Source organism: Neomonachus schauinslandi, chromosome 9 (genome assembly GCF_002201575.2).
Source record: "Neomonachus schauinslandi chromosome 9, ASM220157v2, whole genome shotgun sequence".
In the NCBI taxonomy this organism is placed as follows: domain Eukaryota; kingdom Metazoa; phylum Chordata; class Mammalia; order Carnivora; family Phocidae; genus Neomonachus; species Neomonachus schauinslandi.
Genome location: NC_058411.1, coordinates 91,576,364 through 91,647,978, shown reverse-complemented (window position 1 = coordinate 91,647,978; position 71,615 = coordinate 91,576,364). Strand labels below are relative to the sequence as shown.

The 71,615-nt window shown below is 40.8% G+C and overlaps 2 protein-coding genes and 1 long non-coding RNA gene across 4 annotated transcripts in view; 2 read left to right on the top strand and 1 right to left on the bottom strand.

Moving 5' to 3' along the window:
• The first annotated feature begins 11,628 nt into the window (after positions 1 to 11,628).
• Positions 11,629 to 49,937, top strand: LEO1 (LEO1 homolog, Paf1/RNA polymerase II complex component). 2 transcript variants are annotated; one of them, XM_021693861.1, is made up of 12 exons: positions 11,629 to 11,934; positions 21,415 to 22,167; positions 24,635 to 24,739; positions 28,267 to 28,361; positions 29,310 to 29,455; positions 30,211 to 30,295; positions 36,277 to 36,371; positions 36,933 to 37,067; positions 38,209 to 38,344; positions 40,512 to 40,698; positions 42,719 to 42,816; positions 49,699 to 49,937. In XM_021693861.1, the coding sequence occupies exons 1-12, from the start codon at positions 11,877 to 11,879 to the stop codon at positions 49,801 to 49,803; spliced, it is 1,998 nt and encodes a 665-aa protein (XP_021549536.1). In that variant the 5' UTR covers positions 11,629 to 11,876; the 3' UTR covers positions 49,804 to 49,937. The 2 variants fall into 2 exon arrangements, with proteins under 2 accessions (XP_021549536.1, XP_044773845.1); XM_044917910.1 differs by lacking the exons at positions 30,211 to 30,295; positions 36,277 to 36,371 and having other exon boundaries at positions 11,841 to 11,934.
• Positions 49,938 to 54,285: 4,348 nt separating this feature from the next.
• Positions 54,286 to 57,847, top strand: LOC110584038. The gene is made up of 4 exons (XR_002480552.1): positions 54,286 to 54,366; positions 55,360 to 55,505; positions 56,608 to 56,692; positions 57,814 to 57,847. It is a non-coding gene; the product is annotated as an uncharacterized LOC110584038 (long non-coding RNA).
• Positions 57,848 to 70,055: 12,208 nt separating this feature from the next.
• The window catches only part of TMOD3 (tropomodulin 3), a 75,978-nt gene continuing 74,418 nt past the window's right edge, over positions 70,056 to 71,615 (bottom strand). The window contains exon 10 of the mRNA XM_044918151.1: positions 70,056 to 71,615. This exon is cut by the window's right edge and continues 1,307 nt beyond it. The gene's annotated coding sequence lies outside the window, so the exon portion shown is untranslated.

Here is a 71,615-nt window from a genome sequence, read left to right as displayed (position 1 = left end):
TCTCCCTCTGTGTACTCTTGTTCTCAAATAAATAAAGAAAGAAATCTTTTTAAAAAAAGATTTTATTTTTAGGGCACCTGGGTGGCTCAGCTGGTTAAGCATCTGTCTTCAGCTTGGGTCATGATCTTGAGGTCTTGGAATCGAGCCCTGCATTGTGTTCTCAGCTGGGAGTCTGCTTGTCTCTCTGCCCTTCCTCCCACTCATGCTCACTCTCTCTCTCAAATAAATAAAGTCTTTTAAAAAACTATTTTATTTTTAAGTAATCTCTACCCCCAATGTGGGGCTTGAACTCACAACCCCAAGATCAAGAGTTGTATGCTCTATCAACTGAGCCAGGCAGGTGCCCCTACAATTCAATATATTTTTAAAAGATTTTATTTATTTGTCAGAGAGAGAGAGAGCACAAGCAGGGGGAGCCGCAGGCAGAGGGAAAAGAAGGCTCCCTGCTGAGCAAGGAGCCCGACATGGGACTTGATCCCAGGACCTTGGGGGATCATGACCTGAGCTAAAGGCAGACGTTTAACCGATTAAGCCACCCAGGCATCCCACAATTCCATATTTTTAACTATAGTCACCATGCTGTACATTACATCCCCAGGACTTATTCATCTTATAAATGGAAATTTGTACCTTTTGAGCCCCTTCACCTATTCTTCCCCCACTTACCCTCCTTCCTAGACTCTGGCAGCCCTCAATCTGCTCTGTTTCTATGAGTTCTTCTTCTTCTTTTAATAGCTTCCACATATAAGGGAGATCATATAGTGTTTGTCTTTCTATGTCTGATTTATTTCAACTTTGCATAATGTCCTTAAGTTTCATCCATGTTGGCTATGGCAGGATTCCCTTATTTTTTATGGCTGAATAATATCCCATTGTATATTTACCACACTTTCTTTATCCATTCATCTACTGATGGACACAGGTTTTTTCCCCATGTCTTCGCTATTGTAAATACTGCTGCAGTGAATGTGAGGGTGCAAATATGTCTTTGAGATAGCAATTTCATTTCCTTTGGATATATACCCAGAAGTGGAAATCATATACTAATTCTATTTTGAATTTTTTGAGGAATCCCCATACTGTAAAAAAAAATCCCATTTTCTAACTGGTTGTGGCAATCCAACAATATATAATGCTCCTCTCTTCAATACACATTCACCTACCTAATCCTTGCCGCTATTTCACTGCACGACTGCATTATAATTTATTTGAACAATCCTCCACGGATGGGTGTTTTGGTAGGTTAAAATTTGGGGCTATTATAAATAAACTTTCAGTGAACATTTTGTTCATATATACTTGCATATCTGTCATTTTCTCAGGATAAATATCTAAACATGGAAATGTTGACTCAAAGTGCATATCCATTTACAATTTAAATAGATGATACCAAATTGCCCTTTCAAAAGGTTGTCTTACTTTTATACTACCTTCACCAGTGTATGACAATGCCCTGAAAAACATAATTTTTTTTAAAGATTTTATTTATTTATTTGACAGAGAGAGACACAGCAAGAGAGGGAGCACAAGCAGGGGGAGTGGGAGAGGGAGAAGCAGGCCTCCCGCTGAGCAGGGAGCCCAATGCGGGGCTCGATCCCAGGACTCGGGGATCATGACCTGAGCCGAAGGCAGACGCTTCATGACTGAGCCACCCAGGTGCCCCTGAAAAACATAATTTAAATGATTGCATAGGATTTCAGTTTATGGATGTCTGATAATTTATTTGATCCATTCCCTACTATGGTGTTTCCAATATCTCTCATTTCTATAAATAATGCTATAATAAAGACCCTTGTACATTTCCATGCAAATCTCTTATTTTCCCAAGATGAAGTCTTTGATACGGAATTACAGAGTCAAAGGTAAGAATATGTTTATGGCATTTTGATACATATTATCAGATTCAGGTCAGTATTTGGAACTTAAGGTTTTTAAAAATCTACTTGCTGCAAAAAAGAAAAAAAAAATTCTTCTAATGACTACTATTGCTTTTGGAGATAAAGTCTCGAGGCTCTCAAATACCTTTCCACTATTTTCCCTTTAGTTTCTTCTTTAGCATTTTAGACCCAGGATTCTACCCTATCCCCCTTCCAAATTTTGTTTCTGTGTTAAATGGCAATAAAAAGTATGCATATGTGTGTTTGCAAGTTGGAAAATTAAAGGGACCCATACATCAATATGAATCATTATTAACCTAAAATGTAAGCCATTTATGGGATTAACCCTGCCTGTCATTTCCTTAATGAGTAAGAAAATAAATTGCAGTCAAGAAAATAAAATCTTTACTGGATTCTAGGAAAATTTCATCTTACGGAGCCCAAGAAAAAAATTGAAATTTCCCAAAAATGTAATACTTTATTCAAATGTATCACTTTATCAATAGATACATAATAATCAGATACAGAAAGAATTTTCTTGGTGTTTAGAAGGTGTTAAGAGTACTGCTTTTGTTTTTGTTGTTTTCTAATTGGGAAAAAAAGAGAAACCAAATGGATAAGTACTTCTAAGTTTTGTTAAAGTAAGTGTTTTTATTATTATCTAAAGTTAGTGTTTTTCAAATCTCTTTTCTTCATGCCACTGTCCCTCCCCTAGCCAGTTTTTTATTAAGGAAAAGCTGATAAGGTTGTGTGTGTGTGTGTTCTAGCCCCATTTTGCTGATGAATGAGGTCTCTCCAGGGTATACCATCACCATCTTGTGGCCTTTTGCCATATTACCGCTAAGGGTTTTAATACGGGAATGCTTTTTTGCAATTTCAAGTATGAAATACAGTGTATCTCCTTTTGATGATCCCTCTGTGGATTAGATAAAATATGCTGAGGGCCAGATACCGGCTGCATGCTGGGAGTTCCCACTCTACAGTGAGATGCTATCTTTGCATTTGTACTGTGTTCTCACCTGATTCTAAAACAACCAATTGAATAAGGAAATCTAGTGAAGAGCTTGATTAGCTTTATTGTAAAGTGACATTTTCAGTTTTGTTTTAGGTTTGAGCCGAATCTGTTTTGGTGGTTCCTTTTGATTTGTAAAAATACTGGTTGGCAGGGTAGTTGGTAAATCTCCTAACTTTTTTGTCTGTCTCTTTGATTATAATGTTGGGAGTGCTTTCCCACTTTGGTTTCAATATTCTCCCTACCTTAGTACTACTTTATTATGTTATCTAAAAAGAATTTTTTTCCCCATTCTCTACTCTTGTGGATGGTTCCTCCTTTCCCTTTGTCTCTTTAATCTATCTCTCCTTCCCTGTGCTTCTCATTTTGCTTCTTTGGTATCCTTGCCGCAATGGCTTACTCGGCTTCCTCTACTAACACCCACAAGCACAGCGCCCCGCCTCCCCTTTCTGTGTCCTCCTTTCTTTGTTCCTTAATTCCCTCCCCCGGTAGTCAGTGTGTTCCGGCTCGTCTAGTGTTGAGAGCGTCAACCTCGTGTGCTCGCTGCATAGGTCTTTTAAGGACGTACCTCCCTGGTAACCCTGAAACTTCAGGGAGAAACCTAAATCCTACCTATTCAAGGAAGACACTCTCTAAACCAACTTAGACTCAGGAGGAAAGGTTTCAAAAGGACAACCTTTGCTTCAGTCCTAAGAAATGGATAATTACCTGACTCGTTATTTTTCTTCTGTTCTTTTTTTTTCCTCAACGTAAGTGCAAATTTTCATAGGAAGTGTACTGGGACATTTTCCAAGCTCGTATTTGCTGTCCAAACTCTCATTTGCATAGGGAACAATTATCGACTAGTGCTTTGGAGTTGACACTTGATTAATGACGGTGAGAGAAAAGAGATTTGGGGAAAGGGCTGCTATCATTTTGGAAAACAGCTTAAATTTTACTATGAGCTGTATATTTCTGTCTTTTTCTTGGTAGCCTGAAAACTCTTCCATGAGGTAATTAGCTTTACATTCAAATAACTATTTTTTTTTTTAAGAGAGGACCTGGAAGGGGGGGTGGCGGTGGACAGAGAGGGAGGGAGAGAGAGAATCTTAAGCAGGCTCCAGACCCAGCATGGAGCCCAACTTGAGACGTGATCTCACAATGCTGAGATCATGACCTGAGCTGAAATCAAGAGTCAGACGCTCAACCCACTGAGCTACCCAGTCATTCAAATAACTTTTATAACTCCAACTGAGTAAACAGAGCTTCTATAAAAAATTACTTGAGGCCCACTGTGGATTATCACAATAACAACAACTGTCATTTATTATTAGCTGAAGAACCCAAGATGTACTCACTCTTCAGAATCTGAAGACTTCTATGGTCATAGGATCCTGGATACCAAAGTAGTAGGAAAAATATAGTTGAATAAAGAATGTACTTCTTAAAGAAAGATTTTTCCCCACTTACTCTAAAACTAATAAATGTTTATTGTAGAAAATTTAGAACACATAGAAAAGAACAAAATACACTAGTCCCCTCGTTGTCTGCCCCTAGTGAATGCTATATTGACACCATGACTTTTCGTGTACATATGTATCTAGATAAAGTACAACTTATAAATTAGGCAAAGTAAAAGATTAACAAAAACAACCAATAACTAGCATTATTAGTAATGCTGTAGAATTAAAATTTTTGTGTTCTTTCATTATTTATGACAACATTTTTTTTTCCTGCAGGATGACTATTTGTAATCTTTAGTTTGTTTACTCATTTTGCTGTTTGGGGTTTCTGTACTGTTTGTGTTAATTAATAGAGAATTTTGTGTGAGTGTGGAGCTTCTGAAACAAGTTTCACTCTTCTGACAACAATAAAAGATGTTAGTACAAAGAAATAACTAATAATAAAATAACAGTTAGAACAATGTACTAATAAAAGTTATGTGAATATGGTCTCTCAAAATATCTTACTGTGCTGCCCTCCTCCTTCTTCTTCTTGGGATGATGTAAGATGATAAAATGACTACAGGATGAGTTGAAGTGAATGACGTAGGCACTATGATGCAACGTTAGGCTCCCATTGAATTCTGAGGACGCGTCAGGAGGGGGATTGTCTACTTCCCTCCCGATGCAGTTGACTGCGGGTACCTGAAACCTTGGGAAGTGGAAGCAAGAATAAGGGAGGACTACTGTAAAATAAAATCTGAGCATCTGGAGTTAACTAAGCAGTACTGACATCTTGGTATCTATCCTCTTACTATTTTTAAATTAAATTTAATTTAATCTTGAACACAGCCACTGGGTATAAAATTCCAATGTTTCGAAAAGTACATGGTGAAAAGTGAGGTTTCTCTTCTCCTCTGCACCAGTCCCTTAGCTCCTCTCCTCTGTTTCCGCTTCTGTTGCAGTCTTGCAGAGACAGTGTATCCATTTACATGTTATACACACACATTTAAAATTTGATGGTAGCGGGGCGCCTGGGTGGCTCAGTCGTTAAGCGTCTGCCTTCGGCTCAGGTCATGATCCCAGCGTCCTGGGATCGAGCCCCGCATCGGGCTCCCTGCTCGGCGGGGAGCCTGCTTCTCCCTCTGCCACTCCCCCTGCTTGTGTTCCCTCTCTCGCTGTGACTCTCTCTGTCAAATAAATAAATAAAATCTTAAAAAAAAAAATAAAATAAAATAAAATTTGATGGTAGCTTTACATACACACTATTCAGAATGTTTTTTCCTCTGAACTCATGTGTCTTGGATCTTTCCATATTAAAACAAAAAAATAGTCCTCACTGAAATTATGAGTGTGTGTGTGACATTTTAAAAGTCAAATACTACTACTAAACTCAGTGTTTACATAATTACGACCAAGCAAGTCTTATTAGCTGTGTAACCAAGGGCAAAGCTACTTAGGTTCTCTGTGTTTCCTTCAGGTTACTTATGTATAAAATAGGAATATAATAGGATTGCCCAGAAGCCCTTATTCACAATTCTGAAAACCAAAAAGCTCTGAAATAGAAAGTAGGTAACAGTTGGTGGCAAATGCTGCATGAGGAACTGACCTAAAGCTATTTAAAGTTCTGTTTATCCCTCTTAGTTTGGATTTTTGTGCATTTTACCATAGAAATTTAATTTTGATTTAGGATACTCCTCAGACCTAATTGGATGTGTTGAGTAATAAATTATATATGTGCTCTATTCCCTTTCTAAAATCTGGGAAAGTATCTGAATTTTGAAACACATATGGCGCTAAGAGTTTTGGATAAAGGACTGTGGACCTATATAAAAAGCACTCAAAACCATGCCTAGCACAAGGCATAGGTATTATGTGTTATGTTATTATTATTACCAGCTGAGCTACATAGCACTCTGCATGTACATTCATTTTCTTTTTCTTGGAGGTAATAATTGCCTTGGTTTTCTGTTTGCTTAGTTTTAATGTGTCAGGTACAAATATTTTATATACTAATTACAGAAAAATACCCATTCAAAATATTCAAACAAATCAGATATAAATATACAAAACTGAAAGTGTATTTATTCATAAATTTATTAGTATATTCCTTTATTTTGTCTCATCCTCCACCAAAATGCAAGTTTCTGAGAACAAGATGCTTGTCTATTTTGTTCTCTGTTGTATCTCAAGGGCCTACAATAGTTTCTGGCGTAGAGAACACACTTAAATCCCTATTGGATGAGTGAATGTAGCAGGTATTCTATTAGCTTCGTTTCCTTCTCAGACTGTTCTCTCTTGGAGCCTTCTATCCTCTTGCTCCATACAGGACCAGCAGCCTTCTAGAATAATAGGGATTCTTTTTGCCTCTTTCTTTCTTTCCTTTTTTTTTTTTTTTCTGTTAGCCTCCACACCCATCATGGGGCTTGAACTCATGACCCTGAGATCAAGACCTGAGATCAAGAGTTGGTCGCTCCACTGACTGAGCCACCCAAGTGCCCCATCTTTTGCCTCTTTCCAATCTTGGGTTTCCTTTTTCCCTAAAGCTTTTCTTTTCTTTAAGATTTTTTTTTATTTATTTGACAGAGAGAAACACAGCAAGAGAGGGAACACAAGCAGGGGGAGTGGGAGAGGGAGAAGCAGGCTCCACGCAGAGCAGGGAGTCCGATGCGGGGCTTGATCCCAGGACTCTGGGATCATGCCCTGAGCCGAAGGCAGACGCTTTAACGACTGAGCCACCCAAGCGCCCCTCCCCTAAAGCTTTTCTCTTCCTTTGTTTAGTTCTTCATTTTGGTGGGTCGCAGTTCATAGATTGTAAAATGTTTTAGTAATTCTTCCAATTGCCATTGCTATATAACAAACCACTTCAAAACTTAGTGTCACTCTGCCACAACACCCACTCGTTGTATTCTGGATTCTGTGAGATAGGAATTTCAGAAAGGCTCAGCTGGGCCTTTGTGGCCTGGGGTCTCTCACTGAGGTTGTATTCAGATGGAGCTGGAACCACAGGAATTCTACAGCAGCTGAGGGCTGGTTAGGTCTCTCTCTCTTTAAGGTATTTCTCCTTATGTAGTTGAGGGCCTCTCCATTTTGTCTCTCTGTGTGTCTAGTTTGGGCTTCCTCACAGCATGGCAGCGTCAGGGCAATTAAACTGCTTATATAGAGGTTGGCTTACACAGAATATCATTATTCTTTCCTTGTACTTAATGATAGGTTGGTGGGTATAGAATTCTAGAATGGATCATTTCCCCTCAGGATTTTGTTTTCTTTCAGAAGTATTGTTGAGAAGTCCAATGTCATTTTCATCCCACATCCTTTCTATGTCAGCTGATAAATGTTCTCTTTATCCACAGTGTTCTGGAACGTCATGTAAATCAGGGCATAGATTTGATTAAACCAATGGAAGTTTTGCTTGGTTGAATTTTAAGTTCTGCTTGATTTTATATCCTGAAAACTGGGTTCCTTCCCATTACTTCAATAATCTAGCTTGAATCAACCTGAGTCCATTTGGACTGCTTTAACAAAATACCACAGACTGGGGAGCTTATACATAACAGAAATTTGTTCACACTTCTGGAGGTTGGGAGGTCTAAGATCAAGGTGGCAGAGTGACTGTGTTCTGGTGAGAGCCCTCTTTTCTTCCTGCTTCATAGCCAGGACCTTCTTGCTGTGTCCTCACATGTTGGAAAGGGCTAGGGAGTTCTGTGGGGCCTCTTTTATAAGAATACTAATCCTATTGATGAGGGCTCCACCTTCATGACCTAATCACCTCCCAAACTTCCCCAGGGAGCCTCTTAATATCATTACTTTGTCATTTGGATTTCAACATGAATTTTGAGGGAACACAGATATCCAGACCAAGAAACCTTGCCTGACTAACCACCATTCATGTTGATCATTTTTTGGCTTTCCATTCTTCAGCACCTGTATGTAAAGTTTTGTTTTTCTTTTTAAGATTTATTTATTCAAGAGGGAGGGAAGAAGAGAGGGAGGGAGGGAGGGAGGGGGAGAAAGAGAGAGAGAGAGAGAGAGAATGAGTGGGAGGGGCAGAGGAGAGAATCTCAAGCAGACCATGCACAGAGGATGGAGCCTGACATGGGGCTGGGTCTCAGGACTCTGAGACCACAACTTGAGCAGAAACTTTGAGTCTGACACTCAACGGGCTGTGCCACCCAGGCACTCCAACCTGTACGTAGTTTATAATTTACTTCTAAAACTTGAATTCTTCAGATGTTTTAGGCTATATGTTTCATTTCCCTCAAACTTATATATATATGTATATATATATATACATATATATATACATATGTATACATATATATACATATATATATACATATATATACAAATGTATATATATACATTTTTTTTATATCCCTATAGCACTGATTGCAGGGCCCCAATACAGTAAAGAACCTAATAAAGGCAGACTATGAGCGAATGCTTCACATATTCCAAGAAATGAGCTGCCGCATTGTTTTTTTTTTTTTTTTTAAGATTTTATTTATTTATTTGACAGAGAGAGACATAGCGAGAGAGGGAACACAAGCAGGGGGAGTGGGAGAGGGAGAAGCAGGCTTCCCGGCGGTGCAGGGAGCCCGATGTGGGGCTCAATCCCAGGGCCCTGGGATCACGACCTGAGCTGAAGGCAGACGCTTAACGACTGAGCCACCCAGGCGCCCCGAGCTGCCGCATTGTTGACTTACTGCTATAGACAGAAACTGCAGGACCTCTCTCTTCCTCTCTAGTTCATCAACCCGTCCATTTTATTTAATTTTTTAAGAATTTTTATTTATTTATTTGACAGAGAGAGAGCACAAGCAGGAGTAGCAGGTAGAGGGAGAGGGAGAAGCAGGCTCCCCGCTGAGCAAGGAGCCAGATGTGGGGCTCGACCCCAGGGTCCTGGGATCATGATCTGAGCCGAAGGCAGTCGCTTAACCAACTGAGCCACTCAGGTGCCCCAATCTGTCCCTTTTAAAGGCTAGAAATAAGTCACATGATCCTCCTGTGGAACAGCAGTTTACCATAAATGGAGTGAAATTTCAACTAATGCGTTGTTTAATCAAGCTGTTGTTTTCCCTCCAAGTCTTTAAGATGTTATACTGTTTTGCAACTTGATGTTAGCATATATTCTATAAGTCTTAAAGGTATTGTTAACCTTGTAAAAATGTCTGTAATGATACAATAATTGTGTTGTGTTGTGTAATCAACCTGGTTGAGTCTCTGTTCTTTGGGGATATCGTGGTGTCTCAAAAGTCACAAGTCTGAGGATCTATCTTCACCTTATAAAGGCAAAAAACGGGGAAAAAGAGACAACCTCTTAAAAATTTGGAAACACAGTAAAGCTGCTCTGCAGTTGTTTTATTTAATTACACATCTAATAGATGAAATTCTCTATCCCTGGGAGCAAATCAAGAGATAATCTTAACACCCAAATTTAAATTAATCAAACACAAACCCAGTAGGATGAACTTCTCTGTCTTTGGTAGTAAGTGGAAAGATTATTTTAATACTCTAAACATCAATGAAAGTGACCTGAGTGTAGCCTCAGGCAAGCAGTACATCGATTGTGATTGATTTGGCTGAAATCTAACTGAATATATTGTATTCTGTATGAAGAAAGACAATGAATAGAAGAACAATGATCAGGATAAGGTATAACAAAAACAACAAAAAAATTAAAGAACCAGAAGTTATTTGTTTTGCAGTATTCATATGAAATAAACACAAATTCTGTTAATCATAAATATAGGCATGGTGATTTAGTAGGCCTCACTATAATTCAATTTGGTGAGATTTAATAAGTGCACTTTTCAAAGATAGTATTCTGAGTGAAAATGAAATTGAATCACAATCAAATAGAATACTTATTTTTCCAGTATTCCCGAAAGTTTTAAAGTGATCCCATCTACCCAGTCTTACATTTTCCACTTTATACACAACAGCTCTAGGATTGATAACATACGAGGTCCCACCTCTTGCCTAGTTGAACCCTGTCAGGCACTCTTATTTGCAACAAAATTTTATCTCATAATCTCCAAACTAAAAATCCATTGTTGCCTGTCCAACATCAAAACTCTTATATGAGACTAATAAAATAATAATTTAACACAAGATGTACATTTTTAAAAACCAAAATGTAAGCTTTCTAAAAAAGACCTGATCTTTAACATGAGCAAGTCACTTCATTTCTTTAAGCTTCCATGAAGCAAGAGGGTTTACCTAGCACTATCGTGAAAATTCTCTTACGGTCTGATTTTATAACGTACAATTATAGCCACACTTCCTACCAAAATAAAACTTTTGCCAGCAAAATAAATACAATGGAATCCTCTGAACAGTGTTTTTCTAGCTCCAGTTTGCAATCCATTAGTAAAACATGAAAGCAATTTAGTGGGCGTACCGCTTGCGGGCATTAGAACCAAAACAAAAGCTGAAATAGAATAAAAGAGAATAGTAAATCTCAGACTGTATTTTAGCGGTAAAGGAAGTACTGTTTTGTGAAATACTTTTTTTTTTAAAGATTTTATTTATTTATTTGACACAGAGAGAGAGGGAACACAAGCAGGGGGGGTGGGAGAGGGAGAAGCAGGCTTCCCGCAGAGCAGGGAGCCCGATGCGGGGCTCGATCCCAGGACTCTGGGATCATGACCTGAGCCGAAGGCAGATGCTTAACAACTGAGCCACCCAGGCGCCCCATGTTTTGTGAAATACTTATTTCATTTTATACATTAAGTGTGTACGGGGTTAAGATGGAAAATTTGTTTGAGATACACTGCTCTAAAGTTGCAGTTGTCAAAAAGTCCGAGGAAGACCCTTTCAAGGAGTCTGAGAGATCCTCCCTCTCCTTAATTACGTACATATCTGTATGAGGCCAGATTTTCTTCGTCCAAATGCTTCAACCAAAACCTTTCTCAGCAGATTTAATGTAGAAGCAGCTATGAGAATGGAGCGGTCTTCTTTAGCATCAGGCATTAAAGATATAAAACGATTCCACTCTTTTTATTTTTTGGTTTGGGAAACAATATAGTCATTTTAAATTTTTAAATGCTATTCATGTTAATGTTTGTTATTTGAACACTTTGACTTTAAATTTAATATATGAATATAATTACTTTAATTGCTTTAATTACTAACACGGTAAACAGCAATAGATATAACCTACACGATAAGCGCTTTGGAGCTCTCAACCGTTTGAGAACAGCTGGTCAATATGAAACAAAGGACTTCAGGCCTGACTCGTGGCAGGTTTGACTCGGTCTGAGGCCCTTCAGCCGAGAGGCTCAAGCACCACCCACTCCGCGGACACCCAGACGGGGGATGCCCCACCCTCGGCGAGAGTCCTTGCAAACCGAAACAGATATCGACGGAAAGGGCAGAATTTGTCCCCTGTGTAGACGTATAACAGTGCACAAGTATAGGCTTCAATTGCAGGGGAAAACAGGTCACAGAAGGAAAGGAAGATTTTAGCGAATCTTTGCGACATTGTCGCGTTTCGTTGGTTCCGTGCCGTAAAAGCAGTCGCGGAGCCACCCCCAGCCGAGGCAGGGGCAGACGTGCGGGGCAATGGCGGATATGGAGGACCTCTTCGGGAGCGACGCCGACAGCGATGCTGAGCGTAAAGGTGGGATCGGTTGGGCTTCAGGGGAGGGGGTGCGTGTAGGGGCTTCTGCGGCGGGAGCCCGACGGCGGTCCAGTTCCGGGTCTGCGAACCCTCAGGCACTGCGGACCAGTGGTGCCGCTTCCTCCACTCCTTCCTCAGCGCCCCCTGCACTCCCGGCGGTACCAGCCTCCCAGGGCTGGCGGGCATGGAGGGACAAACAGTGTGAGCCTCGGGGTTCTTGGTGTCCGTGGAGCATGCGGTGCCTGGGAACGTGTGGGGAGGAGGGGGGCGCGGGGCAGGGGTGGCGGCGCGGGCGAACCTGCGCAGCCCGCGTAGGAACCTTGGGGTCCAGCTCTGTCCTGTCTTGCAGAGGCTAGCGCAAGTAAGAGCTGTTTGTGAATGAATGGACATTAGGTGCTCGGGAATATGGGGCTGGGATGGATGAATTCACAGAGGGGTTGGGAAAAGCCACTTGATTGAAACCAGAGTGTAGCGTGATGCGGAGTTTGAAATGTCTGGGTGAGGAAGACTGGCAGGATACCGCGATAGGACTGTACATAGGCGTTACGCACCGGAGACAATGTGTCTTCTGAGAGCCTGTGCAGAAACTGGAATTTCCTGAGTCTATGGTATTAGACTGGAGAGCGTATGGGATCAGTGTATGGAGAGGAGAGATAAAGGATTTGTTGATGAAATGAATGATAATTGGTGCATGGAAATAGTTCTGGCACAAGGACTGTAGATAGTTTGAGTTTGAGATATGAATGAGAGTTATTTGAAGTGAGAAAGCGCCCAAGACCAAGTTCAGAATTCTTGCAACCCTCCAGGCTCAAAGTAACCTATCTACTTTTTTCCTTAGCAAAGTACGTTGAGGTTGCTCTTTTTTCCTCTAACTCCAATTTATTGTTTGTTTGTTTTGTTTTGTTTTGTTTTTAAAGAGTGTAGTGAAGGGAGCATTAGGTGGAAATGTAAAGTGAGGGGTCTATCCAGATGCGCGTCCAGGAGGTTCTAGTCAGGATGAGTCTGGAAGTATAGAGTCCTGTATACTCTTGTTCCATTATCTTTGTTAATGTTTTCATTTTCCCCTCATTTTTACGTGTCTCCCTTTTGCCTTTCAAGGCACAGTTCCATGTGAACTCTCCCATGACTCACTATCATGAAATTGTTCACTCAGTAAATACTTATTGATCCCCATATCATGTTTCAGTTACTTTGCTAGGTGTTGGGGATAGAATGATGAAAAGATTGTCTCCTCTTGCCCCACCAGCTTAGACGGATGTTTAATACATATTTGATAAATAGTTGGATGGGTAGAAGCAGTAGTTTAGTAAGTGTACCCTGCATTGCTTTCCTATTGCAAACTCAGTGTATGGGTAGTGACGTATGGAGGTGGTTGCTTCTCTGGGCTTCATGTTTTACTTTCTTGTGAGTCTGTTGCTGCTTTCTTCCATGTTATCATTAGGTAATAGGATATGATAGGATTTACTTCCAAATCTGTCCTCGAAGGTTGCTATTGGTCTTGAAGGTAGTATGGATGTGACGGGGTAATTCCGGTTAGGCCTAGCATATTTCATTATTCAATAATGATAGAGATAATAACTAAGAGAGTTGTGGAAAATAACTACACCTGACAAATTTCTTGCCATAACAATAGGTAGAATCTCTACCTAGGCCCATCGTGTTTCGTCTATGTGTAATTGTGCCAGGTGTCTTTAATTTCTTTCAACAATATTGTAGCTTTAATTGTTTGTCTTGCACCTCCTGAGTTAAATTTATTCCTAAGTATTTTATTCTTTTGGATACTATTGCAGGCAAATTTGTTACCCTAATTTCATATTTGGATTGTTCATTGCTAATGTATAGAAATACAACTGATTTTTTTTCATCAGTCTTGTACCTTGCAACCTTGCTGACTGTATTAGCTGTAATTGTTTTTTGTGTGTGTGCATTCTTTAGGATTTTCTACATATAAGATCATGTCATCTACAAATAGAGATCGTTTTACCTTTTCCTTTCTAATTTGGGTAGTTTTATTTCTTTTTCTTGCCTAATTGCCCCAGCTACAACTTTGTGTACAATGTTGAATAGAAGTGGTGAGAATGGACATCCTAGTCTTGTTCCTGATCTTAGGGAGAAAGCATCCGTGCTATCACAATTACATACGTTAGCTGTGGGTTTTTGTAGATGGCTTTTATCAGGTTGAGGAAATTCCCTTCTGTTCCTAGTCTGTTGAGTAGTTTTATCATGAAAGGGTTTTGGATTTTGTCAGATGCCTTTTCTGCATCAATTAAGATGCTCACTTTCCTTTATTCTGTTAGTATGGACATATTAATGTTGAACCACCATTGTATTCCTAGGATAACTCCCACTTGGTCATGGTGTATATCCTTTTAATGTGCTGCTGGGTTCAGTTTCCTAGTATTTTGTTTAGTATTTTAGCATTTGTATTCATAAGATGTATTGGTCTGTAGTTTTCTTTTTGTGTGACATCCTGCCTGACTGGTATCAGGGTGATGCTGGTCTCAAAGAATAAGTTAAGAAGTGTTCCTTTTGCTTCAAGTTTTTGGGAGACTTTGAGGATAGGCATTAATTCTTTAAACATTTGATAGGATTTGGGCACCTGGGTGGCTCAGTTGGTTAAGCAACTGCCTTCGGCTCGGGTCGTAATCCTGGAGTCCCGGGATCGAGTCCCGCATCGGGCTCCTTGCTCAGCAGGGAGTCTGCTTCTCCCTCTGACCCTCTCCCCCTCATGCTCTCTCTCTCTCTCTCAAATAAATAAATAAAAACTTTAAAAAAAAAAAACATTTGATAGGATTCACTAGTGAAACCATCTGGTCCTGGGCATTTCCTTGTTGGATTTTTTCTTTTTTTAAACATTTTATTTATTTGACAGAGAGAGACACAGCAAGAGAGGGAACACAAGTAGGGGGAGTGGGAGAGGGAGAAGCAGGCTTCCCGTGGAGCAGGGAACCCGATGCGGGGCTCGATCCCAGAACCCCGGGATCATGACCGGAGCTGAAGGCAGACACCCAAGGATTGAGCCACCCAGGCGCCCCTCTTTTCTTTTCTTTTTTTTTTTTTGAGTAGGCTCAACACCCAACATGGGGCCTGAACTCAGGACCCTGAAATCAAGTCACGTCACATGCTCTACCAATTGAGCCAGCCAGGTGCCCCATGTTGTTGGAAATTTTTTGATTACTGATTCAAACCCTACTTGTTACAGGTCTTCGCAGATTTTTTATTTTGTCTTGAATCAGTTTTGGTAGTCTGTTTCTAGGAATTAATCCATTTCATCTAAATCATCTAATATGCTGGCATAGAATTGTTTATAGTATTCTCTTTTAATCCTTATTTCTGTAAGGTTGGTATTAATGTTCCCACTATCAGTAATTTGAGTCATCTTTTTCTTGGTCTGTTTGGCTAAAGGTTTGTCAGTTGTGTTAGTATTTCAAAGCACAAACTTTTTGTTTCATTGATTCTTTTATTTTTCTCTTCTCAATTTCATTTATTTCTGCTCTAATCTTTATTTTTCCTTCTGCTTGCTTTGGGTTTAGTTTTCTTTATCTAGTTCCTTAAAGTGAAAGGTTAGGTTATCAGTCTGAAAGTTTTCTTTTCTTTTCTTTTTAAGCTCTGTGCCCAACATGGGGCTTGAACTTATGACTCCGAGATCAAGAGTTCCATGCTCTACCGACTAAGCTGGCCAGGCTCCCCTTTTCTTTTTTAATGTAGGTGTTTACAGGGGCGCCTGGGTAGTTCAGTCGTTAAGTGTCTGCCTTTGGCTCGGGTCATGATCCCAGGGTCTTGGGATCGAGCCCCGCATCGGGCTCCCTGCTCGGCGGGAAGCCTGCTTCTCCCTCTCCCACTCCCCCTGCTTGTGTTCCCTCTCTCTCGCTGTGCCTCTCTGTCAAATAAATAAAATCTTAAAAAAAAAAAAAAAAAGTAGGTGTTTACAGCTATAGATTTCCCTTTCAGCGCTGCTTTCTCTACATCCCTTACCTTTTGGTGTCCTGTATTTTCATTATCTGAAAATATTTTTAATTTCCCTTGTGATTTCTTCTTTGAGCCCTTGATTGTTTGAGTGCATTGTTTAATTTCCATATATTCATTTTCCCGTTTTCCTTTGGTACTGAATTCAGTTTCATTCCATTGTGGTCAGAAAAGATACTTCATGTGTTTTCAACCTTCTTAAATGTATTAAGATTTGTTTTGGGTCCTAACCTATGGTCTATCCTGGAGAATGTTCAATGTGCACTTCGGGGGAAGAATGTATGCTCTGGTGGTGGTGGAGTATTCTATTGTTATCTCTATGTCTGGTTGCTTAATAGTGTTTAAGTCCTCTGTTTCCTCATTGATCTTCTGTCTAGTTCTGGCTCTTACTGTTGGGGTATTGAAGTTTCCAACTATTATTTTTGGGCTATTTTCCCTTTGTTCTGTCAGTTTTTGTTTTTAGGTGCCTATACATGTGTGGGTTTTTTTTAAATTTTTTAAATTAACATATGTATTTGTTTCGGGGTACGGGTCTGTAATTCATCAGTCTTACACAATTCACAGTGCTCACCATAGTACTTATCCTCCCCAGTGTCCATACCCAGCCACCCCATCCCTTCCACCCACCTCCACTCCAGCAACCCTCAGTTTGTTTCCTGAGATTGAGTCTCTTATGCTTTGTCTCCCTCTCTGGTTTTGTCTTGTTTCATTTTTCCTTCCCTTCCTCTATGATCCTCTGTCTTGTTTCTCAAATTCCTCATATCAGTGAGATCATATGATACGTGTCTTTCTCTGATTGAATTATTTCACTTAGCATAATACCCTCTAATTCCATCCACGTCATTGCAAATGGCAAGATTTCATTTTTTTTTTTATGGCTGCATAATATTCCATTGTATATATATATCACATCTTCTTTATCCATTCATCTGCTGATGGACGTCTAGGCTCTTTCCGTAGTTTGGCTATTGTGGACATTGCTGCTATAAACATTGGGGTGCACGTGCCCCTTCAGATCACTACATTTGTATCTTTGGGGTAAACAGTAGTGCAGTTGCTGGATCGTAGGGTAGCTCTATTTTCAACTTTTCGAGGAACTTCCAGAGTGGCTGCACCAGCTTGCATTCCCACCAACAGTGTAGGAGGGTTCCCCTTTCTCTGCATCCTCGCCAACATCCGTCGTTTCCTGACCTGTTAATTTTAGCCATTCTGACTGGTGTGAGGTGGTATCTCATTGAGGTTTTGATTTGGATTTCCCTGATGCCGAGTGATGTTGAGCACTTTTTCTGTTGGTGCCTATATACCTGTTATATCTTCATGTCAGATGGACACTTTTTTGATTTCATAATGCCCTTTTTTATTTTGTAACAATTTTGTCTGAAGATTTATTTTGTCCAGGGGCGCTTGGGTGCCTCAGATGATTAAGTATCTGCCTTTGGCTCAGGTCATGATCTCCAGGTCCTGGGATTGAGCCCCGCATTGGGCTCCCATATCAGCGGGGAGTCTTCTTCTCCCTTTCCCTCTGTCTCTCTCCCCTGCTCTTTCTCTCTGTCTCACATGAATGCATAAAAAATCTTTAAAAAAAGATTTATTTTGGGGCACCTGGGTGGCTCAGTCGGTTGGGCGTCTGCCTTTGGCTCAGGTCATGATCCCAGGGTCCTGGGATCGAGCCCCGCATCAGGCTCCCTGCTCAGCGGGAGGCCTGCTTCTCCCTCTCCCACTCCCCCTGCTTGTGTTCCCTCTCTCACTGTCTCTCTCTCTGTCAAATAAATAAATAAAATCTTTAAAAAAAAAAAGATTTTGTTTAATATTAGTATGACTACTATAGCTCTCTTTTGGTTATTATTTACATGAAATATCTTTTTTCATCTTTTCACTTTCAACCTATTTGGGTATGTGGTTCTAAAGTGAAACCCTTGTAGAAAGCATAGATGGATCATTTTTAAAATTCTGCCAATTTCTGCCTTTTCATTGACGTTAATCCATTTCCATTTAAAATGATTACTGATAAGGGCTTAGGCCATTTTGCTATGTTTTTCTTAAGATTTTCTTTACTTTTTTGAGAGAGCACAAGCGGGCGGAGGGAGAGGGAGAAACACTTCCTGCAGAGCAGGGAGCCCAATGTGGGGCTGGATCCCAGGACTCTGGGATCATGACCCGAGCCAAAGGCAGACGCTTAACTGACTGAGCCACTCAGGTGCCCCCATTTTGCTATTTTCTATGTGTCATATCTTTTTTTGTTCCTCAGTTCCTATATTATTTCATCTTTTAAGACTGACTTTCTTTTAGGGTCCTGTTGATTTCCTTCCTGTTTATTTTTTTTTGTATAGTTTTTAGTTTTCTTAGTTACTTTGGTGATACATCTTAATTTATAATAATCTATTTTGAATTAATACCTACTTAAGTTTAGTAGTATACAGAAACATTTTTTTCTACATAGCTCATTCTCTCTTGCCCTTATGTTATTGTCACAGATTACATCTTTATACACTGTCTTCCCAGTAATGTGGTTTTATAATTGTTTTGTTACTATGTTTTAAACCTAATTAAAAAAGGAGTTACCAGAAATACATTGAGGTTGACTTTTATAATTACCTTTTTAGTTACCTTTACTGTTGTTCTTTATTTCCTCATGTGGATTCAAATTACTGTCCTTTTATTTCAGCTAGAAGGGTTTCCTTTAGGAGGCAGGCCTACTAGCAACCAACTGTTTTTGTTTATCTGGGAATGTCTTAATTTTGCAAATTTGTTTTTATTGAGGTGAAATTCATATAACATAAAATTACCATTTTAAAGTGAGCAATTCTGTGATATTTACAATGTTTCCATCTTTTGACTGAATAGTGCTGCTGTGAACATTTGTGTACAAATATTTGAGTGCCTGTTTTCAGTTCTCTTGAGTATATACATAGGGGTGGAGTTGCTGAGTCCTGTGGAAATTCTTTGTTTAACTTTTTGAGGAACAAGTAAGTAAACTATTTTCCACAGCAGCTGGACCTTTTACGTTACTACCAGCAATGTTCGAGAGTTTCATTTTTTTCACATCCTCAGCAACACTGAGTTTACCTTTCTTTTTTTTTTTCAAGTAGCCTCCATGCCCAGCATGGAGCCCGACACAGGGTTTGAACTCACCACCCTGAGATCAAGACTTGAGTTGAGATCAAGAGTTGGACCCTAAACCGACTGGGCCACCCAGGCACCTCCACATTTTTTCTTTTTTTAATGTAGCCATCCCTGTTGGTGTCAAGTGGTATCTCATTGTGGTTTCAATTTGCATTTCCTAATGGCTAATGATGTGGAGCAACTTCTCATGTGCTCATTGGCCATTTGTATATATTACTTTGGAGAAATGTCATTTCAAGTCTTCTGTCCATTTTTTAATTGGGTTGCCTTTTTGTTGTTGAGTTGTAAATATTCTTTATATATTCTGGATACTAGACAGTTAGCAGATACATGGTTTGCAAATATTTCCCCCCATTCTTTTGATAGTTTTTTCAGTTTCTCGATGATGTCTTTTGTTGAATAGAAGGTTTTCTTTTTGAAGAAGTCCAATTTATCTATTTCTTCTTATGTCACTCATAGCACTTTCATTCTGAAGTATAGTTTTGCTGGGAATAGAATTCTTGGTTGACAGTCTTTCTTTCAGCACTTTGAATATGTCATGGTTTCTGATGAGAAATCATTGTTATCCAGGACTCCTTGTATGGGACAAGTTGCTTCTTTTGATGCTTTCAGCATTTTGTGTGTGTGTGTAACAGTTTGATAATGAAGTATATGGGTGTGGATCTCTTTAACTTTATCCTATTTGACATTCACTGAGTTTCTTGAATGTCTTTCATCACATTTGGGATGTATCTGGCCATTATTTCTTCAAATAATCTTTCTGCCCCTATTCTTCTGGGACTCCCATTATGTATATGTTGGTACACTTGATGGTATCCCACAAATCTTTTAGATTTTATTCATTTTTCTTAATTTTTTTCTCTTCTGTTCCTCCTTTGATCTTAATTGACCTGTTTTAAAGTTTGCTGATTCTTCTCCCTGCTTACATCTGCTGTTTAGCTCCTTTAGTGAAATTTTCACTTCATTTATTGTATTTTTCAACTCCAGAATTTCTATTTAGCTCTTTTAAAATAATCTTTTTTTTTTTTTTTTAATATCTGTCTTTTTATTGATATTCTTTATCTGGTAAAACATTTTCATTGTCTGGGCTTCTTCAGGGACAATTTCTAGCCTTTTTTTCATACGTATGGGCCATACTTCCTTGTTTCTTTACATTTCTTTATACTTTTTTTTAAAAAAGATTTTATTTATTTATTTGACAGAGAGAGACACAGCGAGAGAGGGAACACAAGCAGAGGGAGAGGGAGAGGAGAAGCAGGCTTCCCGCCCAGCAGGGAGCCCGATGTAGGGCTCGATCCCAGGACCCTGGGATCATGACCCAAGCCGAAGGTAGATGCTTAACGACTGAGCCACCCAGGCACCCCTACTTTTTTGTTAATAACTGGCCATTTTGAGTATTATAATGTGGCAACTCAGGAAATCACATTCTCCCCTCCTCAGGATTTGTTGTTGCTGTTTGTTATAGTAGTTATTGTTTAGTGATTCTTTTAAATTAATTCAGTAAAGTCCACGATCTTTGTTGTGTGTGGCCACTAAAATCTGTCCTATTAACTTAGTGGTCAGCTTGTGATTGGACAGAGATTTCCTTAAATGCTTAGAATCAAAAACAATTAAAAAAAAAAAAAGACAAAACAAAAAAACTTCCCAGTCTTTGCAGAGAGGCAGTTTACAACCTGTTTTTGCCTTCATTCCTTGCTTGTGCAGAGCCTGAAGGTCAGCCAGAAGTGAGAGCTTAGTGCCCTCTCAATTCTTTCCTGAGCATGTGCACAGCCCCGGGCAAGTGTGTGGCCTTCCAGATCTCTAGTAATATGTGAGAGCTTTTAAAAGCCTTTACTCCCCATATTATGTAATTCTCCAGCCTTTCCTCCCAAGCTTTTTAGTTTATTACTTGCCCCAACTACTATCCATTGTCCCAGGCAGAGGCAACTAATACATTCACCTATAAATGTTTTTGACAAACATTCCAAGGTAATTGCCTCAGCCCTGAGAAAGTTCTAAGTGAGCTTAAGTCAGCCCTTTGAGCCAGTCCTTCAGTGATCCACCAAGCAGATCAAAATTAACAACCATGGTTCTTTGTGAATGAGGTGCCTCCTTCTAGTAGTGGTTCATGTACCAGAAATGTGGGCTGTCTTTAAGGCATTATGGAGCTGGGGGTTGAGGTGGAGGAATGGGGTAAGTTAAAACACCTTGAAGTTTTACTGCGATTCAGCTGGTTTTTCTTGTTAAGCATTCCCCCGGTTCCTGCAACTTTTGGTTAGTTTCCTGAGTAGAGAGAAAATTGATTCTGACAGTTTTTACATGTTTTTAAGTTAATTTTATGTTGAGATTGACTTTTGGTGTTCTTTACTCTGCCTTTTTCACTGACATCACCCTGTGTTTGTGATCTCATAGATTCTGATTCTGGATCAGACTCGGATTCTGATCAAGAGAATGTTGCCTCTGGCAGTAATGCCTCTGGAAGTGAAAGCGATCAAGATGAAAGGGGTGATTCAGGAAAGCCAAGTAATAAGGAACTGTTTGGAGATGACAGTGAGGATGAGGGAGCTTCACATCACAGTGGGAGTGATAATCAGTCTGAAAGATCAGACAATAGATCAGAAGCTTCTGAGCATTCTGAGCGTGAAGACAATGACCCCTCAGATGTAGATCAGCATAGTGGATCAGAAGCCCATAATGATGATGAAGATGAAGGTCATAGGTCAGATGGAGGGAGCCATCACTCAGAAGCAGAAGGTTCTGAAAAAGCACATTCAGATGATGAAAAATGGGACAGAGAAGATAAAAGTGACCAGTCAGATGATGAAAAGATGCAAAATTCTGATGATGAGGAGAGGGCACAAGGATCTGATGAAGATAAGCTGCAGAATTCTGATGATGATGAGAAAATGCAGAACACAGATGATGAGGACAGGCCTCAGCTTTCAGATGATGAGAGACAACTGTCTGAGGAGGAGAAGGCTAATTCTGAGGATGAACGGCCCGTAGCTTCTGATAATGATGATGAGAAACAAAATTCTGATGATGAAGAACGGCCACAGATGTCTGATGAGGAGAAAATGCAAAATTCTGATGATGAAAGGCCACAGGCCTCAGATGAAGAACACAGGCATTCAGATGATGAAGAGGAGCAGGATCATAAATCAGGTAATGCATTTAGGAGAGCCAGAATGGTTTAGTAGAAGCACCCAGATGCAGCAGTGGCCCATTTATTCTTTCTGTGTTCCCACCTTTAGTGCCCTGTTTTTCTCTTCTATCCCTCCATTTCAGTCTTTTCTAAGTGTACATTTTGCTTTAAAAAATTTTTTGTAATGCATTTATTATTTCTACCCCCTTCGTTTGTTAATTGATAGGTCAAGAAGAAAAAAAAGAGGACAGCCTAAGAGAAAGATGTATGGTGCTTGAGTAGCTAGATAATGAATAGAGTTGGTTCCATTTTGGTGGATAACTGAGAAGCATGCCTCAGGTGAGAATAGATTTGCCTGGGGAAAAAAACCAATGCCTATGAAACGGCTCCATAGGGTAGCTGTACTGAGGTGTAAATACCATGTTTCAGCTCAGTTTTTTGAGATCCAAAATTTGATCATCCAGAGGTAATTAGGGTCCAAGGAGTTCACTCAGACTAATCAAATGCATAACAAACTAATTTATAAAAATCAAATTGCAGAATTATTTGTTTCAGGAGGATCAGTTATTTCTCTCTTGCCCTTGGGGAAAATTGACATTGGATGCCAAATGATAGTATCAGGAGGTTGCCTGGGAAGTATAACATCCAGAAAATGAAAACATGGCTGGCTGACCTCAGTGTGCTATGTAGCTTGATACATGCATCCTCCTAGAGAGATGTGCTTGGGTCAGAATATTCATTCCTTAGAGACTACAGGAAACACGTAGCCATACTTTGGCTTCTTGTCCCCTTTTTATAATGTCCGTTTACACTATTCTTCTCAAGTTAACACATTCTTCATATAGAATATTAAAGAAATTTAGAGGTCTTATTTCTTTGTATTGTAGAAGTAATCTTGATTAGGTTAGAATTCTTCCTCAAGTAATTCTTGGATTGTTTCATTTCCATAGGTGACTGATTATAATTACATATTGATCCTATCTTAGCTTATATATGGGGGAGGAAGTCTTTAACCCTGTAATACCTCACAGGATAGCTTTCAAGACCACATTTTGGCATTATTTAGGAGAGGAGGCCAGAAAATTTGGAGAGATGGATATAGATCTATCTAGACTACTGGGCTACGATAAGTATTCAGTAACTGGTTCTGGGTAGAGTTATTTTTACTGGTAGCAGAATCATTAAGGCTCATGCATTACTTCCCCAATACTAGCAGAGTAACATAAGACTAGGGTTATGGTAGGGAATCTTATAGCTGGGCATTCTGCTTAACTCTTACCTAGATGGACAGTGATTTTCTTAAAGTTTACAATTAGATAAACAATTGTACCATCCAGAGATATGTTATACCGTCGACCCTTGAACAACATGGGTTTGAACTATGTGGGTCCACTTATATGTGGATTTTTTTCATTAAATGCAGTACATTATTGTAAATGTACTTTTATGATTTCCTTAATATTTTCTTTTTTTTCTAGCTTTATTGTAAGAACACAATGTGTAATACAGATATAAAATATCTATTATTTATGTTATCGGGAAGGCTTCCAGTCAATAGTAGGGTATAAGTAGTTGTTTTGGGGGAGTCAAACATGGATTTTTGACTCTGTGTTTGGTGGGGGGTCTGTGCGCCTACTCCCCATGTTGTTCAAGGGTAAACTGTATTTGTCTCTTCCATTGCAATATTTTTACCTCTTTTTTCCTTTTTTTTGTAATGAGTCCTATAAATTTGGTCATAAGTTTAGTACTACTTTTCTCATTCTATCAAATTTTTCTGCTTATAGAAATCAGTGTTCCTTTAATGAGTTTTAGTTTTAAATTAACTACAGTCTGTATGTGTATGTACAGTTCTATTAATGTTAATGCCTATGTTTGTGTAATCACCACCACAGAACAGTTCTGTCACTCTAAAAAACTCCCTCGTTCTGTCCCTTTTGTAGTCACATCCTTTTTCCACCCCATCCCCTGACATCTCCTGATCTGTTTTATCACAGTAGTTTTGTTTCTTTTGAGAATGTCATCAGAAAAATGAAATCATATAGTATGTAGCCTTTTTTCTTTCATTTAGACTTGTTTCACTTAGCATTATGCATTTGAGATTCTTCCAAATTGTTACATGTATCCGTAGTTCCTTCGTATTTGTTACTGAGTAATTTTCCATTGCATGGCTATACCACAGTTTGTTTATCCCTAGGGTTGCTTTTTTTTTTTTTTTTAAAGATTTATTTATTTATTTGAGACAGAGAGAATGAGAGAGACAGAGAGCACATGAGAGGGGGGAGGGTCGGAGGGAGAAGCAGGCTCCCTGCTGAGCAGGGAGCCCGATGTGGGACTCGATCCCGGGACTCCAGGATCATGACCTGAGCTGAAGGCAGTCGCTTAACCAACTGAGCCACCCAGGCGCCCCCTAGGGTTGCTTTTAAAGCACATAATTCAAAGCTAAGAAATGACTGTGATTATGAAGAACCTCTAATTCTACTCTTACAGAATCTGCAAGAGGCAGTGATAGTGAAGATGAAGTTTTACGAATGAAACGCAAGAATGCAATTGCCTCTGACTCAGAAGCAGATAGTGACACTGAGGTACCAAAAGGTATTCCAGTTACTTCTTTTACATACATATGTATATACTTCTGTCTCTCTTTCTGCATTTAACTATAGCGCACTGCCAACTCTGGGCATTTACCCCAGACTGCAAGACCCACAGAGGAGTGTGCATATACTTAGTGTACACGGGGAGGTTGTGTGGATATTAAAAACTGTTTGTGCTTAATCAGTTGAAGAAGAGCCTACTTCTTTTTTTTTTTTTTTTAAATGTAAGCTCTTTGCCCAGTGCGGGGCTTGAACTCATGACCCTGAGATCAAGAGTTTCCTGCTCTACCAACAGAGCCAGCAAAGAGCCCCTCTTTTTTTTTTTTTCCTGCTTCATTTATAGTTAGATGAATGTGTTGCTAGGAGGCTGAGGCTCTGATTGAGGTGGTAACCTCCATTCTTTAGTTTGAATACGGATAGTTTCAGGACAACTTGTTCTTAAGTCCTTAACAGGTTAATAACACATAAAGAACTTGATTCTTCAAGCTGTGGGTTAGATGAAGAATTTGTCATAAAAACCCAGGGTTAGGTAAAGTAGGTTTGTTGTAAGGATAAAAAATCTACCTATACATCTCTATGTATGACTCTTTCAAATGGCAGATTGCTATACAATAAAGATGTTAGCGTAAACGTTTCTACAAATACAGTTTTGATAGTTTGATTATGCACAACCATCATTGTGCTGAATGGTAATTAGACAATGTTAAATAGCTTATATAAATTATCATAAGTAACACTACAACTAAAGTAATTAGAGGGTCAGCTAGAAGGAAAAGGAGAGGGCTGGCAGAAGAGCAAGCTCTGGGTTTCACTTAAAGACAGCTAGCAATTATGTGCCCGGACTTCGGAATCAGATGATCTCACTTAGAATTTTCATGGCTCCACTTTCTAGCTGTATGAGTTTGGTCAAATTAATTACTTACTACACTTCAATTTTCTTTCTTTCTTTCTTTTTTTTTTTTTTTAGATTTTATTTATTTATTTGTCAGAAAGAGAGAGAGAGCACAATCAGGGGGAGCAGCAGGCAGAGAGAGAGGGAGAAGCAGGCTCCCCACTGAGCAGGGAGCCCGTTGCGGGGCTTGATCCCAGGACCCTGGGATCATGACCTGAGCCGAAGGCAGACGCTTAACCGACTGAGCCACCCGGGCATCTTTCTTTTTTTCTTTTTTTAAAGGCTTTATTTATTTGTCAGAGAGTCAGTTTTCTGATGTATAAAAGGGAGATGATGCTAACCGTCCTAGAGGGTTGAGAATTAGATATATTCATTCTTTCATTTTATTCAGTTATTTATTGAGAATCTACTGTATAGTAGTACTCTTCTGGGCATTGGGAATGTAGCATTGATCAAAACAGATAAAGACCTTTTCCCTGTAGAACTCAAATGCTGATGGGGTCAGGGTAGGTTGGGGTCAGGATAGGTTGTTGACAACAACGTAAGAAGTAAGTTAAATATATAGTATGTCAGATGGTGGTAAGAACTAGGAAGAAAATGAATCAAGAAGGGGTATGAGGGGCGCCTGAGTGGCTCAGTCGGTTAAGTGTCTGACTCTTGATTTTGGCTCATGATCTCAGGGTCCTGAGATCGAGCCCTTGTCGGGGCTCCACGCTCAGCGGAGAGTCTGCTTGAGATTCTCCCTCTCTGTCTCCCCCATGCACGTGTGCCCTCTCTCTCAAATGAGTCTTAAAAAAAAGGTGCGGGGGAGAGACATCTGGGTGGCTCAGTTGGTTAAGCGTCTGTTTTTGGCTTAGGTCATGATCCCAGGGTCCTGGGATCGAGTCCCACATCGGGCTCCCTGCTCAGCGGGGTGCCTGCTTCTCCCTGTACCTGCCTCTCCCCCTGCTTTTGTGCACTCTCTCTTTCTCTCTCTCTCTCTCTCTCTCTCTCTGGCAAGTAAATAAAAATCTTTAAAAGAAGGGGGGAGGCAGGAGAGTATTTGTGGGTGGGGTTTTCATTTTGATTTTACCATATAGATGAACTTTCAATACCCTGACCTTCCTCGCCACCTTTTTTTTTTTTAATTGTTATGGCTTTATTATTAATATTTTTTTAAAGCGGTTTAAGGTTCACCGTGAAATTGGGGGAAGATACAGAGATTTCCCATATACCTCCTGCCTCCACACATGCATAATCTCCCTCATCAACGGCATTCTCCACCAGAGTGGTACATTTGTTACAATTAGTGAACCTATGTTGATACATCATATATCATCCAAGGCCCATAGTTTATATTACCCTTCACTCTGGTTCACTGTGGTGGTGTACATTCTGTGTGTTTGGGCATATGTGTAATCACATATATCCATCATTATGGTATCATATCTGGTATCATATGGAGTAGTTTCACTGCCGTAAAAACCCTCTGTGTTCTACCTGTTCATCTCTCCCTCCCCCTAACCTCTGGCAACTAATGATCTTTTTACTGTCTCTCTAATTTTGCCTTTTCCAGAATGTCATATAGTTGGAATCATACAGAATGTAGCCTTTTCAGATAGGCTTCTTTTACTTAGAAATATATATTTTCTCCATGTCTTTTCCTGGCTTGATCACTTCTTTTTAGCACTGAATAATATTCCATTGTCTGGATGTACCAGTTTATCCATTCATCTACTGTAGGACATCTTGGTTGCTTCCCAGTTTTGGCAGTTATAAATAAAGCTGCTATAAACATCTGTGTGTAGGTTTTAGTGTGGACATAAGCTTACAACTCTTTTGGGTAAATACCAAGGAGCATGATTGTTGGAGCATATGGTAAGAGTTTGTTTAGTTTTGTAAGAAACTGCCAGGCTGTCTTCTAAAGTGCCCATAACATTTTGCATTCCTATGAGCAGTGATTGAGAGTTCCTGTTGCTCCACATTTTTGCTAGCATTTGGTGTTGTCGGTATTCTGGATTTGGGCCATTCTAATAGGTTGTCTCTTCTTTTTCAGTGATCTATCCTCCCCCTTGTCTCAATAGCTCACTCTCCTAGTTTTATCCTAGACTGTGTCATTGCCAATAATTGTAACTTTTCTATAATCCCAGTTGCAAGCAGTCTACTTTCTGACCACCTTCCTATCTTTCTTTTTACCCCCTCTTCTACCCTACCTTGGTTTATTGGTTTATTACAAATTATTGTTGTTTTGTCAAACCTAGGTGAAGTTCTGCCTCAGGTGGTAGGCCAGGGTCTGCAGTTTTAAAACTTGAGGGAGTATGTAGAGAATAGGCATGTATTGAGTGCTTAAGCCCCGTATGTGAGTATCTAGACTATAGGAGGACATTTGGGCTCCCGGAAAGTAAAGGAAAATGGAAGAACAAGGTTGCAGTAAATGAAGGGAAAAAGACGTCTTCTATGAAGTTTTGCTTTTCACTGAATTTGCCCCTTCCCTCTCCACAGGCTCTCTGGTCCTATCTTTGAGAGCCAGGTTCAGAGTTGTGCTTGGGTGGTTTCCTGGTGCCTGGTCCAGAAACCTTGGGAATATGTGGAAGTGATAGCTTTGAAGAACCTTTGTTATAGATACTAATACTGTGACTTTTCCCTCAATATTAAAGATAACAGTGGAACCATGGATCTGTTTGGAGGTGCAGATGATATATCGTCAGGGAGTGATGGAGAAGATAAACCGCCTACTCCAGGGCAGCCTGTTGTAAGTAAAATTGCCAGTGTGAACTGGGCCCTTACTGAAGGCTAAGTAGACATTTCAGAGATTTCAGGTTGCTGTTAGGCCAAGAAGAGGAAGTTCCCAACTGATTTGCAGTATGAAAATACAAGAAACAGATGGCTTTCTTAGGTAGGGAAATCTTGTTTATAAGGGGGAGTAGAAGTAGCCGCCCTGGTACATCCATACCATGGAATACTAGTCAGCAATGAAAAAGATTGACGTATTGATATACACAAGAGCTTGGATGGAATTCCAGGGTATGTAGAGTGAGAAAAAGCCAGTCCGAAAAGGTTACATGCTGTATGATTCCTCTGGCATAGTATACTTGAAATGACAAAATTACAGCAATGGAGAAGAGATCAATGGTTGCCTGAGATTAAGGAGGGATGAGGGTAAGAACGAAGTGGATGTAGCTATAGAAAAAGGTGATAGGAATCTTTGTGGTGATGGAAATGTTTTGTATCTCATTGTATCAGGGTCAGTCTCCTGGTTGTGATATTGTACTATATAGTTTGTAAAAATGTTACCACTGGGAGAAACTGGTTGTAAAAACAAAGAAAAAGAAATAACAGCCCAGCAAGAGGTTGGTGACACACCTGAAGAGATAAGACTGCAAGGATTTGTGATTTGAGAACCACTGATCTTTAGGGTTTTTCTTGTTCATGCCAAGAAGTGTGCTGTGTGGAAAATCTTCTCTGATTTTAATTGATAGAGTGACTTTTGTTGGTGAATATGTGGAAAACAGATTATCACAAAAGACATCTTTTGGTTTTTGGTGGGTGGCTTGGGTGGGTAGTGTAGAGACTGAGGGCTGCTTTAGCTCCAAAGTCTCAGTATGCTTCTTGTCTACCTAAGTCATTAAAGTGTGGAGGTTGAGCTAGACTAGACCATTTCCAAAGTTCTTTCAAGCTCTGAAATTGACTCTTTTACTAGGATGAAAATGGATTGCCTCAGGATCAACAGGAGGAGGAACCAATTCCTGAGACCAGAATAGAAGTAGAAATACCCAAAGTAAACACTGATTTAGGAAACGACTTATATTTTGTTAAACTGCCCAACTTTCTCAGTGTAGAGCCCAGGTAAGGGAGTCAATTAAAAGTGTTTCTAGATGTTGGATAGAAATATGTGGAATGTTGATATTTTTCTGATTTTACACAAGGTGACTAATCACAAAATGGTTAACTCACCATGTGTCTCTGAAAAAATAAATCAAGCATATCATGTGGTGGAAAAAGTATGGACCATTGGTAAAGGAGACTTAATGCTTGTAATTGTTTTTAGCAGTTTGATACTTTCTTACGAATTAACAGAAATCACCAGCCTTTGGTTATTTTTGACTAGTGCAGCCCTGAAAAAGCTGAAATCCAGAGTGGCGAACTTTGCTAGAGAAACTGCAAATGCACACTGTAGCTGCCATTGTGGATCTAGAAAAGCTAACGGTTTGGGACAGTTAGTGTTGAAGACTGTTATTCACTAAGTCACATGCAAGCTGTTGTGAGATTTAAATTTTTTTTCTCTGGGCAAACTGATGTGGAAAGCTAGAGCATGTGTGGCCTGTTCTTTGGAAGACTTACTAAAAATATTCTTTACTCTTACCTATTTAGCCTTACCTTTCAAGCATTATGTGTTAACACCAACTTTCAAGAAGGTGTAGAGATTTGAATAATTCCTTAAAGTTGAACATGAAGATATTTGACCATTATGACTTTTAATTTTTAACTTTTAATTATGATTTTTAGTATAACAGTGTCTATTAATAGAGATGTTATTATATACCTGTAATAATAATCCTTAGAAATATGATTAGTAAGTTTATTTTAAAAACATTTTGTAGACCTTTTGACCCTCAGTATTATGAAGATGAATTTGAAGATGAGGAAATGCTGGACGAAGAAGGTCGAACCAGGTTAAAATTAAAGGTACTCTTCCAGTCTGTACTCATTTAGTTTTTTCTTTTGTAAAGTAAAGCCTGGGGATAGTCACTTGAGACAAGCTTTTAAAAAAGATTTTTTTATGTTTTTTGTTTTACAAACAAATTGTCTTTTCAGAATATTCGTAGGAAGAAAATATATAGCTTTTTCTCTGTGAAAGTAGCATTTTTCCATCTTTTCCACTGTTACACTATTTTGATGCTTTAAACAAATTACTAGCTTCTTCCTTCGGAGTGAGTAGCACTGTGGTTTGGTGTTTACAGTGACTCCGTATGTACTGTGGGTCACGTTCTAGCAACTTCCTGCAAGAGGAAATCCTTCAGGCTCGATCTGTGATAGAAGAATCGTAGACAAAAGGAGAATCTACTCCTAGTGCCTTCCAGTTGCTCTTTTTGACTATTAGGAGAGATTTTTATTGTACTACATTCCTACTAATGTTTCTCTTTGATACCTTATACTAGCTGTCTGTCCGTGAAGGACCTCTAATCTTTAATCAAGGAAGATGTAGGTTAAGCAGATGCTTTAAAGCTGAGTTGTACCAGAGAATGAGAAGCAGTTGAATTCGTGGTATTATAATTGGAGCTATGCTTTTTGAATTCTTAAATCCAAAAGATTTCCTGTAAATACTTCATTTTTTCAGTGGATATTGTATATGGTGTTTGAATGTTAAGAAGTAACAGTCTGGCATTCTTAGAATTCAGGGGCTGAATTTTTAGAATAATTCCATCTCTTCAAGTGTGATAGATCTACAAGTATCTAAAGAACCTTATACGAGATGGTTTCTATCCAAAGTGCGTGGGCTTCGAAAGCTTTTCAGTGAAATTTCACTACTCCTTCATCTTTTCCCCCCCCCACTACTCCTTCCTCTCATAGACACCAATAACTTGCTCCAGGACACAGAATTAATAGGCGTAGTTCTTAGACTGTTATTTATTTTTTGCTGTCCTTTTCCTTGCCTCTTCTCTTTCCCCATTAGCTCACCCGCTTATATTTTTCCTTCAAGCATGTGTATCTATTGATATAGGGTTAACAGTATGAGTTTTTCATGCCTGTTTCAGTGCCTCTGATATTCTGCTTTTCATTATTTCTCATCATTTATATAAATTAATGTGATAGGGGCGCCTGGGTGGCTCAGTCGTTAAGCGTCTGCCTTCGGCTTAGGTCATGATCCCAGGGTCCTGGGATCGAGCCCCGCATCAGGCTCCCTGCTCCGCGGGAAGCCTGCTTCTCCCTCTCCCACTCCCTCTGCTTGTGTTCCTTCTCTCACTGTCTCTCTCTCTGTCAAATAAATAAATAAAATCTTTAAAAAAAAAAAAAATGTGTTACTCATTTACTCTTTATTGATTTTTGCATTTTTGCTTTACCTTCTATTAGGGTGCAGCAAATATCAATATGTCTATTTTCAGGCCATATAATATCAGACTAGTATAGGCATCAAAGATTAGAAATGAGTATTTCTCATTTCTCTCACCAAAACCTTGGTGCTTAGGGTCACCTGGGTGGCTCAGTCGGTTAAGCATCCTGCTCTTGATTTCAGCTCAGGTCATGATCTCAGGGTCCTGGGATTGAGCCCCACATTGGGCTCCCCATTTAGCGGGAGTCTGCTTGTCTCCCTGTCCATCCGCCCCTCCCCCTGCTCATGTGCTCACTGCCCCCCTTAAATAAATACTCTTTAAAAATATATATATAAACCTTGGTGTTTAGAGTACCAAAGGTCGATGTGTAACAGACTGCTGTTTTTTAAAGCCTTGGTGTGTGATGGAAAATAACCCTGGACGCTTTGTTTCTTGAGTGATGTTCCTGAGACTAGGATGACCGTTCCTTTTTTTTTTTTTAAGATTTTATTTATTCATTTTTGAGAGCGAGAACACAAGTGGGGAAGGGAGGGGTTGGGGAGAGGGAGAAAGAATCTGAAACAGAGTCCACACTGAGTGCAGAGCCTGACGTGGGGGCTCAGTCTCACAACTGCAAGATCATGACCTGAGCCAAAACGGAGTCAGATGCTGAACTGACTGTGCCACTCAGGTGCCCCTAGGAAGACTGTTCTTAGAGAGTCAGTCGGTGGTGTAATTAATTCTTTGAAGAATAAGGAACCAGGGTGCCTGGCTGGCTCAGTCGGAAGAGTTACGCGATGCTTGATCTTGAGGTTGCGGGTTTGAGCCCCACGTTGGGTATAGAGAGTACTAAAAAAAAATTTAATTAATTTTAAAAATAAACTATACCTGGTTCCTTATTATTTATGTATCTCTGTAGGTCCTCCATCTTTAAAGCTACTTTACTGTGTCTTTCATCCCAATAGGGTAAGACCTAGCAGTATATCCTGTCCTAGCATTATTATAATTTGAAACATTTTATATAATAGCATTTTTCAAAATGGCTTCTCAGTCACTAATGGCCTATATGTGTGTGCATATTTTTTGTGTGAGAGGGAGGGTAGGAATAGTGTAGATTGTTTTTATCCTTTTATTAAGGAAAATTTTAAACACATTACAAATATAGTGAGAACCGTATAACGAACTCTCATGTACCCATCACTCACTGCAGTGGTTATCAGGTTGGACAGTCTTGCTTCATCTATAGTCCCTACCACACCTTATCCAGACTTTTGAAACAATCTCAGATATGATGTCATATTTAATTAATGAATTTGATTTTTTTCATCAGCCGGCTTCATGGTTATTTATTTTATTTTATTTTTTTTAGCTTATTATTTTAGTAATCTCTACACCCAATGTGGGGCTCGATCTCACAACCCTGAGATCAAGAATCACATGCTCTTCCAACTGAGCCAGCCAGGCGCCCTCATAGTGTTTGTTTAGTGAGGAATAAAGAGGAAAGAGGAAAAACTGGAAGAGAACCATTAGGACCCTGTTGCAAAGACAATCACAGCTAACGGTGGGGATCCAGAAAATCTAAGTGGGAAAGGGAGCCGCTGCTTTTCAAGTTGATGTTTGGGGGATAGGCATAGGGAAGCATGGGCTTAGATCTGTCAGTTTTCAAAATGTTGACTTTGTTGCCATCTTGATTTATATTCTCTTTATCCTTGTGAGTATATCCTTTTTTAATTTCTTCATTGGCATTTCAGTGGGTTTCCAGGATGCAGCAGTGATAAACTACATGCGTTTAACGTGCTATATTTTCCTGGTAGTCCCATTGAGTTTTTGGGTTTTTTTTTTAAGATTTTATTTATTTATTTGACAGAGACACAGCGAGAGAGGGAACACAAGTAGGGGGAGTGGCAGAGGGAGAAGCAGGCTTCCCGCTGAGCAGGGAGCCTGATGCGGGGCTCGATCCCAGGACCCTGGGATCATGACCTGAGCTGAAGGCAGCCGCCAAATGACTGAGCCACCCAGGCACCCCAGTCCCATTGAGTTTTGTTTGTTTTTTAAAGATTTATTATTTTTATTTTTTAACTTTTTAAAAAATTTTGTTTATATGTAGTGCAGTATTAGTTTCTGCAGTAGAAGTCAGTGATTCATCACTTAAGTACAACACCCAGTGCTCATCACAACAAGTGCCCTCTTTAATACCTATCACCCATCTAGTCCATCTCTTACCTCCCTCCCTCCATCAACCCTCAGTTCCCTGTTGTTAAGTCACTTAAGGCTTGTTTCCCTCTCTCATTTTTTTCTTTACCCCCTTCCCATATGCCATCTGTTTTCTTTCTTAAATTCCACATATGAGTGAGATTATATGGTATTTGTCTTTCTCTGACTTAATTCACTTAGCATTATATACTGTAGCTCCATCCATGTCATTGCAAATGACAAGATTGCATTCTTTTTGATGGCTGAATAATATTCCATCATGTGTGTGTATATATACTGCGTCTTTTTTTTTTTTTTTTTAAGATTTTATTTATTTGACAGAGACCACAAGAGAGGGAACACAAGCAGGGGGAGAGGTAGAGGGAGAAGCAGGCCCCCAGCCGAGCAGGGAGCCAGATGCGGGGCTCGATCCAGGACCCTGGGATCATGACCTGAGCCGAGGGCAGACTCTTAACGACTGAGCCACCCAAGCGTCCCGATATACTGCATCTTCTTTATCCATTCATCAGTCAGTGGACATTTGGGTTCTCTCCATAGTTTGACTGTTGTTGATAATGCTACTATAATTGTCAGGGTGCATGTACCCCTTCGATACCCCTTGTAACCTACTTAGTAGTGCAATTGCTGGATTGTAAGATAGTTCTATTTTTTTTTTTAAAGATTTATTTATTTATTTGAGAGAGCGAGAATGAGAGAGAGTACATGAGAGGGGGGAGGGTCAGAGGGAGAAGCAGGCTCCTCGCTGAACAGGGAGCCCGATGCGGGACTCGATCCCGGGACTCCAGGATCATGACCTGAGCCGAAGGCAGTTGCTTAACCAACTGAGCCACCCAGGCGCCCAGATAGTTCTATTTTTTAACTTTTTTAAGTTAAAAAGTTTTCCAGAGTGGCTGCACATTTGCATCCCCACCAACAGTGTAAGAGGGCTCCCCTTTCTCTACATCCTCGCCAACACCTGTTACTTCCTGTGTTGTTAATTTTAACCATTCTGACAGGTGTGAGATGATACCCCATTGTGGTTTTGATTTGCATTTCACTGATGATGAGTGATGTTGAACATCTTTTCATGTGTCTGTTAGCCATCTGGATGTCTTTTTGGGGAAAGTGTCTATTTATGTCTTCTGCCAATTCCTTAATGGATTATTTGTTTTTTGGATGTTGAATTTGGTTAAGTCCTTTATAGATTTTGGATACTGACCCTTTATCAGATAAGTCATTTGCAGTTAGCTTCTCCCATTCTGTAGGCTACCTATTAGTTTTGTTGATTGTTTCCTTTGCTACGAAGAAACTTTTTATCTTGATGAGGTCCCAGTAGTTCATTTTTGCTTTTGTTTCCCTTGCCTTTGGCAACGTGTCTAATAAGTTGCTGTGGTCGAGATCAAAGGTATTTCTGCCTGTGTTCTCTTCTAGGATTTAGATGGTTTCCTGTCTCACATTTAGGTCTTTTATCCATTTTGAATTTATTTTTGTGTATGGTATAAGAAAGTGGTCCTGTTTCATTCTTCTGCCTGTTGCGGTCCAATTTTCCAAACACCACTTTGTTGAAGAGACTGTCTTTTTTCTATTGGATATTCTTTCCTGTTTGTTGAAGACTAGTTTACCATTTAAAGATTTATTTATTTATTTTAGAGAGAGAGTGGGGGTGGGAAGGAGGAGCAGGGGGAAAAGGAGAGAGAGAGAATCTCAATTAGACTCCCCGCTGAGTGTGGAGCCCTAACACAGGGCTTGATCTCAGGACCCTGAGATCATGATCTGGGCTGAAATCAAGAGTCAGATGCTTAACTGACTGAGCTGCCCAGACACCCCATTCCCAATGAGTTTTTAATTTCAATAGGTTTTCATTTTAGAAGCTCTTGAATGTTTTCCAGACCTGCCTGCTATTTCCCCCATATGCAATCAAGATAAAGTTAGACTCTAAACCTCCTCAAAAACCTGGGCTTTAAATCTTCCTAGGGTGCTGTATTTTCCTTCCCCATATTTTGGGAGTTTCCCTATTTCCCTGGGCAGAGGTTTTTTGTCCCATATTTATTAGGTTGTTAGCTCTGTGAGAGAACCTGCTTTATAGAGGGAGCCTCAGGTCTAAATTGCTACTTCCTGTGGTCTCAAATCTTATTTCCTGTCCTCATAGCTCTTACTATGAGTTCTTCCTTAACATATCCCAGGGCTACTACGGATTTAGCATTAGCTCAAATGCTCTGGCACTCAGCTTCCTTTGTGATTCCAGCACTAGGAGTTCAGAAGTTAAGCTGTTTTTTCTGTTGTTAATTTATTCAACATTTCTAGATGATTAAAACAAGAGGATTTCAGTGTTGTCTGTTTTTCTGTCACTAAGTGTGTGACAGAAATTCTATGATTATGTGTCTTTTGAGGAGAAAAGAAGCATAAACTACAGCATTCTAAGGCACTTGTGTTTTGAACCAGGTAGAAAATACGATAAGATGGAGGATACGCCGGGATGAGGAAGGAAATGAAATCAAAGAAAGCAATGCTCGGATTGTCAAGTGGTCAGATGGGAGGTAAGCCCAAAATGCCTTGAAGAGCATTGAAATACCTAGAATGTGGCTAGGAGGGGTCAGACTTTAGAAGAAAACCTTGTTTGGGGGATACGTCTTATTAAAGTGTTTCCATTTCTTGGTCTCTGACATTGCACAGAAGACCTGAGAGAAGTAGATAGGTAGTTGAGGGTCGGACAGGCTGGTGAAAGGCATTAGAATTAGGCCGAAAATGTGATCATTCTGTCCTGCCACAGCATAGTAGTTTGGAAATGTTAGACCAACTCCCCTCCTCATCGCACACTGCTCACTCTCAGGTGACAAGTTAGAAAAAGTACCTTTCACTGGGAAAGTGGTAGAGAATGAGTACCCATCAGAGCACGCTTTCCTTCTCAACATGCTTTGTTTACATCCCCCCGCTTTGTTACTCTGTGTAGGTGGTTTCTCACATCATGCCACCTTTTTTCTTCCCTTCTGAACTCTGTGTAAGGAGAGAAAGTAGCAGTTGAATCACAATTTAAGTAAAGTGAAATGATAGAATGAAAGCTTTATGACTTTAAAATGTGAAGTGTTCCTTCTTTTCAGCATGTCTCTGCATTTAGGCAACGAAGTGTTTGATGTTTACAAAGCTCCACTACAGGGAGATCACAACCATCTTTTTATAAGACAAGGTACTGGTCTACAGGGACAAGCCGTTTTTAAAACCAAACTCACATTCAGGTAACTATTATCAACTACTATTTTTACAGTAAAAGCAGTGAATATAGATATCGTCCAAAATACTTGACTCCTGATTGACATAACCTTCTGTATAGTTCACCAAAGACCAAGGTATGGTTCTCAGCTCTGAAGGTTCAAAGGCTGTTGTGTCAAGTGCACTAAAAATTGCTGTTTCACAGGGAAACAGGGTCATGATGATAAAACTTACAAGAGACTGTTATGTAAACCACAGTGTTAATTTATTAATTCCAGTGAGTACTATAACTGCCAGGGGGCCTAGAATATTTGCTGGTCAGTGTGTCTTTTTGTTTGTTTGTTTTAATAAAATTGATCTGGAAGACTAACTGAGAACGAGGTTGGTAGTGTGCATGCAATCAGAGGAAAGGCAATGAGTTGGGTGTGAAGGCTGGGGTCATCCCGTTCTTGAGGCTGCTGCACCCAGTACCTCTCCAGGTCTGTGTCCCCCAAGCAGCCCAGGACGCTCAGGTCAGCTGGTGAGAGCATTCCCCATCTTTAGACTGGTAGGCACTACTCTGAAATGTTTGTATTTTTCTTTTCTTGATTCGAAGCAGATCATCCTCCTTGGGTAATGTTTATCTTTAAAGAGGGCACAATGATCTTGGTTATGACTTAGCTTTTTGAGAATTGTAGTGGTCAGAAGTAGAGGCTTCAGAATCAGATAGACGTATATTTCTGTCTCATTTCCCTTTGTGTGACCCTGTGCAACTTTCTCAACCTCTCTGCCTCCCACTTCCCTGATACATAAAATTTAATAATTACAGAGTAGCTGTGACCGGGAAGTCATTTAACCTGTAGAACACAAAACACGTTGCTTGGCACTTAGTTTTCAGTAAATGCTCCTCGAATCTATGTATTTACTGATTCTGGAGGGTGATTGTGCCTTGCCAAGACTTTTTTACTCGAGCTTTTGTTTTTTTATTTTACTTGTAAGATAAGAATGTTTCAGTGAGCCACAGAGTGAAGTTTGGAATCCCTCACCTAGTATATGTAGTTGAGTGTTCCTGCCTATTTTTTTCTAGAGAATAGGAAATGGTCTCTGGTAGCTTGTTTTTGTGATGTTGATGATATGACTGGTTCACAGATATATGTGGTAAACAGGCATTTTTTTCATTTCCTGCAGACCTCACTCTACAGACAGTGCCACACATAGAAAGATGACCCTGTCACTTGCGGATAGATGCTCAAAGACACAGAAGATTAGAATCTTACCAATGGCTGGTCGTGATCCTGAATGCCAGCGCACTGAAATGATTAAGGTACGTTGGCTAAGCTTTATCCTGGGACTTTTGGTACAGGCATACCTCAGAGAAACTGTTGGTTTGGTTCCAGACCTCTGCAATAAAGTGAATTTCACAGTAAAGTGAATCAAATGATTTTTTTTGTTGTTTCCCAGTACATATAAAAGTTATGTTTACACCATAGTGTGCAGTAGCATTATGTCTAAAAAAATGTACATACCTTAGTTTAAAACTCTTTTTGCTAACCATCATCTGACCTTTTCAGCAAGTCATAATTGCTCATCAGAGATCACCATAACAAATAGAATGAAAAAGTTTGAAATACTGTAAGAATTACCAAAATATGATACAGAAACACAGTGAGCAAATGATGCTGGAAAAATTATGCCTATGGACTTGGCATGGCTCAGGGTTGCCACAAACCTTCAATTTGTAAAAAACAAAACAGAACAAAACACAGTATCTGCAGAGTGCAATAAAATGAGGTATAGCTGTATGTTAAGAATAGCATTTCCCAAAACTTTCTCATCTCTTACTGACGCACCTTTTCTCTCACGTGCCGGCATGAACAGGGAGCATTTGCCAGACAAGAGTGATGTGGCGGTGGTCACAAAACAGACGCAAGGGCTTGGGTTTCTCTCACCAGGTCCTGACGGTTCAGGAACAGACTGGGGGACTGAAGGGACCTGGACTTTGGTATAGAATTTCAAAGATGATTCAGTGAGCTCTGTCTGGCTTAGAATCTGTGTTAAAAATTCATGGACATGCTAGAGATGTAGTCTGAAATAGAATAAAAATAAACGGGAAGTTTGGGGACATGCCTGAGGAGAATGGAGCGAAGATCCGTTTATAATGTCCTACCTGTTAGAGTTGCCACAACTACCAGGGAGGCACAAATGTATTCTGGGGCATAGTCGCTCAGTGATGGGGGGGTTGTCGACACCATTGTCCTTTGGTGTGGCACTTGCTTTAAGAAGCTGAATGCAGCCAAATAGTTTCATTCTCTGATACCTGCTAGATTTCACTCTTTGCCCTGCCTGCTTCATGGGACTCCGTTCCCTAGGGCACCAGGGCACAGTGAGGCGAAGACGCTCTGGTTGCCTCCGGGCCTTTCTTACCGATCTCACTGTCAGACTCTGCTGATGGTCTGGCCCTGGCCCCCTGCTTTCGTTCATGGAAGCAGGTTAACTAAACCGGATTCATAGTAGTGCCTAGCCCAGTGGTGTGTAGGTGCATTGGCTTTGGAGCCTGACTTCTTGCTCCATTTCTCTGCCTTTTCTCCTCAAGCCAAGGTAGCTACAGGAACCTTCAGACTCTGGTCTCAGCATTATTGGAAGAGCCCTCTGGACCACCTTAAAAGCTCCCCCAAGCCCTCCTCCACTTCCCCAGTTTCCATGGAAATGCATAAGGAATGAGCTAGTTTGTTCTTAATCCCGGTTGTACCAACAGTTACTTTTACTCTGTACTCCGTACAACCTTAATGAAAAATTTGCTGCATAGAATGTCGAGCAACGGAGCTGTGTGCAGTAATAGAGAGCAATTAAATGAGGAATTCAAAGAAATGCCATACTATCCCTGTCCTCTCATATTCTGTCTCTACCTTGTGAACACCAGTGTGTGGATTGGCAGGCGGAGGAAGGGCGTGACTGTTCTGCTCTGGGGCTCAGGGACCCTCCCCTACCAGCGCCTCCCCATCCTGTCATCGGGAGCTCTGGGGAAGCTCTCTGGGGGGAGGGGCCCAGATAGGAACCTCTGGGCACCACTATAGTTCGGTGGAGCCCGAGCAAGCCGGGTGTCTGTCTCAGGGCTTAGCAGACACAGCCTCCCTCAGGTGTCCACCGGGCATGGCCGAGGTTCCTCAGGCTGGTTGCTGCTCTCTGGGCTCTGGCTGGCCGCACGGGGGACGGCCACATGCAGCTCCCAAGGCCATGTCTGTGCCCGTTCTGATGGGGCGGTTGGCACGAGGGAGTCTTCTGCCCCTTCACCCTGTGTTGCCTTCACGCCTTAGGACTAAACTACACAAAGTGATCGCTGTGTGTGATAACAGGTGTAAAATGGAGAGAACTGCAGAAATAGGTTTATCCTGGGCTGGGTATTTATTATGTTTTTTATAGTAAAAGTAGTTTAAGTGGGCAGTAAACTAGTTCATTTTTTAAAGTTCAGTATTTTATTTGCTTCTTTACAGAAAGAAGAAGAACGTTTGAGGGCTTCTATTCGTAGGGAATCTCAGCAGCGCCGAATGAGAGAGAAACAGCACCAGCGGGGGCTGAGTGCTAGTTACCTAGAACCTGATCGCTATGATGAGGAGGAGGAAGGCGAGGAGTCCATAAGCTTGGCTGCCATTAAAAACCGATACAAAGGGGGCATTCGAGGTGAGTGTGCAGAAGTTAAATTTCATAATTTTGGGGTTCAGGAATTTATCTTTGCATTTGGCCTACTCTGAATGCCCAGTCACTGGATATTTTATTTTTTTTTAGAGAGAGCAGGGTGGGGGGGGGAGAGGCAGAGGGGGAGAGAGAGAGAGAGAGAGAGAATCTTAACCAGGCTCCACACCCAGCACAGAGCCTGACCTGGGGCTTGATTTCACAACCGAGATCACGACCTGAGCCAAAATCAAGAGTTGGACACTTAACCAACTGAGCCACCCAGGTGCCCATGGACTTTTTATTTTTGAGGAACCAGTGTTAATGAGTGATATATTTCAAGGGCTACTGAACTAGACATTGCAGAAGGGTGGGAACTGCTGTCTTGTTCTTATTGAGGGAACAGAGACTTTGAGAGGTTTAGTAACTTGCCCAAAGATGCATAGTTGGTAAGCGGACAGTTCTTGAAACAGGGTCATCTGACTTCTGAGGCATCTGTCTCAACCACAGTACTGTATCCAGGGATTTCCCCACAGCCCGCAGACTAAACCTGAGGTAGAAGACTGGCCTGGTCCCTGACCTGACCCTGCCTGCTCTCAGTTCTGCCACTCTTTAGTTGTATGACTTTTGGAAAGTTATAATACCTACCTTCTGTTATTCCATCAGAAAAAAAAAACCAACCTATTAATATTGATAGTACTTACAAAGTGAGGTTGTTTTGAGAATTAAATGACATAATACACGTAAAGTACTTTGCCCAGTACCTGGCACATACAAGTACTAAATGAACGTAACCTAAAACCATTGTTACTATTCTTACCAGTCATCAGCTTCAGGCAAGTGACTTCGTATCTCTGAATATTGTGTTCCCCATCTGTGAAATGAACTTCCAGTCCTCCCTAGATGAACCTGATAGAGCTTTGGGAACCACTGTACAGTACATGTAAGGTATACCATGGGGGACCATGCATCCTAGTTTTGTCCCCATCGAGTGACAAATTTTAAGAACACTCAAATTTCCCCTCTCTACCATCCTATAAAACTCCTTTCTCGTTTCCTTGCGGTGACTGCATTTGTTCTCGTGAGCTCTTACACCCTTCTTGCCTGTTGTTTATTTTGGCACTACAGTACAGAGACTTTTTTTTAGTGCTAATTTCCCACAGAAAAGATTAATTGTGGAAATAAACCACATAAAAACTAAATAAAAACAAAAAAATTGAGGCTGCTTTTAGGGAGAGAGATATATAATATTCAGTTCACCAGAGATTAAAAACCTGACAAGTTCGGTTCCAGGGAAGACTCTGGGTTCTCTTGTGAAAGGGTTGGTCTAAAGTCAGCTGTTCTTGGTTCCATCCTGAGTTTCACCTTGGCTGGGGCATCAGAGCAGAATGTTACTCATCTCCATCTCCTTTTGAAAGGTCCATATGGCAACAAATGGTCTTTACGGGACCGGGAAGCCACCACTTGCTTTTATCTTCAAAGCTTATTTTGGAATTAACAGTTACCCCCATGAAAGAACGGGTGTCAGTAGGAAGAGTAGTGGTGTTTGTGTCTTTAGTGACCTTGCACACAGCCTTTTTAATACTTAAAACTGGTCGGATGAACCATTGTATTTTGAGAGGATAAGTGCTTCACTTCAACATATTAAATCTTATATTTATTTTTAAATAAAAAAAATTTTTTTTTTTTTTTAAAGATTTTATTTATTTATTTGAGAGAGAGAGACTGAGAGAGAGAGCACATGAGAGGGGGGAGGGTCGGGAGGGTCAGAGGGAGAAGCAGACTCCCCGCCGAGCAGGGAGCCCGATGCGGGACTCGATCCCGGGACTCCAGGATCATGACCTGAGCCGAAGGCAGTCGCTTAACCAACTGAGCCACCCAGGCGCCCTAAATAAAAAATTTTTTAATGATTTGTTTCTTCTGGAAAAAATGTACAGAAGGAACTAAAGATATTCATCAGAAGAAAAATCCAGAAATGAACAGATCACCGTCTTTGAAAGTTACTCACAAATCATTCCTTTGCTTTCAGAGGAACGAGCCAGAATCTATTCGTCAGACAGTGATGAGGGATCAGAAGAAGATAAGGCTCAAAGATTACTCAAAGCGAAGAAACTGACCAGTGATGAGGTAAAACCAAATGTATTCAGTGCTAGGAGTTTACCCTGTGTCCTCGAGTCCGCTCACAGCCCAGGAGCACAGACAGATGTCTGTAGGCTTCACTGGAAGTCCAGTGAGGTAAATGCAGTGACAGGAGCGGGAGCGGCCAGAGGAGGGTCTGACCCCTGTGCTCCGGCGGGTGTTGGAAGGCTGCTCAGAGGAGACCTCTCGCTGGGTGTGGAAGAAAGTGTTAGCTTGCAGGGCACACGGGCCTGGTGGGCGTCCAAGGAGGATGGAAAGGCCTGTGAGAAAACGTGCGGGGTCCTGCACTACCAAGGCTTGACTAGAAACTGGAAATCATTCAGCGTGGGTAGATCAGGGGGTTTATGTCTTCTTTCTTTCCTTTTTGTTTATTTTCAATATATTTTTTTAAATTATAGAAATAATTCTTATGGTAGAAAAACCTGTTTTTTTCCCTTTAGATGAAATAGTATTTGAATAGTATTGAATAATTCAATAAATTAAAATAAGTTTCTATCAAAATAATAAAAAATTATTTCAAAGTAATTTAAAGGTATTTTAACTTATATTTTTAACAGTATCCTTTCCAAATGATAAGAGTACTGGTGCTGAGAAATTTTAAGTCTTTTTTTTTTTTTTTTTGAGATGTAACTGACATGCAACGTTAGTTTAAGGTGTACAATATAATGATTGAATCAGTAATTGTATATATTGCATAATGATCACCACAGTTAGTCTAGGTAACATTCATCACACATAGGTACAAACTTTTTTTCTTGTGGTAAGAAATTTTAAGGTCCCTTTAAGGTCTAATAGGCTATTAGCAATTTTCAAATATTCAATACTGTATTTTTAACTATAGTCACCATGCTGTACCTTACATCCCCAGGATTTCTTTTAGTTGAGTCTTTTTAGATATTTTTTTATCTTTGGTGTTCTTGAATTGTACTGTGATATCTCTTTGGTACTACCTTTTATTTTTCTGATTGGGATTTGTTCCTAAATGTGAATTCATCATCAGTTCTGAAAATTTCTCAGTCAATTTTTCAGATATTACTTCTGTACCATTCTGTCTTTATGAAACTGATTAAATGCATGTTTCCTTCTCTGTCCTTTACAACTCTCATATTTCCCTTGTCTTTGTCTCTGCATTCTATGATATTTCTTTAGAGCCGCCTTCTAGTTCACTGCCCCTTTCTTTCAGCTGTGTCTCATGTTGTTAATCTGTCATTGAATTTTTATTTTAATTGTTCTAGTTTTCATCTGTAGAGATTTAGTTTCTCAAATTGGCCATTTAAAAAATGTTTAGTAGTAGTTTCTTTTTCAAATTGGTCATTTTAAAAACTCCTTCCCCTAACTCATATTTCCAGTTTCTCCTTTTTATGTCTTTAAATGTTTTAAACCTATATATATGTGGTCTTTTATGTCTGATAATCTGAAATCTTTACATGTGTGATTTTATTGCCCATTTACTAGCTCTGTTTCTTGATGACTTATTTCTCTGTGTGTCCTGAGATTAAATGATTGATTTACTTAGCTGAGATTAATGGGAATTTTTGAGGTGTCTAGATTGTTGGGTTCCTATAAAGGTGATTTATATTTGCCTCTGCCAGGTGCATTGGGTATCAGCCACTTAGGATCACTTTATTTTGTTTATTTATTTATATTTATTTATATTTATTTATTTATTTACTTATTTATTTATTTATGAGAGGGAAGGGAGAGTGCTGGGGGGGGTGGGGTGGAGAGAATCTCAGGCAGGCTCCATACCCTGTGTGGAGCCCAAGGCAGGGCTTGATCCCACAATCCTGAGATCATGACCTAAGCCGAAATCAAGAGTCAGATGCTTAACCGAATGAGCCACCCAGGTGCCCCAGCCACCTGGGATCATTTTAAAGTATACTCTAGGAATGAGGTCTTTTTAGATTACCTGGAAGAAAGAGTTCTGACTTGATGTTATGAATTTTCCTAGAATTAATTAATTTTTTCTGTTTTATAATGATGACTGATACTCTGTGATGCGATCAGTAGCTTTAACTCTCATTGTCTGAAAGCAGCTTTCTCGTACTACTTGGTTCTAGGTTTTTTTTTCCTCCAAAATCTTATTCATTCTTTGAAGAATTCAATTACATACAAGCTTATATATGTGAGAAAGTCAAGAATGCTAACTTTTTGTTTTAAGTTGAAATATAGTTGACACACCATGTTATATTAGTTTCAAGTGTATAATGTAGTGATTCAGTAACTCTATATATTATGCTTGGCTCATACACACTTGCTCATGGCAAATGACAGCTCACTAGCCTGCCAACCTTTTTTTTTTTTTTTTTAAGATTTTATTTATTTATTTGTCAGGGAGAGAGAGCACAAGCAGGGGGAGTGGCAGGCAGAGGGAGAAATAGGCTCCCTGGGGAGCCCAATACACGGGACTCGATCCCAGGACCCTGGGATCATGACCTGAGCCGAAGGCAGACGCTTAACTGACTGAGCCACCCAGCATCCCTGCCACCCGTTTTTTTAAATAAAGGTTTGTTAGAAACCAGGCATGCTTATTCATTTACGTATTGCCTGTGAATGTTTTTTTGCTACAGTGGCAGAGTGGAGTAGTTAAGACAGAAACCGTATGTCTTACCAAAGCCTAAGATGTTTATTATTTGGCCCTTTTACCAGAAAAATTCCCTGACCACTGCCTCACAGAAGCGGGCCTGGGCTTATTTCTGGTTTGCCTTTATACTAAAGATGTAGTCCTTTGGGGTCTGCTATTAATCTGCTCCAGTTGGCCTTTGTCCCCTGTCCTCAGCAACCACGGAGCATACAAACCAAAGCTGATGTTCACAGTTTGGTGAAGGCCTTCAGGGAGAAAGCGTGCCTTAGTGCTCTACTTACCTCTTGGTTTCACTTAAGTTTTGGCCTCTGATTATGCCTTATTTTCTTGCGATCGCACTGATTTGTTTATATTTTCCCATTATTGTTAGGTATTTTCCATGGCAGGGAGGGATTTTTTGTCATATTGAAGGAAATTGATGATGTGTTTCTGTTATCCATGGTTTTAATGTATTTTGATCATTTTGGTTTTCTGTGAACTATAAACTTCCGTGAGGCTCCTATGTGAAGCAGAATTCTATGTTGCATTATTGTTAATCACAACATTTAATGTTTCCCAGTCATTGTTGGAAGTGGCATGCTATGGAAGATAACTGGACAGAAATTATCAAATTATTCTGCAGTGTATTTGTTTTCAGTTAGATAGGAAACACCTTAATGATGATTTTATAGTGTGTTGCACTGTTGGCAAACGGGAATCCTCATTAAGCAGATGCTATTTTATTTCTTGGCAAGCAGAAACTGTGAATGAAAATTGAGATTTGCCATGGAACTTCTGTTTATCTCTAGTATTCTCAGAAGTGAGATTTTTAAATGTGATTCATCCAGTAGCTTTCTTCTAGGCTGGGAAGACCTGTAACTGCCTGACTTACAAATGCCTCTTGTGAATGCCTCCTAACTGTCTATTATGGGAACTACCCTCTTCCTCACCCTAATACTCTGCTAGGGCTTCCTGTACCCTTCGCTTCCCCTTTCATGACAACGGAAAAATCTTCTGCCTGGACCTCCCATCCCCTGGCCACTTTCTCCTCACTACCCAAGTCCTGGCTGTGGGTTGCAGTGGGAGAGAGAAGGTAAGGTGTCAGACCTGCACTAGGTCCCTCTCGCTGTTTGTGCACTAAGCCCCGTCCAGACGCCATGAGCCTGGGTGAGATGCAGCAGAGCTTGCAAATTCTAAGTTCCCAGAGAACCACCATTATCAGCAGAGCTTTCTGTGATATGGGGGGAAAGGGCATGAGTCTGGATTATAGTGAACTGGATTATTGAATCTTGGCCACTCGTATGGCCTTGATCAAGTCATCTCATTTCTGCATCTGTTTCCTCATCTCTTCAATGGCATTTATGCTTGCTGCTTGCAAAGTTGTTGCATGATAATAACAGATTCGGAAGTGGGTAGCACGGTAACATGTAGTATCTGAACAGGAAATGCTAGTTTCCCTTCCCAACAGGGTCTACGTTACAAAAAAGGAGAAAAGTAGCTTTTTTATCATCCCTTATTTTTGTAAGCAGTAAACAACTTTAGAAAACCTATATAACTTGGAAGGTAGAAAAATGGGTAAGAGGAGAAACTGTGGAAAAAGGAAAGACCCAAGTAGAAGAAACATGAAGACAATGGAAAGGAAAGGATCATGACCAGTCCTCAGCTTTCTTAGATGGAGCAGGTGACCTGCTGAGAAGGATTACTTAGAAGGTAGTACCCAGTGGTCTGGTTCCTCTCCCAGCTCTCCCTCATGGAGCCTCCATTCCCCACCTTGGCAACCCTGCCTTACCTGTTAGAGGTCCTTACTCTCTGTTTATGGGACCATAGGTGACTTGGAACTAGCATAGCCCCAGCTTGCCCTCTAGTATAGGATTTCCCATGATAGGGATTCTGAATATATTTCCCTGGAAGCCTTTGACATTCTTGGTGTTGGTCTCTCATACTTTAAGACACTCCTGTTTATATATATTCTTAGGTATGTTTTGTGTTAAATAAACTCTGGGAGATGGCTTATTAGTATGAGAAAAATCAATTAGTTTTAAAAACAATTAGTTACCATTAGTTTTAAATTGTTGGAAGATAATTCCTTCAAAACTGTGCTGCCATTCCTTTATATGGACTTGCATTCATGGTTATGTTAGCAAACTTCAGTCTAATAGGAATATTTCTGTCATTTGTTGCATTTATACATGGCACTGAGATTTATTCCAGCTCAGTTCAGTAGAGTAGAATCCCACGTTTTTACTTGCACAATATGAGGTCTCCTGAAGGATGCCATTCACTAAGTCCTGCATTCCTTTGCTGTGCTTTACTGTGCTTGCCTGTAGCTGCTGGGGAAATCAGTCCTGGCAGGATTTCCCAAGCAGAATTCTGGAGCGTTTTACCCCAGACAGTGGATTAGGATTGGTGCCAATTAGACTTGTTTGGAGAGCCCTGATCATCTCCAATCTGCTGGGCCCTGTCCTGCATCCTTGAGGACACGCTCTACCACCTTTTACTTACTTATTTATTTTAAAGTTTTTATTTGAATTCCAGTTTATTAACATACAGTGTAGTATTAGTTTCAGATAATTTAATGATTCAGTACTTCCATACAACACTGTTCTCATCACAAGTGCCCTCCTTCATCCCCATCACCTATGTCACCCATCCCCCTGTCCCCCTCCCCTCTGGTAACCACCAGTTTGTTGTCTGTAGTTAAGAGTCTCTTTCTTGGTTTCAGGCTCTACCACCTTTGGGAAGTACCATGCCAGTTCTTTAGTTCACTCAAACTAAACTCCTTAGAGAATTTTAGAGCTGAAGATGTTTAGAGCTGAAGAAAAAACTGAGGTTTATGTAGGGAAGGTTGCCACAAGCGGGCTTGCATGTAAAGTGTTTAAAATAAGACTTTCAGTTGAAAATAAATGAAAAGACCAATGGTAGGATTGAATGTCCTCTTTGCCTTTGCTGATGTTGGGTTGGGAGAGAAGGGAAGTTATCTCGGTTTGCTCCAGGCTATAGGAGTAGAAACCAGCGAGCGCTAGTCACACCCTGGAGGTGGGATCCATATTCCCGCTTTGCTGTTTGGATAACTTTACCGTTGCTGGCTAGGAAGTAAGTGCAGGAGGACTTCTGGATCTCTTTCTGGATTCATAACCTTCTCCTTTGAATTCTCCTATGGCACTTCAGGTCTGTGGGATTGCGTTTGGGATAATAAGGCAGGAAGCAAGTGTGGGATGGTATCTTGCTCCTCAAAGAGCCAGTCATAGGGACCATCAGAAAAAGTAGATAATAGGCCAGCTTGTACATCCAGAAGCATTCTCGGGTCATAGCGAGAGCTGCCCGGCCTTCCCCAATTTCAGCCTTCAGACTATCCACCCTGTTTAATTTTTGGTGAGGAAGCCAGTGAAGGCAATTCTGCAGTGTCATGTTTTATATCAATTCATTTTAGTCAATATTTGATATTATTTAGGTGTTGATATATTGAGTTCTATCTGTAAAAATTCAAAACTGAATTGTTTCTATCAGAACATCGTACATGATTTTAAGTAATGCAGACTTGTGTAATAAACCTTTAACTTCTTCAAATATTTTTAAAACCTTTATGATGTGAGTTTTTAGTATATCCAAAATAGGAAATCATTATTTTAAAAAATTAATGGTCTTTAAAATACTGAATGTTATTATTTTTTTAAGATTTTATTAGAGAGCGCAGGAGCAGGGGGGAGGGGCAGAGGGAGAAGCAGACTCCCCACTGAGCAGGGAGCCCGATGTGGGGCTCCATCCCAGGACCCTGCGATCATGATCTGAGCCGAAGGCAGACCCTTAACCGACTGAGCCATCAAGGCGCCCCTAAAATACTGAATTTTAGATAAGAGGTGAAATGCTGACGAAGCAGAGGAAAAGTTTAATCAGTCACCTGATCACAGTAAAAATATTCAACAGGATCAGTGGTTATAACAGGCCGACTTCTTTGGAGAGCCCTGACCCTTCCCAGGGCAGACCTAGTTTCCAGTTCCCTTCTCCATGTACAAGGTCTCCCTTCCAAGAGATTGCTTATAATTTCCTAGCTCTGAAGCAGTCCTGAAGTTGGGTTGTTTTATAGTTAGTTTATAATTAGCTCTAGATAGTTGTCATTTTTTAATGCTTCTAGTACTTGTAGATTTGGAAACTAGCACTGGTTTTATTCATTTGGTGAATGTTCTTATTTTAAAAATTATTTGATTTTGTGTTTTCAGAGGATCATTCAGCTCAGAGCTACTTTTGATAAACCTTCCTAGAAATATTTCCTATTGACTTTCAGATTTTTAAAAATTTTATTTGTCTAGGAAGGGGAACCCTCTGGAAAGAGAAAAGCAGAAGATGATGATAAAGCAAGTAAAAAGCATAAGAAGTACGTGATCAGTGATGAAGAGGAAGAAGATGATGATTGAAGCACAATGTGAAAACAGTTTATGTATTTTTTGTACAGTTTATTAAATACGATGTAAACATGAGTTATTTTGATTGAAATGAATTGATTTGCTTTTGTGTAATTTTAATTGTAATAAAAAAATTTTTAAAGCAAGTCTCTGTTCAGGAAATCTACTTTACCTAAAGCAAGTTGATTCTGTATAAATAGCTTCACAGGAAGTCTTAGGTTTCATTGAATTCGTGCTGCTCTGCCCCTCTCCTGCCCCCCACAAAGAAGCCTCCTAGTCGGGGCCAGGGGAAGCAAGTGAGGCATTCCTCTGGGGTGCAGAGTTTAAGGGGCCCAAAAAGAGCTTCTGTACTTATTTCAGTTTGCTATAAGACAGTACCACAAACTGGGTAGCTTAAAACTGCAGAAATGTATTCTCACAGTTCTGGAGCCTAGAAATCCTGAATCATAGTATTGGCAGGGCCAGGCTCCCTCTGAAAGCTCTAGGGAAGAATCCTGCCTTGCCTTGTCCGAGCTTCTAGGGGCCCCTGGCAGTCCTTGGCTTTTGGCAACAGAACTCCAGTCTTTCCTTGGTCTTCACATGGCTCATTTCCTTTTGTTTGCTTTGTGTCTCTGTATGTCTCCAGGTCTTCCTCTCCTTATGAGGACACCAATCAGTGGGTTTAAGACCAACCCTAATTCAGTAGACTTCATCTTAACTAATTATATCTGCAAAGACCCTACTGCCAAATAAAGTCACATTCTGAAGTTCTGGGTGTATATGAACCTTGTGTGAGAGGGTCCCTATTCAGTCCAATATAGTAATCAAGATAAATGGTATTGTGATACGACATTTAAAAAAATTGGAACTAATGCAAAAATCCATGATGAACAAAATGTCAGGATTTTACGTAAACAGGATCTGATGGCTGGAATTAGGGTAAGGCAAGTGAGGAGGGTTGCACAAGTACAGAGCTGGATGGATCCTTGCTTTTCTTAAAATTTTGATATTTTGTTCATGGGTTTTTCACATGAAGTTTTAAAAAACATTGGGGCGCCGGGGTGGTTCAGTCGGTTAAGCGGCAAACTCTGGATTTCTGCTTAGGTGATGATATCAGGGTGGTGAGATTGAGCCCTTCATCGGGCTCTGTGCTCAGCAGGGAGTTGGAGCCTGCTTGAGATTCTCTCCCTCTCCTTCTGCCCCTCTCCCTGCTTGTGTGTGCACTCTCTCTAAAATAAATAAATATATTTTTTAAAAAATAAAAAACATTGTATTGCAGTATCATTGTCTTGACCACAGAGATTTGGGTACCCCTTATATTTTTCACTCAAGGTGAGTGTCTCACTTTTGCATCCCAATCCTGGCCCTACTTTCTCACAGCATAATGGCTGGGATCCAAAGATGAGCACCCTAAGAAAGGGAGTCAGGTAAAAGCTGTATTACCTTTTTGAGGTTTTATGGTTAGCATGGAAAGTCACATCAAAATCCAACACCTATTCATTAAAAGTGAGTCACTAATGTGTACCTGTATTCAAAGGGAGGGAAATTTGACTCCTCTTGATGGTTGGGATGGCAAAGAAGTTGCAGGTATGTTTTATTATTTTATTTTATTTTTTTAAAGGATTTCTTTATTTGGGGGGTGGGGATCGTGCGCTCACAAGTGGCGGGGAGGGGTAGAGGGAGAGTATATCTAGCAGACTACCTGCTGAGCGTGGAGCCTGACTCCAGGGGCTTGACTCGGGGCTTGATCTCACAACCCTGAGATCATGACCTGAGCCAAAACGAAGAGTCAGACACGTAACTGACAGCCACCCAGGCGCCCCTGCAGGTATGTTTTAAATTTACCACACACATTTACCATTTGTCTTTTCTGTGGTGTTCTACATATACTAATTAATCTTTCCCTTATGAATGGATTCTACCCTACTTTCTTTCTAATGCTGTTGGTACAGTCTGGGAGTGCTGGCTGTGGGAGACTTACCTGAAACCTAACTATAGAGAAAGAAAAGTGACATTGAAAAAGAAGGTCCTAAATCACCAATGTCCCTTTGCTTTTTTTTTTTTTTTTTAATGTGCCACTTCCCTAACACCAAAACCTTTAGTCTCTTGCTGTTTCTTGGCTTATCAAATTGTTGAAACTCCTATGCCTGGCTTTTAAGAGCCTTCGTGCTGGCTGTCCTTTTTAAGGCAATATACTTTGTTTCTGTTTTTTTAACTAGTAGACACGTGTATCCACAATTAAGCTCTTATCCTTTCATCTCCAAACCCACCCTTTTATACCAAGCTCAGTGATGCTGGGGCCAAGATTCTGCAAGCACATTTCATCTTTGCCAGCTGCCCCCTGTTAGGGGGCGCTGGAGGGAGACTGGAAGACTGAATAACAAAGAAGAGATTGCTCCTTCCTGTTTATTCATGGAACTTTCTGGAAGCTTCCTGTCAACTTGCAGTTTTTCTAAGGGGGTCCACAAACACCTTCACCTCAGCAGAGGCAGTTCCTTCCTGCAGCAGCTCATCCAATTTGCAGCTTTACCAAAGCTTGGAGAGTCAGCTTCATTGTATTTCCCCCCGCCGCCCCCCCCCAACAGTGCCAGCTGGATACTTCTCTTCCTCAGGTATGAATTTCAGCTCCATACTATAAGTTTTTAAGTTTAATAATTCCACCTCTTCCCGTTGTTCCCTCATTTCTAAGGGGGTAGAAACCTGAGTAAAAAAAATTTAATTAAATTCTATCCATATAGACAGCCGATATGTTTTCTGTTCCCCAGCTTGGACCTGACTGGGTAGTTCAGGAGACAAATCCTCGAAGATATGATTTGTAGGTTAGTTTGGGTTTGAATGCAGGTCTGAGCTCCTCACCAGTGAAATGGGATGCTGGTAATGCACGGTGTGGTGGCATGATGAATCAGAGTATCCCCTCTGGTTGAGGGCTCAGGTGGCTGCCACGCTTGTTAGGCAGTAGTGATGATTACGCAGACTATGGTGTGGGGTGGTTAATTCCGAGTGCCCTGGAGCACTTACAGAAGAATATTACAAGCTTAGGTCTTTAAACATTCAGCTCAGGTCAGGGTCGGAGAACCAGTGAGCTTTCCTAACAGCCCTAAAAGAATCTCCTATCTCGCAGTCAGAGGGCTGAGGTAGCTGAATATTAAACATTCACTTTTGCGGTTGCAGAATTGCAACATTAGTTGAATTCAGAGCCTCTTGAAGTCTCTCATGTGAAAGGACATTGTTTGGACTCAGATGAAACAGAAAAATTCAATTTCCTAGTCATTCTTCCTTGTCTGTGAGAAGCAATTTGCTTCCCTGTGTCTGGGGAAACTGGTCTTTCCTTGCTTGAAAACACTGTAATAACCTCACCTGGGGCGGTTTCCATTCCCCTCAAGACTTAGCTAACTGCATGCTGTCTGACCCACTTGTTACCAGTCGACCCATCACTAGGATCTTTTCATACTCTGACAAAGAAAGCACAAACTCCCAACTGAAGAAGAAATAGCTTATACCCCAAAAGAACTACAAGGTTTTGCTGATATAGGGAGAAGCCTAGGGAATATGTATGGAAATATATTTTAAGAATGTGAGATGAAGGACAGACTGTAACACTAGCTTGGGCCAAACTGACTGGTTTGGGTGCACTTACATATTCAGGATCTGATGTGTTAGCACATAGAGCAGGACATGGCTCCGGGGTTGGTTAGCTACAACAAACTCAGTGCTTCCCTGGCATTATGGGGAGGGAATCCAAAGGCTTAGGGAGATAAGAGGGCATTAAACGTAATCTTGTGTTACCTGCATACCACCCCTCACCTTCTCCAGGTACACCTTCTCCAGCTACTCAGCTTCTCCCAAGAAGTCTAGATGAGAACAACTAACATTTAATATTCCACAATTTCTGAGGGTCATGATTGGCTTAGCAGGGTAGTTGTGGCTCAGGGTCTTTTGATGAGGCTGCAGTCAAGATGTTGGCTAAGAATGCATTATTTACAGGCTTGCCTGGGACTGAAGGATCTCTTTCCAAGATGGCTCACTCATGTGCCCTTGGCAGGATGCCTCAGTTAGTTGCCACATGAGCCTCTCCAGAGCAGTTTGAGTGTCTTCACGTCTTGGCAACTGGCTTCTCCAGGGCAAGCGGCCTAAGGAGAGAAAGAGTGAGGCAGAAAAGCCACAGTGTCATGGCCTAGCCTTGGAAGTGAGGTTGTATTCTATTGATCACATAGACCAACCATGACACGTGTTGGAGGACACTGCAGGGGCAGGAATACCAGAGGCAGGAACCACCAGGAACTACGCTGAACACTGGCTATCACGGCAGCTTTGCCTCCCAGCAACCAACTTGGCCACCTTCCTTCTCCATAGATGCTTCTCATGTTTCAGGGGGCTAGGCTCAGGGAGCGAGTTCAAGGTTGGCTTAGTGGAGGTGTGGTTTCTGAGTCTTGGGAAAATGTTGAAGTGAAGGGCTAAGAACTGGGAAGAAACTCACTGAGAGAAATTAATACTGTATATTTCCTCCCAGGCTTCATGGATCTGTTTGGAGACATAGATGACATTTCTTCAGAGAGCGATGGGGACAGTGAACAAACTATTCCAGGGCAGCCTGCTGTAAGTACAATCACTAACCTCAACGGGTCCCAGTGTTCGAAGTTAAAAAGAAAGTTGTTGTTGTTTTTTTTAATTTTATTATGTTATGTTAGTCACCATACGGTACATCACTGGTTTTTGATGTGGTGATCCACGATCCATTGTTTTCGTATAACACCCAGTGCTCCATGCAGTATGTGCCCTCCTTAATACCCATCACCGGGCTAAAAAAGTTTCAAAGGCTGAAGGGTCTGACTCCTATGGAGAGAGGACATTGATAATTGAGTAGCGGTCTGAAACATCTGAGGAATGGGTGACTTTCTCAGCTATGTTGGGAACTGTGGATATTTGAGGGCACAGAAGGAACTGCTCAGAATGAGGTGATGCCAAACTTTAGGGGCTAAACTGTGAGGACTCGTAATTGAAAACCTTTGATTTAAGTTTTTCTTTCTTTTCTTTTCTTTTTAAAGATTTTATTTATTTGAGAGCGAGACAAAGAGATAGAGAGGGCATGAGCAGGGAGGAGAGGAAGAAGCAGACTCCCTGCTGAGCAGGGAACCCGATTCGGGGCTCAATCCCAGGACCCTGGGGTCATGACCTGAGCCAAAGGCAGACGCTTAACCGACTGAGCCACCCAGGTGCCCCTGATTTTTCTTAATGCAAACCTGTGCCAGAAAGCATGTGCTATTTGACTTTCTTCTCCGATTTTAAGTTACTTAGTACTGTGGGGTTGTACATTTTCACAGTTCTGTCATTTAATGTCTTATGCAAACCAGGTATGTCGACAAAATAAATATTTTTTCTGGTAATGCAGGCTAACAGATCTTTTTTCCCATGGTGGTAGTTTTGGGGGAGAGGATGAAATTTTAGGGAGAAGCCTGGAGAGGTTGCTGTTTTGTTCCGAAAGTGGTGTCTGAATTTATTTTCGGTCACACCTGTATCTCCTAGTACTCTAGAAGAGCTAGAGCATTTTTAATTTCCCTTCAAGCTCTCACATCCTGATTCCTCTCTTAGGATGAACATGGAGTGCCTCAGGACCAACAGGAGGAAGAGCCGATTTCTGAAACCAGAATAGAAGTAGAAATCCCCAGTATCAACTCTCATTTAGGAAATGAATTGTACTTTGTTAAACTACCTAAATTTCTCAGCATAGAACCCAAGTAAGAGGACTGATTAAAGTTTTTTTTCAAGATACTAAATTAAAATATGTGGAATGTAAATGTTTTTCTTATCATGAGTTGGCTAATTATAAAGATACCTCTGGAAAAGTAAATTTAGGATGTGCTGTGGTAAAAAATGATGAGTTACTGGTGTGAGAATTTTATTTTTAAAGATTTTATTTTATTTTAAGATTTTATTTGTCAGAGAGAGAGCAAGCCTACAAGCAGGGGGAGCAAGAGAGGGAGAAGCAGGCTCTCTGTTGAGCAGGGAGCCCAATGCGGGACTCGATCCCAGGACCTGAGGATCATGACCGAAGGCAGACACTTAACCCACTGAGCCACGCAGGTGTCTCTAAAGATTTTATTTATTTATTAGAGAGAGAGTGCATGAGAGGGGGGAGGGTCAGAGGGTGAAGCAGACTCCCTGCTGAGTGGGCAGCCTGATGCAGGACTCGATCCCGGGACTCTGGGATCAGGATGGGAGCTGAAGGCAGATGCTTAACCAACTGACTCAGACACCCAGGTGCCCCTTGTGTGAGAATTTTAATGTGAATGATTCTTCTAGCATTTGGCACTTATAAATATAACAGACATGAGAGTTGACAGAGGTGTTTTTCACTAGTGTAAAGCTGAAAAATCAGAAAATGAGATTGAGAAAGTTTGCTCTCTAGCAAACTAGAACCATAAATGTTCAGTGCAAAAGCCACTGTGGCTAGAAAAGACAATGATTTTGGACAACAAAATAGTATTGATGGGTATTTTTCATGAAGGTTCATGAGTATAAGCTCTTGTGTAATTAAACAGGATACTTTTCTTAAAAAAAAAAAAAAAAGACCATTGTCTTATTTATATTTTAGAAGACATATTTCTTCAAACAAGACTTTGAATTATTAGTCACACTTGGATTTTTTTTCAGATAATGTTTTAAAATCAAATTTCAAGAAACTACACTAGTTTGCATACTTTCTTTAAATTTTACATGAAGCTATTTGTCTACTGTGACTTTTAACATTGGTACATGTTATAAAGATGATTATTTTATAAGCATTAATAATATTCATTACTAAATATGGCTAACATGAGATTAAAAAACGATTTTTAGACCTTTCGATCCTCAGTATTACGAAGATGAATTTGAAGGTGAGAAAGTGCTTGACGAGGAAGATAGAACCAGGTTAAGATTAAAGGTACCATTCTATACTTGATTTTTTCTTTTTCTTTTGAAGTATTTTGTTAAGTAAAACAGAGATAATGACTTGAGACTTGAGATTATGAAATGATCTTTTATGTTTACTCTTCAGTCAATAAATAACTTTAGAACAAGGACTGAAATGTCTTTTCAGAATATTTTTAGGGGAGAGGTTACATACCCTTTTTTTAATCCCTGTAATTGTCACTTTTCTAACTTTTTTCTCCCAGTTGTAATTTTTCAATGGAAGTAACAATACAAATTCTTGAAAATTGTTAGCTACTTCCTTTAGGATAAATATAGTTAGGTATAGGGAGCTGCCTCTACATTTTATAGCGGGTAGATCCTCACAACTTCCCACAAGACATAACTCTCAGGCTCTTTACAGAATTCAGACTATGTACAAAGAGAGGCCTTGTCTTCAGGCAGTTCCTCTCAAGAAGGCCTGGGATGGCAGGACATGCCTGTGCTCTCACAGGGCTGTTGTCTTCTTGCTTGGGGTTGGGGATGAGCTTCTGCTGGGGCAGAACCAATTTTTAGGCTACCTTTGTGATTTGGAGTTCCCTACTACATGGGTAGGACACATTTGAACTGAAAAACAGAGCAAAGTGGAAGTCTCAAGTTTAAATTGTTGTTGATTTCTTAATTGTATATTCTTTTATCTTTTTATTTTTAACTTAATGCCCAGAGCTTCCCTGTCTTACTAGGTCAGGCTTAGTAGTCCCTCCTTCATTGGGTTCATAGCCCTTCCCGCGGACGTGCGGTAGGCAGAGGTCTCCATTTTAACTGCCTAACGCCTGTGGACCCAAAGCCTCATCCTCTCTTCTTTGGAGCTCCTAGTGTGTGTGATAATATCTCCATCCTGCATCATACTTAGCTTCTGCTTCCACTGCTGTGAACTAGAGCTTAGGAAAGCTTTTAACAAAATTGTTGGTTTAACCAGTACCTCTAGGTATTTGTAGTGGGAGGGTTTCAGTGTTGCCTGGTGGGCTAGTTCTTTTGTGAGCTTCCTTTACCACTACATACGAATTCTTGGCACGTGATTATAAGTCATTGGAGGAAAAAAGAACATGCAGTTTAGTTACATTGGTTTTCTAATGCCTTTGTGTTTTGAACCAGGTAGAAAATACGATAAGATGGAGGAAACGCCGGGACGAGGAAGGAAATGAAATTAAGGAAAGCAATGCTCGGGTGGTCAAGTGGTCAGATGGGAGGTGAGCCCATAATGCCCGGAGGGCACTTGAAACCCAGAGGGGTACCTGGGAGGAACGGGGTTCTCTGTGCAGGACCTTACTTTGGGGCCATCTTTCATTAAAGAGTTAACGAAATCTAGGCCTCTGGGAGGACACTTTAGAAGTGGGCCCAGGATGTGATCAGATTCATGGTAGCTGCCGTCTCCGGGGAAAGCCTAAGGCTAGCTCACATGTATGAGGTACTGTTGGGCAGTATACACTGGTATTTTGGGAAAAAATTGTTTTTATCTTACTAATGAAGTGGTAGAGATTGGGAGAATGACAAAACAGTTAGATTTCAAGTTAAAGGAAGGATGAATTTTAGCACCTTTTGCTTTAAAAGGGAATACCTTATTTACAGTGCCTCTGTTTTTCTCATGAATTCAGGACACAGTTCCACAGCGTTTTAAGTAAAGCCGATAGGGGAGAATGGAAACTGTGGGATTTGTTGAATGTCCACCCCAGTACTGAACACTTTCTCGTTTGCAGCCTTTCCCTGCATCTAGGCAGTGAAGTGTTTGATGTCTACAAAGCCCCAATGCAGGGCAATCACAGCCACCTGTTCGTTCGAGAAGACACTGGTCTACGGGGACAAGCTGTCTTTAAATCCAAACTCACCTTTAGGTAACTGTTCATCGTAACATGTTGTTACTGGTAGTTAAAGAGCAGCAAGCAGAGAGTTGTGCAGAAAGCCTGACTCAGCCCTGACTGACATGATTTCACGGTGCAGCTCACCAGGGATGCGGTCTGGTTCCCATGCTATTTTTTCACTTTTACTACAAATTGCTGTTTCTCAGGGAGCCAGTTCATGCTTCAAAACCAACCTGCGACACTGTATAAACCAGAAGACCAGTGAATGGATTCACATTGGTCAGTGCACCTGGTAGGAGGCCTAGAAGACTGGTCTTTGCCGCTCAGCCGGCCTGTATCCTTTCCCTTCAGTGGAGTTTAGCTGGGAGGCCGGCTGAGCATGAGCATGTTATTGGCGTGTGCACCCAGTAGAGGAAAGGGCTAGATGACGGGAGGGGCTGCGGCCTGACCCCAGGCAGACCCGTGCTTCATACCCACGCTGCCACCTCTTCGCTGGATGCCACTCGCTCTGCTCCTTCGCACACCTTGCCTCTAAGGACACCAGGCTGTTATCCTTCATGCGGCTCTCCTCAAAGTGGGCACTTAGCAGGCACAAGGTTTCTTTCTGAGGTCATGGAAATGTTCTAAAATCAGAGTGTAGGAGTGCCAGGGTGGCTCAGTTGGTTAAGCATCTGCCTTCGGCTCAGGTCATGATCCCGGGGTCCTGGGATCGAGTCCCGCATCGGGCTCCCTGCTCAGTGGGGAGTCTGCTTCTCCCTCTCCCACTCCCCCTGCTTGTGTTCCCTCTCTCCTGTCTCTCTCTCTGTCAAATAAATAAATAAAATCTTAAAAAAAATAAAAAAGGAGTAACAGATTTACTGAGCGTAATTTACATACCATAAAATTCAGTCATTTTAATATACAATTAAAAAGTTTTTTAAATTATAAAGTTGTGCGACCATTATTACAATCTGATTTTATTTATTAATAAAGATTTTATTTATTTGAGAGAGAGAGATAAACAGAACACAAGTGGGGGTGGGGAGGAGCAGAGGCAGAGGGAGAAGCAGGCTCCCAAGGAGCAGAGAGCCCGATGCGGGACTCGATCCCAGGACCCCGGGATCATGACCTGAGCCGAAGGCAGATGCTTAACGACTGAGCCACCTAGGCGCTCTGTTACTCCTTTTCAAGGACAGACAGTTTTGAGGTTGTGTCTCACTTCTGTCTAAGCTTGAAGGAGAGTCTCAATCTCACTTTTATTTTTTAAATTTTTATTTTATTTTTTTAGAGGGAGAAAGTGTGTGTGACTTGTGGGGAGGAGCAGAGGGAGAGAGAGAATCTTAAGCAGGCTCCACGCTCAGCACAGAGCCTGAAGCGGGGTTCGATGTCACGACCCTGAGATCATGACCTGAGCTGAAATCCAAGAGTTGGACGCTTAACTGACTGAGTCAGCCCAGTGCCCCACACTCTCACTAATTTTTAGTTTCCTTATCTATAAAATGGAGATAATACCTACTTCACAGGGATGTGTGTCAGTTAAGTCAAATAATACATAAGAGATCATGCAGTGCAGAGACCTGGCATAATAAATGCTGTTCAAATCCGGCCTCTTCCTGAGCTTTCTCGAATGGTGGTGTAAGAGACAGACGATTCCACGGCGTCCTTTTTTTCCACTGTGCTCCGAGTTCCACATTCCTTACATCCCATCTCTCTCCAGTCTCAGAGACGTTCTCCTAAGGATCTCCCTTTCTTCTTTCTGATGTACTGAAAACATGCCTCCGTCCAGTCAGGAATGTACTGCGTTCTGCCCCAGGGACTCCCATTCTAGCTGCTACTGTCCTGCGCTGTCCTGAGGCCTCCTTGCCTTGACCTTCCCTCTAGTCATTTGCAGATGGAGGGACGCCTCTGTAGTTCTTGAATCATGGCTTCTGGCCTCTGCCTCACCCTCACAGAACCAAGATCTCCCATCCCTTCTTTTCTCTCTGATGGTGCTGGGGGGGGGGGGGGGGGGGGCGTCTTTGGAAAAGCCCTTGACCTTGCTGCCTGCTAGAGTGAGGACGCTCAGAGCGCCAGGACCTGCGGCCCGGCCTCCCTCATCCACTGAAGGGGGAGTGGCCACTGTCCGCAGCTGTCTGTGCTGTTGATGTAATCGCCTCTCCCTGTCTGTAGTCTACAGCGAGCCATTCTTGTCTTTCTCCCAGCAGACCTCACTCTACAGACTGTGCCACACACAGGAAGATGACCCTGCCACTTGATAAGAGATGCTCAAAGACACAGAGGATTAGAATCTTACCGATGGCTGGGCGTGATCCTGAGTGCCAGCGCACTGAAATGATGAAGGTGCGTCGGCTAAGCTTTATCCCAGGGTTTTGGGGGTATTAAGAGCTGTACTTTTCAGAATACTAATTCACAATTTTGTATCACCACAACCAATTTATTTCTTGTTGTGATTTATCAGGGAGCCAGCTCAAACCCAAGCGTGTGGTGAACCATAGTGATGTCAGTGACCGCTGGTGAGATACAGCAAACCAGACACTCCTGTGCTCTCTCTTCAGTTTATGAGATTTCAGGGGAAATCTGATAATTTAGAAAATGTAACCTTTGACAGATATCATAAAACTTTGTTAGCCGGATAGGAAATGGCTAGGAAGGTCAAAAAGACATTCCTAACTCCCTCGACACCAGCTCTGCCTTGTGAACACCAGTGTGTGGATTGGCAGGCGGAGGAAGGGCGTGACTGTTCTGCTCTGGGGCTCAGGGACCCTCCCCTACCAGCGCCTCCCCATCCTGTCATCGGGAGCTCTGGGGAAGCTCTCTGGGGGGAGGGGCCCAGATAGGAACCTCTGGGCACCACTATAGTTCGGTGGAGCCCAAGCAAGCCGGGTGTCTGTCTCAGGGCTTAGCAGACACAGCCTCCCTCAGGTGTCCACCGGGCATGGCCGAGGTTCCTCAGGCTGGTTGCTGCTCTCTGGGCTCTGGCTGGCCGCACGGGGGACGGCCACATGCAGCTCCCAAGGCCATGTCTGTGCCCGTTCTGATGGGGCGGTTGGCACGAGGGAGTCTTCTGCCCCTTCACCCTGTGTTGCCTTCACGCCTTAGGACTAAACTGCACAAGGTGATCGCTGTGTGTGATAACAGGTGTGGAATGGGGAGAACTGTTCTCTGAAGACAAGAAATGTAGTAAATGTAGGTTCAAGTGGGCACAAAGGTAGTTCATTTTTTCAGTTAAAAAGTTGATTTCCTTCTTTACAGAAAGAAGAACGTTTGAGGGCTTCTACTCATGAGACATCCCGTCTATGGGAGAAGGAGAACCAGCAGGGGCTGAGTGTCCCCTACCAGGACCGTAACAGTGTCCATGAGGAGGAGGAAGACGCTGAAGCCATTAAAAACCATTACCAAGGGGAGCTCCAAGGTGAGTTGGGCATGGAGGTCACATCTCATCTGAGGGCTGCAGAGGCTTGCCCTGCTGTGATTTACTTAGGGCAACAGTACGAAGGCCTTTTATTTTTACTACTTTTGTTGGGGCCACTTTCCACAGAAAAGCTTAGCTGGGAAAATAAGGCACCCCCCCAGATAAAATCAATTAAATAATTTATGTCCTTATGGAGGAAAATATGGTAATGAGCAGTTTGCCTGCTTATGTAGTTGACCCAGTATTTAAACTTTGTAGTTTTTAATGTGTGCATAAAACCTCTTGGGTGTTCAAAAGTGATGACGCTTTCAGAACAAAACCTCTCAAATCGAAGTCATTTCAGCATGTCTGACAGTTATATATACCTTCTCATCAAAACTTGAAAAATGTTGGGACGCCTGGGTGGGTTTGTCAGTTAAGCCTCTGCCTTCAGCCCAGGTCATGATCCCAGGGTCCTGGGGATCAAGTCCTGTGGGAGTCTGCTTCTCCCCTCACTCTCCCATGGTGCTCTTCCTCTTTCTCCCTCCCTCTCTCTCTCTCTCAAATAAATAAATTAATTAATTAATAAAATCGTTAAAAAAAAAAAAACTTTAAAAATGTTGTTGGCTCCTGAAGGGATAATGTACAGTGGGAAGCAACAACATTCAGGAGAAAAACTCGGGAATAAACAGGTCTTCATCTTTGAGGGTCAGTCCCATGTCTGAAGTTCCTTTGCTTTCAGAGGAACGAGCCAGAATCGATTCTTCAGACAACGATGAGGGATCAGAAGAAGATAAGGCTCAAAGATTACTCAAAGCGAAGAAACTGACCAGTGATGAGGTAAAACCAAATGTATTCAGTGCTAGGAGTTTACCCTGTGTCCTCGAGTCCGCTCACAGCCCAGGAGCACAGACAGATGTCTGTAGGCTTCACTGGAAGTCCAGTGAGGTAAATGCAGTGACAGGAGCGGGAGCGGCCAGAGGAGGGTCTGACCCCTGTGCTCCGGCGGGTGTTGGAAGGCTGCTCAGAGGAGACCTCTCGCTGGGTGTGGAAGAAAGTGTTAGCTTGCAGGGCACATGGGCCCGGTGGGCGTCCGAGGAGGATGGAAAGGCCTGTGAGAAACCGTGCAGGGCCTGAGGCACCACCACGCCCGAAAGTAATTCAGTGTGGTAGAGCAAGGGGCGTACCGTGGTCCTTGTGGTAACCGGCCATCTTTATTGTTTGGGTGTAATAGTAATTGAGGGTTATTCCATTTTCACATTACTAAAATACTTTCCCTTTAATTATCTCCTTTTTCACTTATGTTGTAAGTACAAATACATTTTAAGTCTTAAATATATAGGGAATCACTATATTATTGCCCACACACCATTTAATTGATTCACTGTTTTCTGAATGTTTAATATGCTTTACTCTAGGTTTAGAGTCACAGATTGGTAACAGTAACATCACAGTAACAGAAATGTTAAGCGTGTCAGTTAAGCACGAGTCACCTAAGGGAGGCATTCATTTTTCATATAAAAATATATAAACAAAATCTTTAAAATATATATATACATATATATTTAAAACTTTAGGGGTGCCTGGGTAGCTCAGTTGGTTGAGCATCTGACTCTTGATTTCGGCTCAGGTCATGATCTCAGGGTTGTGAGATTGAGCCCCAAGTAGGGCTCCATACTCAGTGTGGAGTCTGCTTGAGATTCTCTCCCCGCCCCCCCTTGCTCGCTCTCTTTCTAAAATAAATAAAATCTTTATTTTTAAAAAATATTTTTTTTATTAGAGCGAGAGAGAGAACAAGCAGGGGGAGCAGCAGAGTGAGAGGGAGAAACAGGCTCCCTGCTAAGCAGGGAGCCCGATGCAGGACTCGATCCCAGGACCCCAGGATCATGACCTGAGCCAAAGACAGATGCTTAACCAACTGAGCCACCCACGCACCCCTAAATAAAATCTTTTAAAAAAATAAAATAAAACTTCAAAAGTATACTGAGAAAGCACATAAAATGCAAGCAGTCCTTTTTAAAAACCCACAGGCTTTAAAATACTGAATTCTAGATTAAAAAAGTGAAATAGTGAGGAAACAGGGGAATGTATTTCAAGTAATATGATTGCAATGTCAGTCAGTATAGAGTGAGGAGGAAGCGTCTCTTCTGCCCTGACTGCTGCCCAGGGAAGCCCAGGTTCATGGGACCTGACCGGCTAGAGACAGTGTCTGTGGACATGGGTTGCTCCTGGGGGGTGGCCTTCTGATGTGAAAGGCTGGCTCCCCCATCAGCTCAGAACCACTTTATTTAATTTTTTTTTAAGTTTTAATTTTAATTCCAGTTAGTTAACATACAGTGCTGTATTAGTTTCAGGTGTGCAATATAATGATTCAAACTTCCATGCAACACCTGGTGCTCATCCCAAGTGCCCTTCTTAATCCCCATCACCTGTCACCCCCCCCCCCCCCCCCCCGTCCCCTCTGGTAACCATCAGTTTGTTCTCTAAGGTTGAGAGTCTGTTTCTTGGTTTATTTTTTTCCCTTTGTTCATTTTTTTTTGTTTCTTAAATTTTACATGAATGAAATCCTAAGGTATTTGTCTTACTGTGACTTATTTCACTTAGCATTATACTCTCTAGCTCCATCCACATCATTACAAATAGCAAGATTTCATTCATTTTTACAGCTGAGTAATACACCAGTGTATATATACCACATCTTTTTTATCCATTCATCTAGCGATGGACACTTGGGCTCTTTCCATAATTTGGCTCTTGTAGATAGTGCTGCTATAAACATAGGGATGCATGTATCCCTTTGAATTAGTGTTTTTGTATTCTTTGGGTAAATACCCGGTAGTGCGATTGCTGGATCACAGGGTAGTTCTGTTTTAACTTTTTGAGGAACCTCCATACGTTTTCCAGAGTGGCTGCACCAGTTTGCATTCCCACCAACAGTGTAAGAGAGTTCCTCTTTCTCCACATCCTCACCAACACTTGTTTGTTGTGTTTTTTGATTTTAGTCATTCTGACAGGTGTGAAGTGATAGCTCGTTGGAGTTTTGACTTGCATTTCCCTGATGAGGAGTGCTGATGAGCATGTTTTCATGTGTCTGTTGGCCGTCTGGATGTCTTTTTTGGAGAAGTGTCTGTTCATATCTTCTGCCCATTTTTTAATTGGTTTATTTGGTTTTTAGATGCTGAGTTGTACGAGTTCTTTATATATTTTTGATACTAACCCTTTATCAGCTATGTCATTTGCAAATAGCTTATCCCATTTAGTAGGTTGCCTTTTAGTTTTGTTGTTCCTTTGCTGTGCAGAAGCTTTTTATTTTGATGAAGTTCCAATAGTTCATTTTTGCTTTTGTTTCCCTTGCCTCAGGGGACCTATCTAAAAAAAAAAAATTGCTATGGCCAATGTCGAAGTTACTGCCTGTGCTTTCTTCTAGGATTTTTATGGTTTCACATCTCATATTTAGGTCTTTAATCCATTTTGAATTTAGAAAGTGGTCGTTTCATTCTTTTGCATGTAGCTGTCCAGGTTTCCCAACAGCGTTTTTGAAGAGACTTTATACCATTGGATATTCTTTCCTGCTTTGCCGAAGATTAATTAACCATGTAGTTGTGGGTTTATTTCTGGGTTTTTATTCTGTTGATCTGTGTGTCTGTTTTTGTGCCAGTACCATACTGTTCAGATTGCTGCAGCTTTGTAATAGAACTTGAAGTCCAGAATTCTGATGCTTCCAGCTTTTCTTTTTCAAGATTGCTTTGGCTATTCACGGTCTTTTGTGGTTCCATACAAATTTTAGATTTATTCTACTTCTGTGAAAAATGCTGTTGGTATTTTGATAAGGATTGCATTAAAAGTGTAGAATGCTTTGGATAGTATACACATTTTAATAATATTTGTTCTTCCAATCCATGAGCATGGAATGGCTTTCCCTTTCTTTGTGACCTCTTCACTTTCATCAGTGTTTTATAGTTTTCAGAGTTGTTGTTGTTTTTTTGTTTTTTTTTACCTCTTTGGCTAGGTTTATTCCTAGGTATCTTATTATTTTGGGTGCAATTGTAAATGAGATTGTTTTCTTAATTTCTCTTTCTGCTGCTTCATTATTGGTGTAGAGAAATTGGTGTAGAGAAATATACAGATTTCTGTATATTGATTTTGGATCCTGCAACTTTACTGAATTTGTGTATCAGTTCTAGCAGTTTTTTGGAGTCTTGGGTTTTCTACGTACAGTATCATGTCATCTGCAAATAGTGACAGTTAATACTTCATCCTCACTGATTTGAATGCCTTTTCTTTTTGTTGTCTAACTGCTGAGGCTAGCACTTCCAGTATTATGTTGAATAAAAGTGGTGAGAGTGGCCATCCTTGTCTTGTTCCTGACCTTAGGGGAAAAGCTCTGAGTTTTTCCCCATTGAGGATGATGATGTTAGCTGTGAGTTTTTCATAGGTGGCCTTTATTACATTGAAGTACGTTCCCTCTAAACTTATTGTTGGTTTTTATCATGAATGGATGTTGTACTTTGTCAAATGCTTTTTCTGTGTTAACTGAAACAATCATATGATTCTTATCCTTTCTCTTACTGATGTATCACATTGATTGACTTGCAAATATATTTTTTAAAGATTTTATTTATTTGACAGAGAGAGCACAAGCAGTGGGGAGAGGCAAAGGGTGAAGCAGACTCCCAGCTGAGCAGGGAGCCCGACGCGGGACTTGATCCCAGGACTGAGCGAAAGGCAGATGCTTAACCAACTGAGCCACCCAGGTGTCCCGATTGACTTGCAAATATTGAACCACCCTTGCAACCCAGGAATAAGTTCCACTTGATCAGTTGGTGAATGATTTTTTTAAATATATTGTTGGATAAAAAAATTTAAAAAAAAATTACTGGAACCCCCCCCCAAAAATATATATATATTGTTGGATTTGGTTTGCTAGTATTTTGTTGAGGATAGCTCAGAACAAATGTAGACAAAATTTCTAGAAACGTTTGATACTGAATTTTACATCTTATCTCTTGTATCTGTTCAGGAGGTGAGGCCTCCGGAAAGAGGAAAGCGGGGCGTGAAGAGGAAGAAAACGACTGAAGTATGAAATGTGCCTTCATTGTATACACTGTACTGACTCTTGAGGAACACAGGTTTGAACTGCACGGGTCCACTTACAGCCTTTTTTTTTTTTTTGATAAATATGGTACAGTGCTGTAAATGTATTTTCTCTTCCTTATGGTTTTCTTAATAAATTTTCTTTAGCTTTATTATATACATTTAACAAGCAAAACAGGTATTAGTCAACAGTTTATCAGTAAGGCTTCTGGTCAGCAGTAAACTATTAGTAGTTAAGTTTCTGGGGAGGCAAAAGTGATAGTCAGATTTTCAACTGTGCAGGGAATTGGCGCTCCTAACCCCATTACTCAAGAGTCAGCTGTATATTGTTTTGTTTTGTTTTTTTTGTTTTTTTTTTTTAAGATTTTATTTATTTATTTGAGAGAGAGAATGAGAGACAGCACGAGAGGGAAGCAGGTCAGAGGGAGAAGCAGACCCCCCGCTGAGCAGGGAGCCCGATGTGGGACTCGATCCCGGGACTCCAGGATCATGACCTGAGCCGAAGGCAGTCGCTTAACCAACTGAGCCACCCAGGCGCCCCCTGTATATTGTTTTCAACAGTTTGTTTTAAAGCAATGATAACATGACTTGTTTTGACTGAAATGATGAGTTGAGTCGCTTTTGCATAATCCTAGTTGTGAATAAAAAATGTTCAGAAGCAAGAGTCTGTGACTTTAGAAAATCCATTTTTCCCTGACAAGAAGCTTATTTTGGTAACTGCTCTGGGTCTTAGGTTTTTGTGCATTTTGGCTGCACTGCCCCATCTCATCCTCCTGGCTGGGCCCAGAGGTGGGCTTCTGTTCAGGTCAGGTATTGCCTCTTCGGGGATGTCCTCCTGTCCTGCTAAGCTGGGTTTGGGGCCCATCTGTGCTTTGTCATTTATTTCCATGGGCATGGTCATGATCTCAGGGTTGTGGGGTCGAGCCCCACATTGGGCTCTGCCCTCAGCGCGGGGTCTGCTTGCGACTCTCTCTCCCTCTGCCCCTCCCTCCTGCTAGCATGCTCTCTAAAATACATAAAATCTTTAAAAAAATATTTAAAAGACCTCTATCCAAAGCTTTTTCCTCCCAAGTAAAAAAATAAGCATTTTAAAAAGATTTTATTCATTTGTTTGGCAGAGAGAGAGAGAAGGGGGGAGGGCACAAGCGGGGGAGTGGCAGGCAGAGGGAGAGGGAGAAGCAGGCTCCCTACTGAGCGGGGACTCGATCCCAGGACCCCAGGATCATGACTTGAGCCAAAGGCAGACAGTTAACCGACCGAGCCACCCAGGCACCCTGGAAAGCTTCACATTTAAAGGACAAAAGATGTTTCGTGATTTTGGACCCACATATGGTCGGCCACCCTCATTATTTGGTCCCTAGAAGAGCAGGGGCCACCGTGCTGGGCATGAGAACATTGTCTCCTCAGGGCCACGCAGACTCACAGGAGCTGGAGGTGCCTAGCCTCCTTCCTTCCAAGGAGGACAGGCATCCAGACCTCTTGCAGGAGAAAATAAGCCCAACAGCCGTCCTTGGAAGGCTGGCCAACATTAAAGATGCAACGGGAAGGTCTTCATTCCCCTATGTTTCAGAACTGTGAAATTTTTAAATTATTTGACACTTATCCCTAAAAGCTTCCTCAAACCCATGAGAACACATCTCACAGATTTTCTCTTTTGCTTGGTGGATTTGGGTGACTGGTAAGAGATGTCTTTGAATTGCTGTAAAAATCATCTCTCGTTTATTAGGATTGGCTCCCATCAGGTCCACAGGATTCTGTTTCTTCACATTTGTCAATTCACCTTTATGGCCAGACCAGACCAAGAACTGACGGTATTTCGACCATGTGAAATTACTATTTTTATGGGTAAAAATGGTCAAGTGGTGACAATTTTATATGGCTTAATATAATAGAGTGGGATAGAGTAACTATAGGAAATAAGCTCGTTCCCGAAGGGGTATGTAAAATATAAGTTTAGAACATGAGAACTAAAGGGATATTTCAAAAAGTCCAAGTCTATAGAATATTTGATAAACTTTATTGAAATTACCTCAGTATGACGTGGTAAGTTCTAAATGCCCATAGTACATAGTCTTCAAAAGAAACTTCACTATTACGAATCAAGTTTAATAATACAATATTTAAGTATATTTAATATTAATCAGTAATACTTGAGTATCAGACTTAATGGAGCTGAATTCTAATGTTGAATAGAAGAATGACCCAATAAAAACGACATAAAAATATAAAAATCTTTGCTTATAAAAACATTTTCTCAAAAATAGTGAAGCATTTCTTTGGTAAGCAAGTCTCATGGTGAGAATGATCTAGAAACATGAATGCTCAGTGAGAGTGGACAGAAGACAGTTCGATAGATGGTTAGACCCAAGAACTCACACCCTTGTCCAAGGGCAATAATAGTGGTTCTGGTACATCCGTGTGTTTGGTTTCCATGGGTGCCTTGTGTTCAGCTAATACTATGCACAAGTTAAGTGGCCGTAGGGGCATTATGCTAAGAGAACTAAGCCAGAGAAAGACAAATACTGTATGATCTCATTTATAGGACTATCTAAAAACACTGATCTCAGGAACAGAATAGCCAGGTGGTTACCAGAGGTAGGGGTGGAGAGTGGAGGACACAGGTGAAGGTGGTCAAAGCTACAAACTTCCTGTTAGAAGATGAATAAATCCTGGGGACAGCATGGTGATTGTAGTTAAGAATACTGTATTACATATCTGAAAGTTGCTAAGAGAGTAGATCCTAAAAGTTCTCATCACAAGGAAAAATCATTGTTTTTGTGTGAGCTGACGGATAACTCAGGGTAGATATTTCATGATATATATGTATGTCACGTCATGTTGTCTACCTTTAATACAAAGTTATACGTTAATTATATCAATATTAGAAAAACATTCTTTTAAAAGAGTGAAGGGGCGAAAGGACAGGACTGAACTCGCAGAGGAAGGAAGCTGCTGGGCCCACCGGAGAACGACCCACCCTCTGGTCTGCGGGAAGGGGCCTGTGCTTCCTGACTCCGTAAGGGCCAGGGAGACATGCCCTGCGAGCACAGAACCAAAACTAGCAGAATTTATGCAATCTCATGAATCTTCTCATTTTATTTTAATGGCAGCAAGGATTAAATATACTGTACGAACAGAACATGACTAACATTTTATCAAAACATTTTTCTTTTATAATTTTTATTATACCATGGAATCCTCTTTATAAGTGAAAATACATCAGACACTGTCAAAGGAAAAACAATTTACAAAGTTCTATTTACATGTAACTTTTCCAGAGTGTACCTATTGCACAAGATGAGTATGTGGGTTACTTCATTCAAATAACAGGAATTTGCAATTTAATAAGTGAGATAATTCTCCTTGAAATCTCTAACAATCTGCTAGTTTTTTTAAACGCAAAATGTTTATTTGGTCTTCTAAATGACAGGCACCCTTACGAAATGTATTTCACCTATATTTAAGACTTCTACTAGATTTAAGCTACAAGTTTATAGCACCAAAATCCATTTTAATAATATCAGTATTAATATTGCTTTTTTCAATACGTATAATTTCATGTAGACATACCTGCAAAATCAACTTCAAATATGAATGTAAAATTTTACAAAATGGGAAATTAAAAGATTTTTAAAAACAGCAATTTAAAAATGCAAAGAATATTCTTTGATTAGATAACCAGGTAAGTTTAAATTGGTTAGCCTACAGAATGTTTTAAGGCCTTAGAAAATCTTTGGTTTAAAAATCAAGACTATTTCAGATCCCTAATCTATTATAACGTTTTAAAGCTATAGAGAAATACTGTAAGTTACTAAAAGGTTAAGAGGTGCCAGAACTTTAAAGATCAAAGTAAACATCAGTTTTCTCCCTTGTAATTATAATTGATTTTCTGTATTCAATTGGATGGTCATCTTTAAAGATATTTATGAAAAAATGTTTCCTTCAATTATATAACTGTCATAGCTCAGAACTGGAATGATACAAGCAAAACACTTCTTCATACTTCAGTAAGTCATAAATGAAAAAGATACTACCCATAAGTACGATACACATACTGGGTAGGGCCCCACCTACCTATATTAAAAAAAGAAAACTTACAGGACAGTGCAAGCAAGGAAGCCTTGCTGTTGGTGATGGGGACCCTTAAAGACTTGCTGCACACTCACTCCCCACCCTGCAGCAAGTGAGCAGTCTCTAAAATCAAGTAGATTTCCAAAGTTGTATATGAAAAGAAGATAGATAGAAACACTTGCTAACTTAGAAAAAAAAAGTATCAGTGGTCTCTAACTGAAAGGGAATAGTGCAAAGTCAATCTTTGGCCCCCTTGAAACACCGATACTGACTCCGAAAAAATAAAGACCACCAGTTCTTACAAGGGAAGCTTTCGCCTGTTGAGAAGGCTTATTACCAGAGCACACAAGATGCTCCGTGGCTCACTGAGTAAACTGTCCAGCCCAAGCCAAAGGAGGGACACTCTGTAATTCGATTTCAAAAAAATCAACAGACCTCTCCCCTACTCTTAAATGGGATTCTTTCCTTTATTCCCTGTAAATCATCTAGCCAGGCCTGAACGCTGGAGGTCAGGATGGTCTCCACCATCTTCTCCAGGGGCTGCCCCGAAACAGGGCCGGAGT

Excerpts from the sequence above, each read along its gene's own strand:
- LEO1 (XM_021693861.1), top strand. The coding sequence starts at position 11,877 with ATGGCGGATATGGAGGACCTCTTCGGGAGCGACGCCGACAGCGATGCT. Across the intron at positions 36,372-36,932 it reads GTCAAGTGGTCAGATGGGAG|CATGTCTCTGCATTTAGGCA; the intron begins GTAAGCCCAAAA and ends CCTTCTTTTCAG. Across the intron at positions 37,068-38,208 it reads AAAACCAAACTCACATTCAG|ACCTCACTCTACAGACAGTG; the intron begins GTAACTATTATC and ends CATTTCCTGCAG.